At 42.2% G+C, this 72,089-nt stretch overlaps 1 protein-coding gene across 1 annotated transcript; it reads right to left on the bottom strand.

The window, feature by feature from the left end:
* Positions 1-51,551: 51,551 nt before the first annotated feature.
* Positions 51,552-64,080, bottom strand: LOC138354445 (platelet glycoprotein V-like). The gene is made up of 3 exons (XM_069308636.1): positions 64,072-64,080; positions 58,776-59,012; positions 51,552-51,819 (listed from the first exon to the last, which is right to left on the bottom strand). The coding sequence occupies exons 1-3, from the start codon at positions 64,078-64,080 to the stop codon at positions 51,574-51,576; spliced, it is 492 nt and encodes a 163-aa protein (XP_069164737.1). The 3' UTR covers positions 51,552-51,573.
* Positions 64,081-72,089: the final 8,009 nt, after the last annotated feature.

Genomic DNA, 72,089 nt, shown 5'->3' with positions numbered 1-72,089 from the left:
GCAAACATTGAGAGGAACGAATCTATACCCTCTGGGAGATCATTTACATATACCAGAAACAGTATAGGTCCAAGGACTGACCCCTGCGGGACTCCACTTGTGATGTCTCGCCAATCTGAGACCTCACCCCTCACACAGACTCGTTGTCTCCTGTTGCTTAGGTACTCCTCTATCCACCGGAGTACCTTCCCTCTCACTCCAGCCTGCATCTCCAACTTTCGCACTAGCCTCTTGTGTGGCACTGTATCAAAGGCTTTCTGACAATCCAAAGTGTGTGTGTGTGTGTGTGTGTGTGTGTGTGTGTGTGTGTGTGTGTGTGTGTACTCACCTATTTGTGCTTGCGGGGGTTGAGCTTTGGCTCTTTGGTCCCGCCTCGTCCCTTATTGTGTGTGTGTGTGTGTGTGTGTGTGTGTGTGTGTGTGTGTGTGTGTGTGTGTGTGTGTGTGTGTGTGTATGTGTGTGTGTATGCCAGCGCTTGTCTCTTCTCTCTCTCAACACACTATTTAATTCTTCCCTTATTTCAGGCTGTGAGTAGAGCCCCCCCCCCTCTCTCTCTCTCTCTCTCTCTCTCTCTCTCTCTCTCTCTCTCTCTCTCTCTCTCTCTCTCTCTCTCTCTCTCTCTCTCTCTCTCTCTCCTCTCTCTCTCACTCTCTCTCAAATGGTTCCCCAACTTTTAACCCTTCATTACTCCCCCCTAACCCTTCTCCCCCCCCCCTGCTTGTAGTGTAGGAAACCTAACTCTTAATATATTGATATTTAATTGATTGAATTGAATTACACGAAGGACCATCCTATTTTTACTGAAAAGGGAAACAGATACATAATGCAATAATAAGAACTAAGATACCAGTGCCTTTGGACAATGTAATTATTAAGAATTATTTGTTGAATATTAATGGACTGGAAGATTAATTATTATTCAAGAGTTAAACCTTCCCAAACTTCACAATTGGGGGTTAATACTAGAAGTTGAGTTACTCCTAGTACACTTAATACAGGCTGGTTCTTCCCCGAGAGAAATTAGTAAGATTTAATAAGAGATATAATTTGTATAAGTATTTAGTAACTTGGTTAATAATAGGAGCTTATTATAGTAACTGTTAGACAAGAAAACTGTTCCTATCTAAAGTTCACGAGGCTATATTAAATCTCAACTATTTATAAGTAATTAAGGAATAAATCAAGGTAATATCAGCAACTTGGCTGTGACAGTGAACGGGGGCGTGGTTAGGTGATGGTGTCATCTACAACCTGCTGGAACACTTGACTTGCTAGCGTGGCGTGGGAGTTTGTCTCACCTCCGGCTGCTTCAACACACGCTGGAAACCCAATATAGTGTAAAGTTCGGTTACACACAATAAATTATATCATTATGGATTACTGGAAGGGCTATATTAAGTTCACTGGGAACATACTTGTAGATAGAGGAGGGCGCACGGTGTAACGATGGACTTAGGGTAAAGTTTGCATGTTGAGAGCTCTGAACATTATAACTGAACCACTTAACATTATTGTTGTCCACCGACGCAATCCTTGGATCGCTGATGGAGTAGTTATACACTCTGGGGCCGATTAATAGCAAGGGCCGATCACATAGCTGACGAAAGCTTCACCTCTCTGTACCAACGGCCATCATGTCGTCTCGTGGTCAAAGTTTCGTAGTCAGTCCTTTCGTGCTCCTCCTCTTGCCTCAACCCTCTCCTTGCGCATGCACAACATATTTTAGTAGAAACGGAAAATTGTTTTCCTTATAATTACTCTACTAAATAAGTTAATGAGAATGAGGTTGCAATTATAGGGAGTTATATATTATTTAAATTCTCGTCAAATAATAATTATTATGAACAGTGTTTTTATTAAACGAGAAATTTCTGTTTCCTCCATGTTAAGATAACAGATAAACTGTTATATAGTGATTTTTTAGTTGATAACTCGTTGTTATTAGATCACTAGTTGTTATATTATCAGGTATTAATTCTTGTAAAGAATACTGACAAAAGACGAGAATTTTTATATTGTATTTTCTTAAATAAAGATAAAAAAAAGAATACTATTCAATTCTCTGGCATGATGACGAAAATTATGTCTCTGCTGGATATTATCTGACGCAATACTGTCCCTCTATGTGGGAAGAATTTGGTAAATGACGTGCAGATGGGAAAATATTAATTTATGTTGATTCTACAAATTAGTAGGATTAGTATATACTATGCCTAGCATACAATGGTGATGTATTATGATACAATAATGATGTATTAGTGTTGGAAACTTTCCAACACCCCTCACAAACCAACATTCCGTCCCGAATCCCCATCCCTAGACCTCCACTTTACTCCATTCCTGTACCTCTTCTCTACTGTCATCCCCCACGACCTCCGACACCACTTCCCCCCCCCTTCCCACCTCTAACCTTCGCCCCTCCCGCTCTTAGGTCTCCTCTCCCGTCTGCTCACAACCTGTCCGGTACAGGGCCCGGTCATTACCACTGCACAGCACTTGGAAGGGGTCAGGATAAGGATGTGAGATGGAACTGAGTAAAAGAATGGGAGTGATGGTATACGGGAGCTAGTTAATACTCTATTACCTTGATGGTCGACCATCACTGTAACCATCTACACTACACACAACCTTCATCACTGTACCATCTACACTACACACAACCATCATCACTGTACCATCTACACTACACACCACCATCACTGTAACCATCTACACTACACACAACCTTCATCACTGTACCATCTACACTACACACCACCATCACTGTAACCATCTACACTGCACACAACCATCATCACTGTACCATCTACACTACACACCACCATCACTGTAACCATCTACACCACACACAACCTTCATCACTGTACCATCTACACTACACACACCCATCATCACTGTACCATCTACACTACACACCACCATCACTGTAACCATCTACACTACACACAACCTTCATCACTGTACCATCTACACTACACACCACCATCACTGTAACCATCTACACTACACACAACCTTCATCACTGTACCATCTACACTACACACAACCTTCATCACTGTACCATCTACACTACACACAACCATCATCACTGTACCATCTACACTACACACAACCTTCATGTGCTGTGTAGATGGTTATCAGGATGGTAGTCTTGATGGTTTTGTGTAGTTACAACACCATCATCACTACACACGACCCTCATCAAAGTAACAATATTTTCTACTCACATCCATCTTCACTATAACCATCTTCACACGTCCATCGTCACTGTAACTCAACACTACTCACAACCAGTGTCACTATAACCATGTACACCATACTATCCTCATGGTTCCAACTGAAGCCGTATCTCTCCACACACACACTGTAACAGAGTAGGTTACAGTGACTGGGTCACTGGAGCTGGAGGAGGCAGGAGTCACTATTTATCAGGAGAAATCGCCAAGCCATTACGACTATATGAGCACTGGGAAGGGGGTCAGGATAAGCATTTCGGATGGGACAGGGGTAAAGGAGTTTTGCCCAACTACTTGGACGGTCGGGGATTGAACGCCGACCTGCATGAAGCGAGACCGTCGCTCTACCGTCTAGCCCAAGTGGTTGCGTGGGCACACCGCAGCAAGCTCCTGGAATATCGAATTACTTAAGTATTGGGAACAGGTTGGGGGCTACAGTGGTGTCCCAGGTTACATAAAGGTTCAAGGAAGTGCAAAAGCAAAAAAATACAATAAACAAGTAAAGATGAGTGAAAATAGCTGAGTTGGAAAAGTTTGTTTTTGTTCCAGAACAAAAACAAAGATGGCCACCACCACCACGGGGAATGTAAACACACCAATAGATGATTTTGTCAAAGGATTCTCACCACAAGAGATAAGGAAAGGAGGTCTTCTTGGCAGGTTAGAGATAATTGAGGATATGCAAAAGAATGAAGAAAAAGTGCTTAAATTCTTAGAGAACAAAGGAGCTCTTAGGAGTGAGCTTTGCACTCTAAAAGGAAGTATTCTTCAGCAAGTTAAGAGTATTACTGCATTAACGGACAAGGTAACAAATTAGGAGGAGCAAATCAAGGAACTAGTGAAAGAAAATGAGGCGTGGTAAGTGAAGTGTGGTGACTTTGAAGAAGTAAACAAGAAAATAGACTCATATGGTGAACAACTCCAAGGGAGCCTGAGGGCTAATACAGAATTAGGCAAGGATCTGCAACTGGAAACTTCATTGACAACTCACATAGAGGAGGTAATAAAGAACTAGAAAAGTATAAAGAAGAAATAGACGTATGCCCAAGTTGTCAAAGAGAAAGAGACGATTAAGGAAAGGTGTTTGGAAGTCCTAACCAGAAATGATAAACAAGAAGCGGATCTTAGGCAAGCAATAAGGAAAGAACTGGTAACCAACAGTACACTGGTACAAAACACTGTAGGTAGAAGTAAGTCCATAATAATTTTTGGATGTTTAGAGAAGGTAATTTCCTCTAGGGTGGACCGAGAGTCAGAAAAGATGAAAATCATAGAAAAAATAGTAGGATTAGGAGAAGGCCTAAATTCAAAGGAGCATGTTAGTGATTTTAGGAGGATAGGAAAATATGAGAAAGACAAGAACTGCCCCTTAAGGGTGATGTTTAATGGAGTGAAATATATGACAGAAGTGCTTCGGAATACAAGAAAATTACAATGTGACGAGGATGGCAAACTTTGGTCAATAAGACAAGACCTCTCAAATGAGGACAGAGAAAAGCTGAAAATGAACTTCATTGAAGCGAAACGTCTAAATGGGGATAGAAATGAAGAAGAAAGGAATTCTTTTTTCTACAAAGTGTCAGGGACTTGAAAGCTTGTTAAACGGTACATAAAGACAAAACAACAAAATCATTAGTGGAATGGGGTTTAAAGAACAAAGGGAAGGGGAACATATTCCTGAAAGTAGTATATACCAACTTAGATGGAGTGAGATCGAAAATATTAGAGTTGAAGAATATAATTGAGCTCAAAGTCCCAGATATTGTCGCACTAACAGAGACAAAACCCTGAAGAAAATATTTTAAATGAGGTCGTATTTCCAAGGGGCTACCCAGTTTGGAGACATGACAGGAAACCTAGGAAGGGGGAAGGAGTGACTGCTGGTGAGAGAACACTTGAAGGTAAGAGAATTAATATTTAAAAACCCTCGAGATATTGACATAATGGCATTGTAGCTTTGGAATGAAGATGATAAGCTGATAATTTTAAATGCCTACAGCCCACCAGCAAGCAACATATGGACAAAGGAAGAACTGGATGACAAACGAGAGGGCCTCAAAATGGTCATGAGAGATGTTATGGTAAGAGCTGACAAAGATAAATCCTGATTGCTGGTACTGGGGAACTTCAACTTTAAGGCAATAGACTGGGAGGCCTACGAGGCAAGAACAGAGGACATTTGGACAGGCAGGTTTGTAAACGTCATCTTGGAGACATTCATGTATCAACACGTCAAGCAGGCCACAAGAATGAGGGAAGGAGATGTACCGTCATTACTGGATCTAGTATTCACCAGGAAAGAAGAAGAGGTATTTGACATCCAGTACCTTACTCCCTTGGGAAAGAGTGATCACGTCCTCTTGGACATTAAATACGCTATGCGATATAATCTAGTAAAGAATGGGGACAATGAAACAGTTGTTAAACTCGATTTCTAGAGAGGACACTATGGGGAACATCGGAATTGTTGCTAGGCAAGGAAGTAAATGAGATGTATGCCTTATTTTGGAAAATATACGATAAAGGCACACAAACATTCATACCAAAACAGACATGCAAACCTAGGAAAAAGGGTTGGTTCAACAGAAACTGCGAGAGGGCCAGAGATCAAAAGACACAAGCATGGAATCATTATAGAAAGAGACCAAAATCCTAAACATACCAGCGATACAAAGATTCAAGAAACAACTACATGTTAGTAAGGAGAGAGGCAAAGGAACTTTGAGATCGGTATAGCAGACAAATGTAAATCAGGTCCAGGCCTTTTCTATAAATTCATTAAAAGCAAGCTGTTGGTAAAGGATAATATTCATAGGTTGAAAATGGGGGACAGATACACGGAAAATGAAAAGGAAATGTGTGAAACATTAAACGAAAAAGTTCCAAAGTGTATTTGTACAACATGAGATCCTCAAAGAACCAGATACAATGAGAATTGCAGAGAACAGCATAGAGCACAAAGAGGTGTCTAGAGACGAAGTTAAATAAATGCTCCTGGAGCTAAGTAAGAACAAAGCAGTTGGCCCAGATAGAGTTTCACCATGAGTTCTGAGAGAATGTGCACCTGAGCTCAGCATTCCACTTCAGCTGATTTTTCAGACACCCCTGTGTACAGGAGTCGTATAAGATGTGTGGAAAAAGGCTAACATAGTTCCAATCTTCAAAAGTGGCAGCACGGAAGACCCCGTCATTTATAGACCTGTATCACTGACAAGTGTAATAGTCAAAATATTGCAAAAATAATAAAAACTAAATTGTAGAACACCTGGAGAGAAATGATATAATATCAAACAGACAGTACGGTTTTCGATCAGGAAGTTCCTGTGTATCAAATTTACTCAGTTTCTATGATCGAGCCACAGAGATTATACAGGAAAGAGATGGTTGGGTTGACTGCATCTATCTGGACCTAAAAAAAACTTTCGACAGGGTTCCACATAAGAGGTTGTTCTGGACTGGAAAATATTGGAGGGGTGACAGGTAAACTTCTAACATGGATGAAAATTTTCTGATTGATTGAAAAATGTGGGCAGTAATCAGAGGCAATGTATCGGACTGGAGAAACGTCACAAGTGGAGTACCACAGGGTTCAGTTCTTGCACCGGTAATGTTCAGTGTCTTCATAAACGATCTACCAGATGGAATACAGAATTATATGAACATGTTTGCTGATGATGCTACGATAATAGGAAGGATAAGAAACATAGATGATAGTCAAGCCCTTCAAGAAGACCTGGACAAAATAAGTATATGGAGCACCACTTGGCAAATGGAATTTAACGTGAATACAGGCCATGTTATGGAATGTTGAATAGGAAAACATAAACTCCACACAACCTATAAATTATGTGAGAAATCTTTAAAGAATTCTGATAAAGAAAGAGATCTAGGGGTGGTTCTAGATAGAAAACTATCACCTGAGGGGACCACATTAATAGCATTGTGCGAGGAGCCTATGCTACGCTTTCTAACTTCAGAATTGCTTTTAAATACATGGAGGGGAAATACTAAAGAAATTTTTCACGACTTTTGCTAGACAAAGCTAGAATATGCAGCGGTTGTGTGGAGCCCATATCTTAAGAAGCACATACACAAACTGGAAAAGGTGCAAAGACATGCTACTAAGTGGCTCCCAGAACTGAAGGTCAAGAGCTACGAGGAGAGGTTAGAGGCATTAAATATGTCAAAACTAGAAGACAGAAGAAAAAGATGTGATATGATCACTACTTACTAAATAGTAATAGGAATTGATAAAATTGATAGGGAAGATTTCCAGAGACCTGGAACTTCAAGAACAAGAGGTCATAGATTTAAACCAAATAAACAAAGATGCCGAAGAAATATAAGAAAATTCACTTTCGCAAATAGAGTGGTTGACGGTTGGAACAAGTTAAGTGAGAAGGTGGTGGAGGCCAAAACCTTCAGTAGTTTCAAAGCTTTACATGACAAAGAGTGCTGGGAAGACAGGCCACCAAGAGCGTAGCTCTCATCCTGTAACTACACTTAGGTAATTACACACACACACACACACACACACACACACACACACACACACACACACACACACACACACACACACAAACACACACACACACAGCGGAAGTGGAGATAGAACTGGAAATAGAAGAAATGTTCACACGTAATAATAACAGAACGAGGGGACATGGGTGGAAACTGGAATCTCAGATGAGTCACAGAGATGTTAGGAAGTTTTCTTTTAGTGTGAGAGTAGTGGAAAAATGGAATGCACTTGAGGAACAGGTTGTGGAAGCAAACTTTATTAAAACTTTTAAAATTAGGTATGATAAGGATATGGGACAGGAGTCATTGCTGTTAACAACCGATGGCTGGAAAGGCGGTATCCAAGAGTCAATGCTCGATCCTGCAAGCACAAATAGGTGAGTACAAATAGGTGAATACACACACGCGCACACACACACACACACACTCACACACACACACACACACACACACACACACACACACACACACACATACACACACACACACACACACACACACACACACACACACACACACACACACACACCAGAATCCTCTGACACCTTGTTAACCATCTCACAGATCTTCACACCTATTGAACAGTTTCCTCCATCAGCAGAACGGTCACCAATAAGGGGACAAGAGAATGAACAGAAGAAAGTGAGCTTCAAGGCAGTGTACAATAATATAAATGGCATTACGAATAAAACAAGTTTACTTGGAGAATGGGCACTAGAAGAAAACCCAGATATAATAGCACTCACAGAAACAAAATTATCGAAAACCATAACAAATGCAGTGTTTCCACAGAACTACTATGTAGTGAGGAAAGGGAGAAGGGAGAGGAGGAGGTCGTGTAGGGAAAAGTTGTGAGTGTAGGTTTCCCTTTTCGCTGATGGGAAGAGGCTGGAATTTTGAAGAGATGGTTATTCAGGGCTGTAAAGATTTCTGTGACTACATAACAGGTACCATAGCAATTGGAGGACAAAAAATTATAGTAGTAGTCATATATAACTCCCCAGCAAACAACAGAAGACTCAGACAGGAATATGATAGGAACAACATGGCCACCATCAATATAATAGAGAGAGCAGCTTCTGTAGCTAGCAGAAACGGATCCAGACTACAAATTATGTGAGACTTCAACCACGGGAAAACAGATTGGGAGACTAGAGACCCTCATGGAGGACAGGACACATGGAGAGCTAAGCTGCTGGACGTAGCAACAAAAAACTTTCTAAACCAACACATCAACGGACCGACAAGAATGAGAGGAGAGGATGAACCCGCAATTCTTGATCTGATATTTCGCTAAATGAGTCGGATATAAGGGAGGTTAAGTTGGAAGCCCCCTTGGGAATGAGTGATCATAGTGTACTGATCTTCGAATACCTGGTAGAGCTAGGAATTATCTCCCCAAAAAAGAACTGGGAAACAAAGGACTGGCGAACCGAAAGGGAAACTTGTTGGCTCCTCATGAACTATGAGGAGATGAGAAAATTCCTAAGGGATATACCATAGAACTCACAACTAAGTCCGTACATGACATGATGGGTTATGTCACCCCAAAAGTGTCAGGAGGCAGTAAACAGGTTTATTGCGGCCCGACAGGAAAAAAAGAAGCAAAAAAAGGAATCTATGGTTTAATAGGCCATGTATGAAAGCAAAGGAACTGAACAAAAGGGCGTGGTGGAAATTCCGAAATAACAGAACACCTGAAAGCAGAGAGAGATACCAGAGAACAAGGAACGAGTATGTAAGTGTGAGAAGAGAAGCTGAGGAAAAATATGAAAATGATACAGCTAATAAAGTCAAGACCGAACCTAAGCTACTACACAGTCACATCAGAAGGAAAACAACAGTGAAGGAACAGGTGATGAAACTTAAGACAGGTGAGGACAGGTATACAGAGAATGAGAAAGAGGTGTGTGAAGAACTCAACAAGAGGTTCCAGGTGGTCTTCACAATAGAACAAGGAGAGGTCACGGCGCTAGGAGAAGAAGCAGTAAACCAGGCGGCATTGGAATGGTATGAAATTACAAGAGATGAGGTTAAGAGGCACCTGTTGGATCTGGACGTGAGAAAGGCTGTTGGCCAGGACGGAATCTGACCATGGGTATTGAAAGAATGTGCAGGAGCGCTCTGCTTGCCACTCTCCATAGTGTATAGTAGGTCACTGGAAACAGTAGACCTACCCGAAATATGGAAGACTGCTAATGTAGTCCCAATATACAAAAAGGGTGACAGGCAAGAGGCACTGAACTACAGGCCAGTGTCCTTAACTTGTATACCATGCAAGGTGATGGAGAAGATCGTGAGAAAAAACCAAGTAACACATCTGGAGATAAGGGACTTCGATGACAAACCATCAACATAGGTTGAGGGAGGGTAAATCTTGCCTTACAGGCTTAATAGAATTCTACGATCAGGTGCCAAAGATTAAGCAGAAGGATGGGCGGACTGCATTTTCTTGGACTTCCAGAAAGCCTTTGACACAGTACCCCATAAAAGGCTTATGCATAAGCTGGAGAGATAGGCAGGAGTAGCTGGTAAGATGCTCCAGTGGAAAAGGGAGTACCTAAGCAATAGGAAGCAGAGAGTTACGGTGAGGGGTGAGACCTCCGATTGGCGTGAAATCACCAGTGGAGTCCCACAGGGCTCTGTACTCGGACCTATCCTACTTCTGATATACGTAAATGATTTCCCAAAGAGTATAGATTCATTCCTCTCAATGTTTGCTGACGACGCCAAAATTATGAGAAGGATTAAGACAAAGGTGGACACCTTAAGGCTTCAAGAAGAGCTGGACAATCTGCAGGAATAGTTTAACAAATGGTTTTTAGAGTTTAACCCAAGCAAATGTAATGTAATGAAGATAGATGTAGGGAGCAGGAGACCAGATACAAGGTATCATTTAGGATAGAGAGAGAGAAAGATCTGAGGGTTGATATCACGCCTGACCCTGAGCTTCAGCCCTGAAGCTCATATCAAGAGGATAACATTAGCAGCATATGCCAGGTTGGCTAACATAAGAACGGCCTTTGGAAACTTGTGTAAGGAATCTTTCAGAACTTTGTATACCACATATGTCAGACCAAGGCTGGAGTATGCGGCTCCAGCATGGAGTCCATATCTACTCAAGGATAAGACTAAACTGGAAAAGGTTCAAAGGTTTGCCATCAGACTAGTACCCGAGCTGAGAGGTATGAGCTACGAGGAGAGACTACGGGAATTAAACCTCACGTCACTGGGTGACAGAAGACTTTGAGGGGACATGATAACCACATGCAAGATTCTCAGAGGAATTGATAGGGGTAGAGAAAGAGAGAATGTTTAACACAAGGTCACACACACACACACTAGGGAACACAGGTGGAAATTGAGTGCCCAAATGAGCCATAAAGACGTTAGAAAGAATTTTTTCAGTGTCAGAGTAGTAGAGAAATGGAATGCATTAGGCAGTGATGTGGTGGAGGCTGATTCCATACACAGTTTCATATGTAGATATGATAGAGCCCAGTAGGCTCAGGAACCTGTACATTAGTTGATTGACAGTTGAGAGGCGGGACCAAATAGCCAGAGCTCAACCCCCGCAAGGACAACTAGATGAATACAACTAGGTAAGTTCACATATCCTTTATTTTAATCAATTTCACAAAAAATAAGAAGTAATTATCAGAAACAAAGAAGTAAACACTGTTCATATATCCATATATTCCCAGTCCTTCCCAAGCGTTTGTCCGCCGAAGTCCCACAGTTGGTCCCAGACGTCCACCATCTTGCGGACGTAGGAGGCCGCGTCCTCCCAATTTCCATCCCAGCCGTCTTCTAATTTTCTCCTCTTAGGGGCCGAGTCCGAACAGTCGAAATGTGAGATGAGTCTCTTACAGGAATACTCCGAGTACTCCATCTTGTCGGTGTTGATGGGAGGAAGGCTGCTGCTGGGAGACCTTAACCTGACTAGCATAGAGCCCCTAAGGTGTAATATATATCCGGGATGATCAAGAATATAGTTAAGGGGCTAAATATTGTCACGCCGCCAACCCTATTACCAACCACCATAGGCAGAGGTAAGTGGCCGTGTTCACTCAGATATTGTATAAGAGAGGGGGAAGGGGGAGAAAGAGGGAAGAGGGGGGAGGAAGAGGAAAGAGGGTGAAAGAGCGGAGGGGGGGGGAAAGGATGGGGGGGGGGGGGAGAGAGACATGGATGCAGCCGGGTTCCCCCTTTTATATATATAAATTATTGTTTTTTATTTTCACGGGAGGGGCGAGGGGTATCTTAGAGAGAGAGAGGGGGTGAGGGGAAGGGGGGTGAGGAAAATGGTGGAGATTAGAGTTAAGAGAAAGAAGGAGGAAGAGGATAAACAGGGAGAGAGGAGAGGTTGGGAAGGGGTTGGAGGGAAGATGAAGGTGGAAGACGAGTTCATTCACTCATTCGTTTATAGAGGAGTTTTTGGTGATAATAGTAAATGTTATTATTGACGTGTTTTATTCAATGTAAAGACAATATATATATATATATATATATATATATATATATATATATATATATATATATATATATATATATATATATAGTCAGACCACGGAGGAAAATTTAAACAGGAATTTCCTTAAGTACTTTCGTATATTAATACATCTTCAGAAGGAGTGGTTTTACAGGTCGAGTACTGGACATATATAGGCAGGAGAGAATGGTGGAGTGAGGTGAGGTACAATACGTGGACACTGCAGACGGCCTATTGGCTCATCCGATGCAGGAACCACACACAGGGCCACACATGGATAATTATAGCATAAAATAGTAAATATTTACAATGAATTAGTGAGACAAATGTGTTCCAATGATCTTACTTAAATCGCCCTTTAACTGATCTATTAAAAATGGATCTAAGTTATATAAACCACTGCTAATGTTCAAATTACTTTCTTTTGTGATCTGTAACAAAGCAGATTCAATTATGTTTCTGTTATAGGTGCTTTTACAATTCGTTATTGAAGAAGTCATCTCCCAATCAATTTGGTGAGCATCTTCTGACAGATGAACAAACAAAGCATTAGACAATAGGCCATGTCCTACAGAGTATTTATGTTGCGAAATTCTACATATCAAATATAATGGAAATCTTCGAAACCTCTTTACTGATTGCTTTGAAATTTTGACTCAACGTTGCATTCGAAAAGGCGCGTGTTTTATATGCTTACTGTACACATGCCTCACCTGTGATAGGAAAAAACATGTTTTTTTTTTTTTAACAGCGCCATCTGATGGACCTAAGAGCAACACACACTCTCATCTCCGAAACTTCATCTCCAATTGCTTTGAAATTTTGACACAACGTTCCACTTGAATACGCACGTGTTTTTATATACCTGCTATATAGATGCCACACGTGTGATAGGTAAAAACATGCTTTTTTGAAAAAAAGCGCCATCTGTTTTACGTAATAGCAACACACACACACACGCTATACTAAATATGTTATGATTCCATTTCAGTGTTTCAGATTGAATTGACAAATTGAATTTTCCTAAATTTCGATTTATTTTATTTTGATTTAATTATTTTGTGTGACATTGTGTTGGAATTGAGCTGTGTTGTTTACCATACCGTTCATTTAGTAAGTATAGTTTATTTTTTAGTTTTTCATTTTTTTCATTTCTTGTTTAATTGTTTTTCTTATATATCAGTGATGGAAACATAAGATAATTTGATGTTCCCAAATTTCTGATAGGAACATCAGATCACATTGGACGAGGGGACGTGAAGCATGGGAACGGTGGGGAGGATGAGGGGACGGGAGTGGGGGATGGTGGAGAGGACGAGGGTACAGGGTGGTGGGTAATGATGGGGGAGTACAAGGGGACGGGGGGAGCTGGGAATGGTGGAGATGAGGGGACAGGGGAGTGGAGTATAGTGGGGGAGGACTAGGGGACGGGAGAGTGGCGAATGGTTTGGAGGATGAGGGGACAGTTGAGTGGGGGATGGTGGGGAAGACAAGGGGACTGGGGAGGGGGCGAATGGTGGGGGAGGACGAGGGGACGGCGGATTGGGGAATGGTTGGGAGGACGAGAAAACGGGGCAGTGAAGAATGGTTGGGAGGATGAGGGTAGGGAAAATGGTGGGGGGAGGACTGGAAGGCAGGGGGAAGGTTGCTGTGGCTCTGGCATAACAGGCGTACCTGTTATGCCAGTATCTGTAAGGCTTCTGTGCTGGCAAGGGTTCGAGTCTCCTGGTGGGAAAGTGTTCTAAAGTTGCATAACTTCACTTGCGTGTTTAGGCAAGATGTACATCAAGCATAGACACAGAGTTCTCCCATATTAACAGGGACTTGATGGAAAACGTGCGTGACCCCTCACTAGCTCTAGTTGCCCTTGGGAGATGGTGATCTTTGGGGGGTTTTAATACCCCGAAATTACCATCTCTTTTAAGGGTCTGAGCGTCGTGCAGTGGGTTAAAGGCGTACCTGTTATGCCAGTTGCTGGAAGGCTTCTGTGCTGGCAAGGGTTCGAGACTCCTGATGGGAAAGTGTTCTAAAGTTGTATAACTTCACTTGTGTGTTTGTGTGTTTAGGCAAGTTGTGCTTCATATGTATATATATATATATATATATATATATATATATATATATATATATATATATATATATATATATATATATATATATATATTGTGACGATAATCTCCTTCAAGAGATTGAGCCTGCTCTTCCCTCCACAATTACGTCGTTGAAATTATATAAAACTACTATGGAAGAAATGTCCAACAACGACAACAACACCAGCAAGGTTTGCCAGAGCGCAAAACGTATGCAGCCAGACACCTGTTCAGACTCAAACCGCCAAACTACCTGTTGATCGCTACCGGCTCCGCTGATTGGTCGCCGGTCTGGCTGCAACTGCACTCGCCCCCCCATACTACTTGATGTCTGGGGTCGCCACGACCTCAGACCTCAGAATATTCAGTGCTTTCGTGGTTACCTCTCCTCCCAGCTAGACGTTAGCGTGTACTGAGAGAAGTGGTAGCTTAAAGCCAATATTCCAGCACCTTCCCTTTATTTTGTGTTGCACTTCTTGTTATTTTATCTTAACGTAACTTTTCATTGTGTCATTTAATTATTCTTATTATTTTGATTGATTGATTTTATTATACAAATTTGTTTGTCCATTTTTTCATGTTTTGATTTATTTAACGTAATTAAAATTTCATTGTTAAAGTTTACTTGTGTTTTGTGTGTCTTCTCCTTACCTTACCACAGACGAAGTTCCAGTTTTTTCTATTTTTTTTTATAACTATGTGACGAGGCCATACCCCTAGCCTTAAACAGCCGAACACCAACGCGTTACCGTCACAAGTTATATGGGGGCCTGTCCTAGGAGCTTCACTCAGGTACTGGTGCCAAGTGGTAATTTATGGTAAGCGTATTTAACTTTGTTAACGTAGCTTTACTATTTTTCATATTCAATTTCATTTTTTATAAGGTGCGGTGTATTGTGCATTACGAGAGTAACATATGGTGAAGGTGAGACAACTTTGGATTACGTGGTGACTGTAGGCCTCAGTCATACTCTTAATTGGTCATCTCTCCCTCCTTGTTATTACTCGTGTTTACCATCTATGTCCCTTGAATATTTCTCATTTTGACAGATCATCATATTGGTACCCTGGTACTGTGGTCTGCCCCGGGTCAAGAGTACCCAATCTTCTGCAATCTGACTGTAGGAGGACAAAGAGGGCCATAGTTCCTCTAGCTCGAACTTTAGTTGCTGAATTGGGACCTCAGCAGCAGTTCTCGTCACCAGTTGACACCTCGCACCCCTACACGTCAGTCAGAGATGATGATACATACAACGGTAGGGAATTAGCTTACTTTTTCGGAGCACAAAAGTTCGCTAATTCTGTAAGTATCATATTAAATTCAGTAGGAAAAACTTGCTTTATGTCCTATAGAGACTTGGCAAGGTATGCCTACATCCTTGGACTACCAATTTTACTTTTGAAGCATTTAACTGTTTCATTTGTTTTCGAAACTCTGTTTCATTTGTTAGTAGGATTTTCTTGCCCTTATCCTCTTACATGAGTACCGGGTACAAGATTTCCTGCGCCCTTGATTTAATTTAATCATTTAACATCTTTTACTTAACTTTAATTGTTAAAGATCTCACAGGATAGGTACCAGTTGCCACGTTGTCCTGTTTCTGACATTTCACTATTGAATATTCGTGTACCTTTATTTGCTAATTTCACCATGTTTCGTCTCCAAGCTTTCCGTACAAATCCAGCAGGTGAAATAGGGACTTTAAGTCGTGCCAAGAAGACTGAATTACAAACTCTTGCACATGAGTATCAACTAGAAGTTCCCTACCAAGCCAACAAAAATGACCTACACAACCTGTTGCTGAATTACTATTTAGAGCAAGGTAAGATAGACTCTGAAACTCATGAAACTTACTATATTGCAGAAAAAACTGATTTGGCAACGCTGAAACTCAAACTAGAGCTGGCCAAGATTGAAGAACGAACAGCTGCCATACGGAGGGACGAACAAGAACGTGAGATTGCCTTACTCCAGGAGCGGGAACGCATACGGCTTGAAACCAAACAACGCGAGTTGGAAATGCAACGTGAACATGACAAGCAACAAGCGACTCTGGCTCTTGAGTGTCGTCAACGAGAATACACGTTGGAAACTTCCCACCTCGCTCAACGCCAGCAAGCTACTGCCAATCTTCCCGTCAGTTTTAATATATCACATGCAAGTAAGTTAATGCCATCCTTTGTAGAAGCAGAAGTTGATGTGTTTTTCACCACCTTTGAAACTCTTGCTAATCAACTCAGTTGGCCTGTCGACCAATGGGCCACACTTCTCAGAGTCCATCTTACAGGTAGAGCTGCAGTCACACTCAGTACTTTGGCGTCTGAGAATGACTACCACACTCTGAAACAAGCAGTGTTGGACGCCTACCTACTTTCCACCGAAAGTTATAGAAGGAAATTCCGTGACCACCTGAAGGCAAGTACCACTACCTTCCTTGAGTTTGCTAACACGAAACGGAGGTATTTCATGAAATGGCTGGAAGCAGCACATGTCTCTACTTTTACAGAACTCGTCAACCTGATGCTTGTTGAAGAATTCTTGAGACGTGTGCCGCCTCCTGTCCGCCTCTACTTAGCAGATAAAGAAGAAACCGACTACCTGAAGTGTGCTAAGTCGGCTGACACTTACAGCCTCATCCACCGGCTGACACCCGAACCATCCTCCAGTAAGAAGTCGTGGTACAGTTACGAGAAGGTGAGCCCCGATCAAGCTGGTTCACAACTGTACTGCAAGTATTGTAGACTCTATGGACATACCATAGACAAGTGTGGTAAGTCTCAATACAAGGGAACCACTGACCAACAAAGACCCAAACCAACTCCTCCTAAGTCCGGTAAGCCTGTGATGAATGTTGGTGTTGATGTTAATGATCTTTCTCTTTTCAGTAACCACCTGTATACTGGAACTGTCTCTGCCAACGGTTCAAATCCGGAGGGATGTTTCAAATTGAAGATCTTGAGGGACACAGCGGCTCTACAATCGATCATCTTGAAGTCGGCTGTGCCCAACATCGTCTACACCGGAGAAACTGTCTTCATCACTGACCTCACTGCTACCACTCCATACCCTCTCGCCAGAGTCCACCTGGATTGTCCCTACGTGAACGGGGAAGTCCAAGTCGCCGTCAGGGAAAAGCCTTTTCCCATGCCTGGAGTGCAACTTCTCCTAGGCAACGACTTGGCAGAAGACCTGCAACCGACCAACCTGATCGTCATGGACAAACCCCAGGTGTGTAACTCTGTGCCAATAAACCCTATTCTAGAGTATGTTCCAGCAGAGGTTCAAGAGAGTGATGAAGTTTCTCCTCCGGTTCTCGTGACCACCCGTGCACAAGCCGCACGTCCACAGCCAGCTGACTCTACTGCTACCGCTGTCCCTCAAGACCCTCAGAAACTACCCCCGCATCTGACCAAGTTGGAGTTTCGTAAGTTGCAGAGGGAAGATCTTACTTTAACACCATTGTTTTTCCAGGCTGAGACTCAACCCGACAGTATTCCTGGGTTCTTCCTAGAGAACGACTTGCTCTACCGCAGATATAGACCCAGTAAACTGAAGGAGGAGGACGATTGGGCCAACATCGAACAACTTGTGATTCCCACCAGCCTGCGGCCCACTATTCTACACCTGGCCCACGGAGCATTCTCCCACTACGGCTTCAACAAGACTTACCATGGGATTCGTCAAGACTACTACTGGCCAGGTATGGTAAATAACGTCAAACAGTACGTAAAACAGTGTCATACATGTCAGATGGCAGGCAAACCGAACGTCTCCATTCCCAGAGCACCACTGATTCCCATACAGGTGCCTGCGGAACCTTTCCACAGACTCATAATAGACTGTGTTGGTCCTTTACCTCGGACCAGTTCAGGTAACGCCTACATCCTAACCATCCTGTGTCCTACCACCAGATTTCCCATAGCAGTTCCAGTGAAGAACATCACGGCTGCTACGGTTATAAAACATCTATTGAAGATCTTCACTCAATACGGATTTCCCAGGGAGATTCAAAGTGACTGTGGTACCAACTTCACCAGTGATCTCTTCAAAAGGACACTGGAGGAGTTCAACATCAAACAGGTATTGTCCAGCCCCTATCATCCTGCTTCACAGGGTTCTCTTGAACGTAGTCATCAGACCATCAAAGCACTCTTGAAAAAGTTTTGTAGTGAAACCTCGAAGGATTGGGATAAGCAGATTGACCTTATAATGTGTATTTTCAGAAGTCTCCCCAATGAGTCCCTAGGAGTATCTCCTTATGAGATGCTCTACGGCCGTAAGTGCCGTACTCCCCTTAAGGCTTTCAAAGACTCTCTCAGAGATGCCACCTTCAGTGAGCATCAGAATGTGCCCCAGTTTCTTCAAAACCTTCAACACATTCTAGAGAGAGTCCACCGCTTTGCCCATGATAATCTATTGAAAGCCCAGGTGAGAATGAAAACTCATTACGACCAGACCAGCAAAGTAAGAAAATTCAAGCCGGGAGACTTCGTCCTTGCCTATTTCCCTATCCCAGGTTCACCTTTACAAAACAGGTTTTCAGGACCCTACTGCATCAAAGAGTGCAGGAATAATAACAACTACGTAATAGAGACTCCAGATAGGCGGCGGAAGACCCAGCTGTGCCACGTCAACCTCCTGAAGCTATATAATGGTACTCCTCCCACTGTCCTGACTAACTATTCTACTTTCACGGAACCCTACATCCACAGTGAGACCTTCCCGGCTTCTCCTCCCGAAAGCACTGACAAGGAGTCGGCGCTTTCTAATTCCGAAATCCTTAATGATCTTCCCAAATACTTTCAGGATAATCATAGTGCACCTCTCGTCAAGATCTTCAGAGAACATCAAGAGTTGTTCCGAGATGATCCCCAAGAGTGTAATGTTACCCAGCACAACATCCAACTGCTCCCCGACACCCGGCCGATTCGTCAACCCTTCTACCGAATCAGCCCGAGCAAGAAGGAAGTCATGCGTGCTGAGGTGCAATACCTCTTGGATCATGGACTGGCTACACCTTGTGAGTCCCTCTGGGCCTCACCTTGTATCTTGGTGCCCAAACCCCAAGGTAAGGTGCGGTTATGCACTGACTATCGTAAACTGAACTCTGTCACTGTCAAGGATGCTTACCCCTTGCCAAGGATAGATGACATCCTTGATGCCATTGGTAGTGCCCAGTACTTGTCCCAAGTGGACTTGCTTAAGGGGTACTATCAAGTGTGTCTAACGGAGCGCGCTAAAGAGATATCTGCCTTCATCACTCCTTTTGGACTTTTCAGATATGAACGCCTTCCTTTCGGACTATGTAATGCCCCGGCCACCTTTCAAAGAGCTGTCAACCGTGTCATCCAGGGCTTGGATAACACATACGCCTACCTGGACGATATCGTCGTAGCCTCCAACTCCTGTAGTGAACATCTGCTCCAGCTGCGACGTCTGTTCTCCAAGCTCCTGACAGCCGGCCTCACCATCAACCTGGGCAAGTCCACTTTCGCGAAAGGTAAAGTGCGTTATCTGGGTCATGTTATTGGGAGTGGCAGCATAGCTCCGTTAGACTCACACACTCAAGCCATCCAACAGTATCCACAGCCTACCACCAGGAAGCAGCTCCTGCGCTTCCTTGGTCTTGCCTCTTACTACCGTAGGTTTGTGAGGAATTTCAGTACAGTCGCCACACCTCTAATTCTATTAACCAGTCCCAAGCAACGGTATAATTGGACCATACAGCAAACCGTTGCTTTCGAACAACTCAAATTCCTCCTCTGTTCTAACCCCATTCTCGCCTCTCCAGATATCACCAAGCCTTTCGTCCTTCATGTCGACGCCAGTGATACCGGCGTTGGTGGTGTCCTGATGCAACAACGAGGCGAGGAGGTTCTACCTGTCAGCTACTACAGCTACAAACTGAAACTACACCAGAGGAACTACAGCACTATTGAAAAGGAGCTACTATCCATCGTCCTGAACCTCCAACACTTCGCTCCGTACCTACAAGGCGCCAGGTCTACCACCATCTTCTCAGACCACAACCCTCTCCGCTTCCTACATCAAGCCCAATTCACCAACCAGCGTCTTCTACGATGGGCTCTGTATTTACAAGACTTCAACCTGGAGATCCGCTATATCAAGGGTTCTGACAACACCATAGCCGATGCCCTCTCCAGAGTTTATGAAGTAGAAGCGACTCCATCCATTACTCCACCACATAACGACGTACTTCTTCCAGAACCGCAGGCTTCGGGGGAGAGTTGTGACGATAATCTCCTTCAAGAGATTGAGCCTGCTCTTCCCTCCACAATTACGTCGTTGAAATTATATAAAACTACTATGGAAGAAATGTCCAACAACGACAACAACACCAGCAAGGTTTGCCAGAGCGCAAAACGTATGCAGCCAGACACCTGTTCAGACTCAAACCGCCAAACTACCTGTTGATCGCTACCGGCTCCGCTGATTGGTCGCCGGTCTGGCTGCAACTGCACTCGCCCCCCCATACTACTTGATGTCTGGGGTCGCCACGACCTCAGACCTCAGAATATTCAGTGCTTTCGTGGTTACCACTCCTCCCGGCTAGACGTTAGCGTGTACTGAGAGAGGTGGTAGCTTAAAGCCAATATTCCAGCACCTTCCCTTTATTTTGTGTTGCACTTCTTGTTATTTTATCTTAACGTAACTTTTCATTGTGTCATTTAATTATTCTTATTATTTTGATTGATTGATTTTATTATACAAATTTGTTTGTCCATTTTTTCATGTTTTGATTTATTTAACGTAATTAAAATTTCATTGTTAAAGTTTACTTGTGTTTTGTGTGTCTTCTCCTTACCTTACCACAGACGAAGTTCCAGTTTTTTCTATTTTTTTTTATAACTATGTGACGAGGCCATACCCCTAGCCTTAAACAGCCGAACACCAACGCGTTACCGTCACAATATATATATATATATATATATATATATATATATATATATATATATATATATATATATATATATATATATATATATATATATAAATGCATATACATAAGTGTTTGTGTCACCCCTCTGTTCCCCCCTCCCCGACCCATACCTTCAAGTGTGTACCGTCACCCAACCCACATGTCGAGAGGTGCCGGTCTGCCCCCCTCTGCCCCACCCAACCGCGACCACCACCTCCCTGTATCTACCCCCACACTACGTCCAGCGCCCACCCAGCATCTGACCCAGCCCTCCCAGCGCCCACCCCGCGCCCACCCGGCGCCCACCCGACGCCCACCCGGCGCCCGCCCAGCACCCACCCAGCGTGCCCAGCGTCCGCCTAGCATCCACCCAGCGCCCGAGGATGTCGCAGGTCACGAATCACAGCCAGGCTTTTCTCAGCCAAGAGGAGCCATCAACCAGCATCAGGTACGGCACATGCCAAGTGTGTGACAAGGTGGGGCGTCTCAAGACCAACGAGGGTGTGCGCAAACATTCCCACAACGGAACGGATTGTCTGGGTAGGTGGCGCCCTCCCAAAGAGAGTATCAATCAAGGCCCCACACCAGTAGTCAGGGAAAACACCTCGAACAGCTTCATTTCGACTGAGAATCTACTAGAAGCCATCAAAGCGACATCGGTTGGAACCTTGCAGCACATCCCCAAAGCTGCTCGCTCCCAAGCGGCAGCTAAACTATCCAGCCTCTTGAAAAAGGTTAATGACTCTCCCGGAACCATCCAAGCATGGCATAATCTTCTCTTGTTTGAAAACATATACCTAGCTGTCCCTGCAAGGAGAGACAAATCATTAGCTTCCTCAGTCATTATGGCTATAAATAGTTTTCCTAGAGAGGACAACCAGGCACCCCTCCCCACCCGTGCCAAAAACACCCACGGCAGAAAAGGTATCAACAGCAGAACCGAGGCATCCAAAATCAGGGCAACAGTCAGCAGGAAAATAGAAGAAGGCAACACAATAGGGGCGATCAGAGTCATCACCAGTGAAGACACAGTTGCCACCAGAGACGCTAATACAGCACAATCCCTAAGAGAAAAACACCCACACAGAGCTCCTCGTGATGACAGTGTTCCTCTGTCATCACGAGCAGAACCCCTGTGTGTGCTCGAATCCATGGTGCATAAAGCAGCTTTATCCTTCCCACCAGGATCAGCAGGCGGGTTCACAGGTCTAAGACCCAATCACATCAAACAAATGCTCAACCATGCACTGGGAGACATTGCACAGGGCCTCCTGGTGGAATTAACTAGATTCTCCAACATATGTCTAGCTGGCAACATACCAGAGACCATATGGCCTATCTTTTTTGGTGCTTCACTCTGTGCCCTGAGGAAAAAAGATGGAGGAATCAGACCGATAGCTGTAGGCAATTTACTCCGGCGCCTCGTCGCTAAGGCTGCTGCTAGAGCAGTTAGTCAGGCAGCAGCAGACATGCTAAAGTCAAAACAACTTGGGTTTGGCCTTCCCCAAGGGTGTGAGGCAGCGGCTCATGCAGCTAGAGCCTACATTGCCAACATTACGGATGAAAAAGCCCTGATAAAACTGGACTTCAAAAATGCTTTCAATCTGGTTAGAAGGGATGCAGTACTCAGTGCGGTTCATCGGCTTTTTCCTTCCCTCTACCCGTTTGTAAACTCATGTTACAGCAAGAATCTCTCTTTGCTTTTCGGGGAACATGAAATTGAGTCACAAGAAGGTGTCCAACAGGGTGACTCGCTTGCTCCTTTTCTTTTCTGCCTAGTTATCAAGGAAGTCACCCATAACCTGTCCTGTGAGCTCAACATTTGGTTTTTGGATGATGGTACTCTAGCCGGCGCCCCAGCCTCACTCTTGGACGACATAAGAATAATTCAGGAGCAAGGAGCAAGTCTAGGCCTCACTCTGAACTCTTCCAAGTGCGAAATAACCTCCACCAACCAGAACATAATAGAGCAAATAAAGGTTGTTTTGCCTGATATTCACGTAACCAACCCTAAGGACAGCACACTCCTAGGTGCTCCTCTTGGAGGGAATGCCATCAACGAGGTCCTTGGTAAGAAGATCACTGACCTGAAGAGGATGAACGAGAGGATTGAAGACATCGATGCTCATGATGCACTTTACCTCATCACCAGATGCTTGTCCCTCCCCAGGCTGACCTACTTTCTTAGATGTTCGCCATCTTTCAATAATATTAAATTAGAGGAGTACGATAGCTTGCTGAAATCAATGCTAGAAAAAACCCTCAACCTTTCTCTCAGCAACTCACAGTGGAAACAGGCCTCCCTTCCTGTCAGACTCGGGGGCCTCGGCATGCGCACAGCAACACAAATCGCGGTACTAGCATTTCTGTCCTCTTCGGTGGCGTCTGACAACTTGGCGAAGGAAATCCTTCCCGAGCACCTAGCTCAACGGGCAGGGATACATGATCCCAGCTTTGCAGACTGCACCACCAAATGGGTCTCTCTCGCAGGACCAGCATCCCAACCACTGCTTTCTGAAGCACATAAGCAATCTAGCTGGGATCGCCCCATTGCCGACCAAGAAGCTGCGACAACACCACATGATATTGCCCGACTTAAAACTGTAGCAGCTCCCCATGCAGGGGACTTCCTACTAGCAACCCCAATGTCAGCAACCGGCACTCGTCTCACACCGCAGGCCCTCTGAATTGTTGTGGCTCTCTGCCTCGCTGCCCCAATCCACACCGAATACAGGTGTATTTGCGGCGAGGCAGAGGCCGACAGGTACGGACGGCATGGCCTTCTCTGCCAAAGGACAGGAGGATGGCATGCAAGACACGGCGAGGTTAACGACATTATCAAGAGAAGCCTTACCACGGCCAGTTGTCCAGCAGAGAGAGAGCCCTGTTACCTAATGCCCTGCAACTCAGATGAGCCTGTCGGTCGCCCAGACGGGATCACGGTGAACCCCTGGAAGAATGGTAGACAGTTGGTGTGGGACTACACTTGCGTTTCAACCTTAGCCAACACCTATGTTAACTTCAGTGCTGCACAGGCAGGGGGTGCTGCTAATCACCGGGAAACAGCCAAGTCGCGTCAATATGGAGACCTTGATCACCACTACAATTTTGTCCCCATTGCCTCAGAGACACTTGGTGCCTAGGGTAAAAGTGCTGCAAGTTTTTTGAAGGAACTGGGGTCAAAGCTAATTGAAACAACTAGAGACCCTAGAGCCGCCAGTTTTCTCTTTCAGCACCTTAGTGTGGCGATCCAGAGAGGAAATGCTCACTGCATCCATGGTTTCTGCCCGCCATCTGAGGAGCTGGAGGAGCTGTACAACTTGTGACAAGTAGCCCTGTACCTCGCATGTAACCAATGTTGTAACCCTTTTTGTGTAATGAAATTTTAAATAAAGTTAGATATATATACACACACACACACACACACACACACTAAAAGAATAGGGGTGGTAGGGGAAGAAAATATCAAAGTGTTCAGTGAGGATCCACAAGGTCTTCTCTGAGTACTAATTATTTTCTTCTCCTAGGCTATGGGTCCCTATACTTGCACTAGAGGTGGTACCCCATTTAGGTTTAAAACAAAAAAATTATATATATATATATATATATATATATATATATATTTATTTATATATATATATATATATATATATATATATATATATATATATATATATATATATATATGTCGTACCTAGTAGCCAGAACGCACTTCTATGCCTACTATGCAAGGCCCGATTTGCCTAATAAGCCAAGTTTTCATGAATTAATTGTTTTTCGACTACTTAACCTACCTAACCTAACCTAACTTTTTCGTCTACCTAACCTAACCTAACCTATAAAGATAGGTTAGGTTAGGTTAGGTAGGGTTGGTTAGGTTCGGTCATATATCTACGTTAATTTTAACTCCAATAAAAAAAATTGACCTCATACATAATGAAATGGATAGCTTTATCATTTCATAAGAAAAAAATTAGAGAAAATATATTAATTCAGGAAAACTTGGCTTATTAGGCAAATTGGGCCTTGAATAGTAGGCCAAAAAGTGCGTTCTGGCTACTAGGTACGACATATATATATATATATATATATATATATATATATATATATATATATATATATATATATATATATATATATATATATATATATATCTATATCTCGTATCTAGTAGCCAGAACGCACTTCTCAGCCTACTATGCAGGGCCCGATTTGCCTAATAAGCCAAGTTTTCATGAATTATTTGTTTTTCGACTACCTAACCTACCTAACCTAACCTAACCTAACTTTATCCACTACCTAACCTAACCTATAAAGACAGGTTAGGTTAGGTTAGGTAGGGTTGGTTAGGTTCGGTCATATCTCTACGTTAATTTTAACTCCAATAAAATTAAAATTGACCTCATACATAATGAAATGGGTTGCTTTATCATTTCATAAGAAAAAAATTAGAGAAAATGTATTAATTCAGGAAAATATGGCTTATTAGGCAAATCAGGCCCTGCATAGTAGGCCGAGAAGTGCATTCTGGCTACTAGGTACGACATATATATATATATATATATATATATATATATATATATATATATATATATATATATATATATATATATATATATTTATGTTGTACCTAGTAGCCAGAACGTCGCACTCTGCCTACTATGCAAGGGCCGATTTGCCTAATAGGCAAAGTTTTCCTGAATTTATATATTTTTCTAGTTTTTTTCTTACGAAATGATAAATCTGTCCATTTCATTATGTATAGGTCATTTTTTTTAAATTTGAGTTAAAACTAACGTAGATATATGACCGAACCTAACCAACCCTACCTAACCTAACCTAACCTATCTCAACGTAACCTAAACTAACACAACTAAGTCTATAATTTATGTTCCTAATATAATATAATAATAATAATAATTCAAATAAACTAATTGGAAACGATTTATGGAAAATAAAGAAAATCATTATACTATTACACAAATCGAGCCTTGCATAGTAGGCTGAGAAGTGCGTTCTGGCTAATAGGTACGACATATATATATATATATATATATATATATATATATATATATATATATATATATATATATATATATATATATATATATATATGCGAACAAGCCTGAATGGTCCCCAGGACAATATGCAACTGAAAACTCACACCCCAGAAGTGACTCGAACCCATACTCCCAGGAGCAAACGCAACTGGTATGTACAAGACGCCTTAATCCACTTGACCATCACGACCGGACATAATGAGGTGATAGCCGAGGCTATTTGAACCACCCCACCGCCGGCACTCGGATAGTAATCTTGGGCATAGCATTTTACCAAATCACCTCATTCTTTGGGGCACACGTGAGGAACACAAATGCGAACAAGCCTGAATGGTCCCCAGGACAATATGCAACTGAAAACTCACACCCCAGAAGTGACTCGAACCCATACTCCCAGGAGCAAACGCAACTGGTATGTACAAGACGCCTTAATCCACTTGACCTTCACGACCGGACATAATGAGGTGATAACCGAGGCTATTTGAACCACCCCACCGCCGGCACTCGGATAGTAATCTTGGGCATAGCATTTTAAGAAATCACCTCATTCTTTGGGGCACACATGAGGAACACAAATGTGAACAAGCCTGAATGGTCCCCAGGACAATATGCAACTGAAAACTCACACCCCAGAAGTGACTCAAATAGCCTCGGCTATCACCTCATTATGTCTGGTCGTGATGGTCAAGTGGATTAAGGCGTCTTGTACATACCAGTTGCGTTTGCTCTTGGGAGTATGGGTTCGAGTCACTTCTGGGGTGTGAGTTTTCAGTTGCATATTGTCCTGGGGACCATTCAGGCTTGTTCGCATTTGTGTTCCTCACGTGTGCCCCAAAGAATGAGGTGATTTGGTAAAATGCTATGCCCAAGATTACTATCCGAGTGCCGGCGGTGGGGTGGTTCAAATAGCCTCGGCTATCACCTCATTATGTCCGGTCGTGATGGTCAAGTGGATTAAGGCGTCTTGCATATATATGTGTATATATATATATATATATATATATATATATTTTATTAAATATGACCGAAAAAGTAAGATTAATAATTCTAACACGAATTTTCTCAATCTTTCGTACATTATGCTTCACTGTTGGAGGTAAATCAAAAATCACTTCTCCAAAATTCATTTTTATTTCTAGTCTGACGCGACACGGGCGCGTTTCGTAAAACTTATTACATTTTCAAAGACTTCACAAATACACAACTGATTAGAACTTGCGTTTCCCTGATTTTATATCTACATTTGAGTGAGGTGGGAAGGGTGATGTGGCATTACATTTGAGTAAGGTGGGAAGGATGATGTGGCATTAGAGGATATTAATAGGGTATTAAAAGTATCAACACAAGACAGAACACGAAACAATGGATATTGAATAGAAGTGTTTGTAGAAAGCCTATTGGTCCATATTTCTTGATGCTTCTATATTGGAGCGGAGTCTTGAGGTGGGTAGAATATAGTTGTGCAATAATTGGCTGTTGATTGCTGGTGTTGACTTCTTGATGTGTAGTGCCTCGCAAACGTCGAGCCGCCTGCTATCGCTGTATCTATCGATGATTTCTGTGTTGTTTACTAGGATTTCTCTGGCGATGGTTTGGTTATGGGAAGAGATTATATGTTCCTTAATGGAGCCCTGTTGTTTAATGGAGCCTGTTGTAATGGAGCCCTAGGCGTTTAACGATGCATAAACAACAGGGCTCCATTAAGGAACATATAATCTCTTCCCATAACCAAACCATCGCCAGAGAAATCCTAGTAAACAACACAGAAATCATCGATAGATACAGCGATAGCAGGCGGCTCGACGTTTGCGAGGCACTACACATCAAGAAGTCAACACCAGCAATCAACAGCCAATTATTGCACAACTATATTCTACCCACCTCAAGACTCCGCTCCAATATAGAAGCATCAAGAAATATGGACCAATAGGCTTTCTACAAACACTTCTATTCAATATCCATTGTTTCGTGTTCTGTCTTGTGTTGATACTTTTAATACCCTATTAATATCCTCTAATGCCACATCATCCTTCCCACCTTACTCAAATGTAATGCCACATCACCCTTCCCACCTCACTCAAATGTAGATATAAAATCAGGGAAACGCAAGTTCTAATCAGTTGTGTATTTGTGAAGTCTTTGAAAATGTAATAAGTTTTACGAAACGCGCCCGTGTCGCGTCAGACTAGAAATAAAAATGAATTTTGGAGAAGTGATTTTTGATTTACCTCCAACAGTGAAGCATAATGTACGAAAGATTGAGAAAATTCGTGTTAGAATTATTAATCTTACTTTTTCGGTCATATTTAATAAAATATGTCTACAGGAAAGACTGCTACCAAAATATACTAATATATATATATATATATATATATATATATATATATATATATATATATATATATATATATATATATTGTACCTAGTAGCCAGAAGGTCGTACTCGGCCTACTATGCAACTCCCGATTTGCCTAATAGGCCAAGTTTTCCTGACATATATTTTTGTTCTTATGAAATGATAAATCTGTCCATTTCATTGTTCATAAGTTAATTTTGTTAAAATTGAGTTAAAACTAACGTAGATATATGACCGAACCTAACCAACCCTACCTAACCTAACCTAACCTATACACAAGGGTTCTTAACTCTTAGGTTCTAACCTAACCTTGATACACAAGAGTTCTTACATTCTTGAACAGCCACTAGCACCATAGCGTTTCTGGCAGATCCTTAATCCTAATTTTTCCTGGAATACGACCTGCCAAATGGCTTAACAACTAGGTACCCATTCACTGCTAGATGAACAGTCACAGTTAAGGACTGGGGCCCAGTAAATCCTCCCCCGGCCAGAATACAAACCCAGACCAAATCGCACGCGAAGCGCCGGGCGAATGTGTTACCACTGCGTCACAGGAACTGCACTGGCTCTGTTTCCTTATCCAACCTAATTTATCACCAGTCTTTTGTGAGGTAGAGCATCGAAGGCTTTGCTCATGACATAATACACTAACGCCTTGGTACTGTTATGAACCCCAAGGTAGTGTACTGAAGCGAGTCTATCAGGTGAGAGTTATTCCTGCATGCCGGACCAGAGAATAGGAAGTCAACGGCAGGAAGTTTATTAAATAAACGCCAGTCAGTAACTTAAAAGAATACAAGCAGAGGATGAGCATCTGATAAAAGTTAGATGGAATGAGATGTTGACATTTTATGACATGACGCAAACAGAGGTCATAACGCTTGAGTTAATACAGTTGTCAGGAATGGACGTACGTCAATGACCTCCTGGGAAGAAGGGAGAATATAGTTCTGTGTTGTAGTTGAGTGAGGGCTACTTGTTATCAAGTGTGAGGAAGCAGCAGGGACGTCGTATGCCATTTCTCTGTGATCGTGAAGATATTAGAGGTGACCTGAAGCCTAAAGGGTGGTCGTGTCCTGTATGGACTCTTATGTGAGATATTCCTTTGAGTGAAGGGAAGTAAGCAGGTGTTTCTGTGTGAAGCCTGGCAAGCGACTTCGTGTGCTCAAATCAGGACTGAAAGAAGCTTTGAGGGACAGTCCTAAAGGATTTTGTTGGACGACCAAGAGTAACGCCATGTTGGTGTGTGAGGGCAAGCGTCGTCACGTTCTAAAATTCTGCAGTAAGCTCACTTAATTAATTGATAGATTGTTTACCAGTGTTCGATCATATGCCCAGCAATCGTAGAAAACGAATATGAATATAGGTTAGAGATTTTATAAGGATAGTGAACAGATATAAGGATTTAAAGATGAGTGGACATGCTGGGGACAAGAGCAACACATCCTCACTTGCCTGAGGTCAGACAGCGACTGAGGCGCGGAGCCCAGGGCGGCACCTGGTGATTGATTTCAGCATGGACTCGTCCGAAAATAGGGGAGATTCACCGTGACAGAGCCGGAGTCCAGAAAGGAATATCGGAAGGAGGAATTTATTTAGTGTAAATGTTTGTATTTATATTTCATTAGGAAAACATGTAATTATGGATTGGTAATGGAATTACAGGTTTGTATGGGAGAAGTTAGTGGAGGAGCTTTGCGTCTGAGGAAGATTATATGGTGAACTCCAAGTGTAGAATGAAATTCAAGAGTGAAGCAGAACTTCAAGTTGAGGAGTAGAACTCCATTGGTAGAGTGGAACTTCGAGTGTAGGGGAGCTACAAGTTTCTTTTGTGCAGCTGCAAAGAGGAGCTTCACAGGCATTTGGGTGGGACTTCATTTGCATCAGATATTGGAAGGACTGCAGAAGTACCTACCTGATTTTGAAGACCCAGACATATATTCTTGGTGGTGGACCTCAGGACATAGATCAGAGCACCGTATGGACACATTAATATGTATGAGGGAGTGCTTGATTGCACATTGGTATGAAAACGCACTATAAAGTGAGAAATTGATTTCTTTTCTTGATGGGTATATTTTTAAGTGCCAGGTATTCAATCCCAAGTTGTTGGAGATATTTTTATGTGTCAGGTATTCAGCGTCAAACAGTGAGGAGGCACTAGGTTCTACATCATAAAGGGGATTTAGGAGATCATCCCATAATGAGGAGAGTGTGGAGGAGTCACGGCGACTCGAGAGAGTGTGTACATATGACCAATAGGCCAGTTCGGAGCCGCACCCCAAATAAAGGTGACATTGAACCCCTCTCCGAGTGTACGGCGATTACAAGCGGGTGATCTCCCAACTTATTATATGGACTCCAGTGTCTATTGCTGATCGACTGACGGCAGCAGCAAGGTGGTTGCCGTGGTTGAACATACTTTTATCAGGGAGTGGCTGAGGTCTCTGTTCAACAGTAAGTAAAGTATTGGTTAAGTTCAGTAACCAGTTTCTAAAATCCCCAACTCCCTAATAGTACACTAAAGAAATTGTCCAGCAAGTGGTTACCAGAGTTAAACTTTTTCAAATACATAGTAATGAAGCTGGGTACTGGGAACAGAAGACCAAACACAAAAAATCAAGGTACGTCCGTGAACACCAAACTGACGTCATAGTGCTACAGGAGACGATGGTAGGTGATGACTTCAACCCAAGGTTCAGCGGTTATCGCAAGTTCTCCCGGCCCTCAGGGGAAAGAAAACGGGGTCTCATCACTTTCGTAAATAACAACATTCCCGCACAGATTATTGATGACCTGCACATGGGGGATGAGTATGAATCACTGGGAGTAACCCTTTACTTAAACAATAATGCCTTACATATAATCAACCTATATGTGCCACAGAGTATGCGCTCCGTCATAGACTATGCCGCACCAGTTCTGTGCACTTATTCCCAAAACGATATGAAAAAAACTTGAAAGAATACAAAATGAAGCCTTGACAATCATTCTTGGAGTTCCAAGAACTGCCAAAACGTCTAATCTACGAGAGGAGTTGTCCCTTCCCAGTGTTAAGAGCAGAAATAACAAACTGAATGCTAAGCTTGCAATTAGGATAGCCAGATATCCCTATTACAATCATATTGCCAAGAAAAAACTGAGTTCTGTGCTACTTACAGGATGAAAGAGGAGAAGCAGAAAATGGCTTCCCAGATCAGTCTGCTACCTCGAAGAGCTTCACCTGCTTGAACAAGCCCGTGAGCTCATGCCTGTAGAGAGGTTACCTCCCTGGGAGGATGACTCATGCAAGATTATTATCAATGAAATGACAACGAAAAAGTCCAATATGATACCACAAGAAATGAGGCACAATTATCTTGAGGAAATGGATAAAGAAACCGGAAATGAATTAGATAAAATCTACACTGATGGGTCATCTAATCCTACAATGGCAGGGCTGGTGCAGCATACACTGTAATTAGGAATAATGCCTTAATGCTTTAAATAAACGCAAGTAAAAAAAAGAGCAAGCATTGAGAACTATGCCTCTTCAACGCAAGCAGAACTAACTGCCATTTTAATTTTTTTTTTTAATTTTGCCCTAAGGGGCGAGTTTATTCGGCAGCGCCAGTAAAACGACATTTTATACCGAATATGTAACAATTAGTGAAAACGGCAAAGGGTCAGGTTCCCCCCCCCCCTAGAGTTTTCAAAATATCGGAAATATTGCAAATCTGACTCATAAGCGTTATTTTTCAGTCGAATTCTGGCTTACTGCACATATTTGGAGTTTGAAATTATGACTTTTTATACCGAAAATATGCCAATTAGTGAAAACGGCGATGGGTGACATTTTGCCCAAACCCCTCCTAAAGTTTTCAAAATATTGGATATATCGCAAATCTGACTCAGGAGCGGTATTTATGACCCGAATTCTGGCTCACTACACATATTTGGGGTTTGAAATTACGATATTTTATACTGAAAAAATGCAAAATTAGTGAAAACAGCGATGAGTCACATTTTGCCAAAACCACACTACAGTTTTCAAAATATCGGATATATTGCAAATCTGACTCATGAGCTTTATTTTTGAGCCGAATTCTGGGTCACTGCACATATTTGGAGTTTGAAATTATGAATTTAATACCGAAAATAAGCCAATTAGTGAAAACGGCGAAGGGTCACATTTTGCCCAAACCCCTGTACAGTTTTCATAATATTGGAAATAGCGCATATCTGACTCATGAGTTTTATTTTTTAGCCTAACTCTGGCTCACTGTACATATTGAAGTGTGAAGCTATGCCAATTAGAGAAAACAGCGATGAGTCAAAATTGGCCCCCCCCCCACACACACATTTTTCAAAATATCGGAATTATCGCATATCGAACTCATGAGCGTTATTTTTTAGTCGAATTCTGGCTCACTGCCCATATGTGAAGTGTGAAATTACGAATTTTTATTCCGAAAATAAGTCAATTAATGAAAACAGCGATGGATCACATTTTGCCCAAATCCCCTTGCAGTTTTCAAAATATCGGAATTTTGCAAATCTGACTCATGAGCGTCATTTTTTAGTTAAATTCTGGCTCACTACACATATTTGGAGTTTGAAATTACGACTTTTTATACCGAAAATATGGCAATAAGTGAAAACAACGATGGGTGACATTTTGCCTAAACCCACCTACAGTTTTCAAAATATCGAAGATATAGCAAATCTGACTCATGAGCGTTATTTTTTAGAAAAATTCTGGTTCGCTATACATATGTGAAGTTTGAAATTACGAATTTTTATTCCGAAAATATGCCAATTAGTGAAAACAGCGATGGATGACATTTTGCCCAACACCCTCTGCAATTTACAAAATACCGGAGATTTTGCAAATCTGACTCATGAGCGGTATTTTGAAGTTAAATACCTGATACACTGCACATTTTTGGAGTTTGAAATTACAAATTTTTATACCGAAAATATGCCAATTAGTGAAAACAGCGATGGGTGACATTTTGCCCAAACCCCCGTACAGTTTTCAAAATATCGGAAATATTCGAAATCTGACTCATGAGCGTTATGCCCGCTTGGGGACTGTAAGCCCCAAAGAACTCAGTACATCTCGGTACATCTCAGTATATATATATATATATATATATATATATATATATATATATATATATATATATATATATATATATATATATATATATATATATATATGTCGTACCTAGTAGCCAGAACTCACTTCTCAGCCTACTATTCAAGGCCCGATTTGCCTAATAAGCCAAGTTTTCCTGAATTAATATATTTACTATAGTTTTTTTCTTATGAAATGATAAAGCAACCCTTTTCTCTATGTATGAGGTCAATTTTTTTTTATTGGAGTTAAAATTAACGTAGATATATGACCGAACCTAACCAACCCTACCTAACCTAACCTAACCTATATTTATAGGTAAGGTTAGGTTAGGTAGCCAAAAAAAGCTAGGTTAGGTTAGGTTAGGTAGGTTAGGTAGACGAAAAAACATTAATTCATGAAAACTTGGCTTATTAGGCAAATCGGGCCTTGAATAGTAGGCTGAGAAGTGCGTTCTGGCTATTAGGTACGACATATATATATATATATATATATTATATATATGCAATTAACGATCACGAAACACATCATTTGTATGCGGAAAACCCACAGAGAAATGGAAAAAGAGAGATGAACGTTTCGGCCGATCTGGGCCTTTGTCAACACCGGACTGAAAGAAATCACAAAGGAAGAGTGGAGGCAGACACTAGATCCTGATCACCATCTCCTGGGGAAAGAATTAACCAGAAAAAAGTATAGATTAGCTTAGAGTGGTCAGAAGGATATAAGCGGTAGGAATAAAAGATTAAAGAAAAAGCCTCATTGAACCCACAAATATATTAATATAATATTGTTATGAGACAATGTAACTCTCTCTATCATAGTTTTTTCTTAAACTGTTGTGCAATATTGCAATCAACAATCAATAACAGCCAATCAATAGCCAATTAATGCACAACTACGTTCTACCCACTTCAAGACCCCGAACCAATATGGAAGCAGCAAGAGGAAGTAAGGGCCAATAGGCCTTCTGCAGTTACCTCGATTCATATGTTCACTTATCCAATTTGTACCCATTGTTTCGTGTTCTGTCTTGTGTTTGTCACTTCACCCAAAACTTTTGTACCATATCACCTCATCCAATAGAGTATAAGTACGAAGAATTTGTGTGTAAATTAAGTCTTTGAAAATGTAATACGAACTACGAAACGCGTTCAGGCGTCACACAATTAAAAAATGAATTTTGGAGAATTGTTATTTTTATTACCACCGACAGTGAAGAAAAACATAAGAAACATTGAGAAAATTCGGGTTAGAATTATTAATCTTACCTTTTCGGTCATATTCAACAACATATGTTTACAAGAAAGACTGCTACCAATATATAAATATATATATATATATATATATATATATATATATATATATATATATATATATATATATATATATATATATATATATATATATATATATATATATATATTGGTGTATACTGGCAGCAGGTTTTCTTTTATGCATGTCTCATTGAATATGTCAGCATATTCCGTATTTACTATTTTCTGATTTAGGGCTTCTATCCCTCTTACATCAGGAACCCTAATGCTCTTGCATCAGGGTTCAGCTGGAAGAGGTGTTCACTAAAAGTCATGTTTTTTTTAGGTGAAGAAAATAATTGAATAACTGAAGAATATATTACACTAATTACAAAATCGCACGACGTTTCGAACCTCCATGGTTCATTCTCAAGTGAAAAGAAATTACAGAACTCGTTAATTTATACCAATACGGGGACAGGTGATAAAACAAGTACAATAAAGGAAAAGTCCAGGGGATAACAAGGGAACTGTTACTTGCGTACAGGCGGACACCGTCCCCAACCACTCCCTGACAGAGCAACAACCGACCTCGGCAGCCACACTCCCGCTACCGTCGGTCGACCAACAATGGACACTGGAGTGCCTGTAATTTACCTAAGAGACCGCCTTGTACGCAATGTAGGGTGGTAAGAGACCCCCTGGAAGTGATTATTTGTGACCCCTGTCAGCGTGTTGCTGAAGCTCTCTGTCAGGGTGTTACAGGAGAGCGGGTGTGGGGTGTTGGGACATCGTGAATATACGGTGTGTGTGGACTGGCCCATGTTGAGGAAGGTGAACTTGCCGGTGATTACCATTGTGCGTGGACGACGTATACTTGAAGATAGTGGACTCACCGGGATTGGGAGAACACTGCAGATATAATAAGTGTCGTTGGTGAAAGCGACACAGCGTACATATCTGCAGTTATACTACGATAGATAATATATTGGTGAAGGTGTAATTGTGTATTGTTTACCCCCCCCCCCCCCCGGCCCACCCTTATTCTTTGCACTGTTACTTGCCATCGCCCATTCTTGAGAATTTACTATTGACGTGGAGTAGAATTATAGAAGAAGAGGCTATAAGGCACATATTATGCAGAAAGAACTCAATTACTGGCTTAAGCAGGCCGTAAAATACCCACACACACTCACACACGCACACATACACACACACACACACACACACAGGTGACGGTGAGTAGGTGAGTACACCTAGGTGAGTAAATAAATGGGTGTCACCTAAAATAGGTGAGTACACACACAGACTTAGGTAATTACACACGCACGCGCGCACACACACACACACACGCACACACACACACACACACACACACACACACACACACACACACACACACACACACACACACAGTACACAGGTAGGACAGTAGGACGGCGGTCACTGAACAAGGGTAGGACGTGCAGTCCGCGAATTACTTCAATATTCTCGGGATATTTACGTACCAGTGAGCCCAAAACATAGTTTTTGGTCATATGAAAGGTACAGCAACGCCGTGATAACGCAACATAGTGAATTCTTATAACGTTTGATAAGAAAAAAAATTTAAAAAGAACGAGATTGTGGCAAGACGGTGGCACCAGAGGCCGCGAAGGGAAGAGTTTGGACCACCACGTGGGAGGACCTCTGGCGGGGACGTCAACAACAATATCGGACATCGCTTCACAAATCACCTAATTGTGCTGTGGGATGCTTACTCGGAGGTGAGTGCCTCTCAAAGTCAGTCATATAAGGTGTACAGTGTTTTTTTTATATAGTAATTAGCTTTGAACATAAGTTACTTAAAATACGAAAAAGTAGCTCAAGAGCCTCAGCTTGGTACTAGCTTCTCACACCTGTGTGTTACATTACACCGCCACTGACTAGACCTACCCCCCCCCCCTCTTCCTCACCACAACAAGCCAGTGTAAACACACACACATGCATGCACGCACACACTGGTGACCACTCACCCTCACCCCTCACGTTCCCACGCCTTACACTGCCCCAAGACACCCCCCTACCCCTCCCCCTATAAACAAACACCCCTGCACTCAACACACACACACACACACACACACACACACACACACACACACACACACACACACACACACACACACACACGCGCGCACGCGCGCGTGCACACACACACACACGCGCACACACGCACACACACACAACCTCTCTCTGTACCCTCCCGCACTAACCCACCCCCACACACCCTCTCCATCCCCCTCCCTCACTTCCACCTTCCACCTCTCACCATATACTCACACACCTCTCTCTCTCTCTCTCTCTCTCTCTCTCTCTCTCTCTCTCTCTCTCTCTCTCTCTCTCTCTCTCCTCCCCCTCTCTCTCCCCCCCCCTCTCTCTCTCTCTCTCCCCCCTCTCTCTCTCTCTCTCTCCCTCCCCCTTTCTCTCCCTCTTCCCCTCTCTCTCCCTCTCCCCCTCTCTCTCCCTCTCCCCCTCTCCCTCCCTCCCCCCTCTCTCTCCCTCCCCCTCTCTCTCCCTCCCCTCTCTCTCTCCCTCCCCTCTCTCGCTCCCACCCCTCTCTCTCTTCCTCCCCCCCCCCTCTCTCTCTTCCTCCCCCCCCTCTCTCTCTTCCTCCCCCCCTCTCTCTCCCTCCCCCCCTCTCTCTCCCTCCCCCCCTCTCTCTCTCTCTCTCTCGCTCTCTCTCTCTCTCTCTCTCTCTCTCTCTCTCTCTCTCTCTCTCTCTCTCTCTCTCTCTCTCTCTCTCTCTCTCTCTCTCTCTCTCTCACACACACACTCATAGGGAAATCATGGAAGGGAGACGAACTCTGACTGCCAAACGCAGGACATTCACAACTGGAACAAACACAGAGGATGGGATGGAACAGGAAGCCTGGATGAAGGAAGTACTCCAGCAAATGCAGAATGAATTCAGTGAAGGACTGAGGGTAATGAGGGAGACAGTAGCCAACCTGCAAGATGATTTAAGGGCAGCAAAGGAGAAGATAAGATACCTAAAGGAGACTCTTCCACAATACCAGGCACAAACCGTACCCCAGGGAGATGGGAATGCTACTGTGGAGGGGACCACCACAACCCAGATCTCATTTGCTGAAATGCTTAAAAAGAGCCCTGAAGCTAGGTCTGCGGTTAAGGAAGTTGCCATGGAAGTGGCTTCCTCTCAGGAAGCAGCTAGATGTACTAGCCGGCTGATTGAGAGAAATAGAGCAGTAGTAGTAGCAGGCATTAAAGAACAAACAGGGACCAGACCAAAGGAGCGGAGAGACAAGGACAAAAACATGATTAAAGAGATCCTTAAAGAGGTAAGGATGGAGGGAGCTGAGCGAAATGTTGAAAAGGTTTTCAGGCTTGGAAAGTACAACAAGGACAGAGACCGAATGATAAAGGTGGTTTTCATGAGCGAAATCGCGAAAGAGGAACTGCTAGCAAGGAAGTGTTGTCTAAAAGGTGTAGAGAAGTTCAAGAAAATATTCCTGCAGAGGGATATGACAAGGGAAGAGAGAATACGGACAGCAGACGCGAGGAAGGAGCGCAGGGAGAGAGAAGGAAATCAGAGTACCACAACCCAGAACCCTACAATCCCAGAAGGAAGTGGAGAACCCTCCTCAAACAGTGCAACAGCCACAGGGATTGGGGCACCACCCCCACATTCTACCCAACAGACACCCAACCTGCCCCATCCCCTGTCAGCCCCCCACTATGTACCCACCTAGGGCACCCTCCCCCCACCCACCCCCCCTCCCCCCACTCACCCCCCCCTTCTCCCTCTCACCCCTCTCCCCAGGACCTCCCTTCTCCCCCATCCCCCATGCCCTCCCTTCTCCCACATGCCTTCCCGTCTCTCCCACCCCCATGCCCTCCCTTCCCCCCCTCCCCCCCTAAGCCCCCCACTCTCCCCCACCCCACCTAAGTCTTCCCCTCTCCCCCACTCCCCTAAACCCTCCCCTCTTCCTCACCCACCTCAGCCCTCCCTTTTCCCCCCACGCCCCCCAAGCCCTCCACCCTTTTCTCTCCCCCCAAGCCCCCCCATCTCCCCTATCTCCCACAGCCTCTCCTCCCCCCATGCTTCCCCAACCCTTCCTCTCTTACCCACCCCCTGTACCCTGCCCCTTTTATCCACCCCCTGTACCCTCCCCCTCTTATCCACCCCCTGTACCCTCCCCCTCTCCCCCACCACCCCAAGCCCTCCCTCCTCCACCAATCCCCCCGTGCCAGGTCCCCCCAGCTCCCACTCACCCCAGATCCCAAAGGTCCCCCCCAGAAAAGAAGCAGAAGAGAGTCAGTTTCAGGGTGATGTACTCGAACATAGATGGGATCACAAGCAAGACAAGTGAACTAAGGGAAAGAGCACAAGAAGTTAACCCAGCTGTAATCGGACTCACTGAAACAAAACTCTCTGGAATCATAACGAATGCCGTGTTTTCCCAGGAGTATACAGTAATAAGGAAAGAGAGGGAAGGTAGGGGAGGAGGCGGAGTGGCCCTACTCATGAGAAGGTAATGGAGTTTTAAGGAGATGGCCATCCCGGGCTGTGAGGAGTTCAGAAACTACATAGCAGGCACCATAACAATGGGAGGACCAAGAATAGTAGTAGCAGTAATATACAACCCTCCACCAAATGACAGGAGACCCAGTCAAGAGTATGAAAACAACAACAAGGCAGTTAACACTATAATTGAGAGGGCAGCCTCTGCTGCCTGTAGAAATAGATCCCACCTGGTCATCATGGGCGACTTCAATCACGGAAAGATTGACTGGGAGAACAAGGAACCGCATGGAGGCGAGGATACGTGGAGAGCCAAACTATTGGAGGTGGTGACAAGCAACTTTTTAACCCAGCATGTCGGAGAACCCACAAGGATGAGAGGGGTGAGAGGGGTGAGGTCTCAGATTGGCGAGACGTCACAAGTGGAGTCCCGCAGGGGTCAGTCCTTGGACCTATACTGTTTCTGGTATATGTAAATGATCTTCCAGAGGGTATAGATTCGTTCCTCTCAATGTTTGCCGACGATGCAAAAATTATGAGGAGGATTGAAACAGAGGATGATAATAGGAGGCTACAAGATGATCTGGATAGACTGAGTGAATGGTCCAACAAATGGCTGTTGAAGTTCAACCCGAGTAAATGCAAAGTAATGAAACTAGGCAGTGGAAACAGGAGGCCAGGCACAGGATACAGAATAGGAGATGAAGTACTTAATGAAACAGACAGAGAGAAAGATCTAGGAGTTGATATCACACCAAACCTGTCTCCTGAAGCCCACATAAAGAGAATAACGTCTGCGGCATATGCGAGGTTGGCTAACATCAGAACGGAGTTCAGGAACCTGTGTAAGGAATCATTCAGAATCTTGTACACCACATATGTAAGACCAATCCTGGAGTATGCGGCCCCAGCATGGAGCCTGTACCTTGTCAAGCACAAGACGAAGCTGGAAAAAGTCCAAAGGTATGCTACTAGACTAGTCCCAGAACTAAGAGGCATGAGTTATGAGGAAAGGCTGCGGGAAATGCACCTTACGACACTGGAAGACAGAAGAGTAAGCGGGGACATGATCACAACCTACAAAATCCTCAGGGGAATCGACCGGGTAAACAAGGATGAACTATTCAACACTGGTGGGACGCGAACAAGGGGACACAGGTGGAAGCTGAGTACCCAAATGAGCCACAGAGACGTTAGAAAGAACTTTTTCAGTGTCAGAGTGGTTGATAAATGGAATGCATTAGGAAGTGATGTGGTGGAGGCTGACTCCATACACAGTTTCAAGTGTAGATATGATAGAGCCCAATAGGCCCAGGAATCTGTACACCTGTTGATTGACAGTTGAGAGGCGTGACCAAAGAGCCAGAGCTCAACCCCCGCAAGCACAATTAGGTGAGTACACACACTCACACACATATATGTATACATACACACACACACATCCTTCCGTAGGCGGGATCCAAAAGTCAATGCTCGATCCTGCAGACACAAATAGGCGAGTACACACACAGACTTAGGTAATTACACACGCACACACACACACACACATGTATACATACATACACACACACACACACACACACACATGTATACATACATACACACACACACACACACACACACACACACACACACACACACACACACACACACGTATACACACACACACGTATACACACACACACACACACACACACACACACACACACACACACACACACACACACACACACACACACACAGGGGCCTCGTAGCCTGGTGGATAGCGCGCAGGATTCGTAATTCTGTGGCGCGGGTTCGATTCCCGCACGAGGCAGAAACAAATGGGCAAAGTTTCTTTCACCCTGAATGCCCCTGTTACCTAGCAGTAAATAGGTACCTGGGAGTTAGTCAGCTGTCACGGGTTGCTTCCTGGGGTGTGTGTGTGTGTGTGTGGTGTGGAAAAAAAAAAATAGTTAGTAAACAGTTCATTGACAGTTGAGAGGCGGGCCGAAAGAGCAAAGCTCAACCCCCGTAAAAACACAACTAGTAAACACACACACACACACACACACACACACACACACACACACACACACACACATACACACACACACACACACACACACACATACACACACACACACACACACACACACACACACACACACACACACACACACACACACACAGACAACCTCGGAGAGCCTCCATAGCTCAGTGAGCAGAGCGCTGGTCTAGTAAACAGAGGTCGGGAGTTCGAGTCTCCCTGAAGGCAAAGTTGTTAACATTATTAACTAGAATGTGTCGCTTCTTCTTTTGACGGTCTAAGAGGTATTCATCTTTAGGGGTCTCGCGGCTGAGTGGACAGCGCTTGGTCATTATAGTCCTAATATCCCGGGTTAGATTCCTGGCCGAGGCAGTAGCAAATGGGTAGAGTTTCTTTCATCATGATGCGTCTGTTCACCTAGCAGTAAATAGGTACCTGGGAGTAAGGCATCTGCTACGGGCTGCTACCTGAGGATATATATATTTATGAATGTATGTGTGTGTTTGTGTGTAGTCACCTATTTGTACTTACCTATTTGTGCTTGCAGGATCGAGCATTGACTCTTGGATCCCGCCTTTCCAGCCATCGGTTGTTTACAGCAATGACTCCGGTCCATTTCCCTATCATACCTAATTTTAAAATTATGAATAGAGTTTGCTTGTACTCTGCAGACACAAATAGTAAATACACATACCCAGCGCATACTTCATTGTTTACCTGACATATAACTGATGCGATATACGAGGCTCTGAATAATTCCTTACAAACATTTCTATAGGCAGCTCTTAGGATGGCCAACATAAGAATTCCCTTTAGAAATTGATGCAATGAATCATTCATAATCTTGTATCCCACATATGTCAGACCAGTCCGGGAGTATGCAGCTCCATCGTGGAGTCCATATCTCGTCAAGCACATGGCGAAGTTAGAGAAAGTTCAGATGTATGACATCAGACTTGTTTCAGAACTGAGACGTATGAGTTAGGAGGGAAAGCTACATAAAATTAACATCACGTCTTTGAAAGATACAAGACTATCAAAAAGAGACATGATTAAAAAAAAAGGAAAGTGTCTTCGTCTCTCTCTCCCTCCGCGCTCTACGCATCAGCGACCCTCAGTTTCTTGATTCTGATACTGGCTTTATCTACAAATCATTCTCTATCCTTGGTTACCCTTTGCATTTTATCAACTGTGCCTATTCTCAAGGTAAACTAAATTTCTTTCATCCTAAACCAACACTAGTAGCACTGTGCTCTGCTTTCCCTTCATATCTGAACTCAAAACTTTTACCAATACCTTTCGTCCTCTTGACATTAAACTCGCCTTTCGACAAACTAACACACTTCGTAGTAATCTAGTCCAAACTGCTCCTCCTGCTTCTAATGCTGCTGGTGTCTACCCTATTTCCTTTTCATCTTGTCATCTCCAATACTTTGGCGAAACTGGCCGTACACTTAATGACAGACTTAAAGAACACAATAGAAGTGTTAAGTCTGCAGACACAAACAATGCTCTCTTACACACAGAAATCACAATGGCGTGATGCATCAAATGAACAAATCCACAAGGGCCGTGACGAGGATTCGAACCTGCGTCCGAGAGCATCCTGTAACCATGTTTAAGCAGTCGATTAAGTCAGCGTCTGGGATGCTCTCAGACGCAGGCTCGAATCCTCGTCACGGCCCTTGCGGATTTGTTCAATGCTCTCTTCTGTCATGTTAGGGATTCTAATCATCCTATTGATTGGTCTTCCTCCAAAATAATCTTTCCTTCCACTACTCTTCACAGACGCCGTCTTGTTGAATCGGCTCAAATACACAACGTACCCAACATGAACTTGAGTCCTGGCCTTGTTGGTGTTAACTCTTCCCTTTCGAAATATATACTCAAATGCTCTAAACTTTCTAATAAACGTGACTTAACATAATCTTGCCCTTCCCTTTATCTCTCTTTCTCTTTCCTTTTTTCTTTTTCTTTCCCCTTATTTTCTCTAACGAGCCCTTGCTTATTCCTATTACTATCCCCTTCTTATTGGGTGGTTATTAATAGGAGCTGCCTCGTATGGGCAAATAGACCTTCTGCAGTTACCTTCGTTCTTATGTTCTTATTCCTATTACTATCCTTTTATTACACCTTACCTTTCGTGTCTTTTGCCTTGCTTTTTCTTCCTCTAAGATTTTCTTCTCCTCTCTTCTCTCTTGCCTATTTATTGCCTCGCCTCCTTCCCTTATCATATATACTCAAATGCTCTAATCTTTTTAACAAACGTGACCTAACATAAGCTTACCCTTCCATTTATCTTTCTTTCTCTTTCCTTTTCTTTCTCTCTTCTCTCTCTTTTCTGTTCATTGTTTTCTCTTACGTTCCCTTGCTATCTTCTTCTTATTCCTATTACTATCCCTTTCTCATTTGGTGGTTATAATAGTAGCTGCCTCGTATGGGCCAATGAGCCTTCTGCAGTTCTTATTCCTACTACTATTCCCTCTACTACACCTTAACGTTCGTACCTTTTGCCTTGCTCATCACCTCTCTCTTGCCTATTTATAGCCTGTATCAACTTCATCACACAGGCTCACCATAGCCCGTGCTTCTTGCCCCGCTCCTGTGCCAGGTAAGTTACGGGCTCACCATAGCCCGTGCTTCTTGCCCCGCTCCTGTGCCAGGTAAGTTACGGGCTCATTATAGCCCGTGGTACTTGGAACTCGTTCCGAGTAGCTGAATCTATAACAACAACATTCCCTTATCACCACGGGAGACATCTCCCGTCACGCAGGGTGCAGTCACACCTCCACAGATCTCCAGTATTAGCTAATGATACTGATAATGGCTCAAAAGGGCCACCACTTACGGGTTATTCATGCCCGTGCCACCTTTTGGGTGGCTTAATCTTCATAAATCAATCAATCCCTTATCACAATCGACTTGAGAATGGTCCAGGAGGGACCAAAATGCCGTCGTCCCTTTACTTTCTAGTGTGTGGTTTGGTCAACATATTTCAGCCACGTTATTGTGACTCCTCGTCTGCATAGAGTTCTTAATTGTTGTCACAATGGTCATATGAAGAGTGAAAAATATAAATAAATCAAAAAATTATTTTTAAAATTCCAATGTTGGAATAAGATCCAAAATGAGTGGATTAGTTTAGAATAATATTTATATAGAAATGAATGCCATTGAAAAGACAAAATATTTAGCTGAATTTACCACAAACAATAGTAAAATTTACACTCTAGTGGCCTCGACAAGGACAGGAAGCTGGTTGCTTGTCCAAGGTGCCCCTTTTGCCCTGCTGATTTTTTTCAATCTGGGTGATAAAGTTCAACAGAGTTTTGACATTTACGGCTTCGGCGGGTAGGTAGTTCCATGGGTTTATGACACTGTGGGCCTCAATAGCATCTACATCTACTATTTTCAGTTCTATAAAGGCTACTAAATGCTAATGCTACTATATAGTATAGGCTACTATAACAGCATCTACTATTTTCAGTTCTACGTTCTGGCTTGTTGAGCTTGAAACTGGTGCTCCGTGTTTGTGTTACATCTAGCCTGAAGTTGTCTGTCTGGAAGAAGAAGAAGTTGTCTGGATCAACTTCCTCCAAATTGTTCAGAATTTTAAGTTTCGATGAGAGCAGCCCTGTCATATCTGGTTTGCAATGTTATTAGTCCGGTGGCCCTCTTGTGTTCCTGTTACGGTAGTTGTGGGAACCGACCTGTGAGATTTATATTTATTTAATTTATATGAATTTATATTGAATTTATATACTTCGATAGCAATTTGTATAATGATAAGTGGACTGTATTTCTGCAATAATCTTATAATCTCACAAATCGATCCTCTACACATTAGGGGGGGGGGGTTATTAAATTAATATATATGCAGCCAATCAAACTACAGTAATAGCTACATACATTGATGAGGTTCCTTATCTTATAGTACAGCAGGTTAGTCCACCAGGTATAACTAGGGTGTAGACACCAAATTATCCTCTTTGAGGCAGCTTCCATCACCCAGTAACTGGTGCACAAAATCTTGCATCCTCGTCTTGACCTGTCAAAAGTGCGCTAGCTGTGAAGCCAGATACCTATATATGACAAGTATATCAGAGAAAACAGTACATGGAACATGAAGACCTGGCTTAATTACCTTTAGTTTGAGGCTTCCACGTGATCTAACCGGGTCACCCTATATCCTGACATTAATGGCCATAAATGAATGATAAACGGGTTTCGGATAGACACTTAACTTGAATTTGTAGACAGCGTGTTGACAAATGGTACACCTTTGGTTTCCATAACACTACGTCCAAGTAAATTTAACAGGAGCCGAATTTGCTCCCGTGTGAGCCTCTGGTCTCAATATAAAACAATGGCTGTTTAACACTCCATACTATTGACGTTACTGGCCGACATTGTCCAGAATGATAGGAGCCGAATTTGCTCCACACGTCTCGGAGGTGACACAACAATGGCTCCCCCCTTCCTCCCTGACGCCTGGCCTACTTTGTCCAGATTTCAGAAAGTGATAGAAGGGTCGCATTTACTCTACTTTAATATTGATAATTAAGTTAATTTATATAAGATGTTTTTATGATGGTAAAGTCCAAAGACTAATGTATTTAAGAATAATTCCCACCATAATAGGTGGTGAATTATAATAGTATGTGGTGATGATATCCCGTTTTCTATAGACGGTAATTCCACTACAAGTTACGTTTTCTATGGGTAACTTGTTTATACAACACAGCTCTTATCTGTCTGTATGATATTATTATTAAATGGTGTCGGATTTTCCGACATAATTCCCCAGGGGGCTGCTCACGGGTCGAAGTCCTATTTAGAACAGACGAACACCGATACTCCTCCTTCGAATTATTAGATTAATTTGATGTTAGTAGTTAGTAATCACACATTTGTGCGTCTGTTCGTACAGGACGGATGTCCCGTACTAGAGTTGCAGGGGTTAGAAGTCTAATGCGATTTCATTTCCCTGTTAACTCTTGAAAGGCTAATATTCAAGCCTTATTACATATTATTTAACCCAGAAGACTGGATGTGATCAAGTACTACAGTCAAGTATGATTCAGGGACTGCAGTGAGATCAGTGACATTAGATATAACTTGAAGTTTCTTCAGGTAACTGGTCACTGATATATAAACACTGAGGCCCATGGAATACATCTTGATTAAATAATAAATGTATCAAATCAGTCATCAGATTTATTGGGGTTTAATTTAATTAATTGATTCAGAAGATTGAATAGCTCATCATTAAAGTAAAGTATGGTTCTGAGACTGCAGTGGGATCTGTGACATTGGTCGCAGTGACTTGTAGCTGTTTTAGGCTACTGTTCACTGATTTGCCACTGAGGCCTCATGAACTCATCTCCAGCTTTAAATGATGATACTAACATCAACCTCTGTTGGTATAGTCAGCTGTAATCTCCTTAGTATAATGCTACTGGAGAAATATAATCAGCTGACAAATTTAGTTTCTATTGGTATTGTTTATCTGCAGGCATAGGTCTCCTCAGGCTTGATACTGGGCCTGAGAGTAATTTACCTCCTGCAGAGTTTAACATGGTTATACCCTGATATTTAGTAGGGCTACCGATGAATCGATGGCAATAGTCTGTCCCTACAAGGAGACCGAAGTCAGTGAGGTGATCAGACTTAATATTATCTGCCAATTTTATTCCTCTATTTCTCAGGAATTTGGCTGTTGCTCGCAGACCTTGAACTTGTAGGTCTACTGGTATTTTGTCCACCACAATGGCTTGTACTCGACAGACGTACCTGCCTAAGCGTACTGATGGTTGTACCACCTGGTAGACTTGAGGTCCTGCATCTGTTACAAACCCTGAGATGTTGAATGACATCTGGGCTACAGGCCTTAATTGTAATTCATCTGCCAACCTTTTAGTGATATATGTTCTCTGGGATCCTTGGTCAAACAACCCACGGGTATGGACCTTGGCCCTCTTATTCAGGATGGTAATTTGGGCAGTAGGCAAAGTCGTATTACCTTTAGACTTTGCCGATTGGACACTCTTTGTTTGTTGCACCTTGCAGTACTGTACTGTGGTGGGAATGCTATCTTCCACCTTGGGGTTTGGAGACGTTGTTTTGGTGTCTCTGCACAATGCTGCATGGTGCTGACCTTTGTTACACCTATTACAGGTGTGTAATTGGGTATCACAATCCTTGATGTTATGTTTCCTGAGGCACCTCGTGCAATGTTGCAAATCTTTGAGTCGCTCAACACGGGCGTCACTATCAGGAAAATTAGAGCAGTGGTACATTGAATGTTTCTCATTGCAGAACAAACATGTTCCATAGCTTCCAGTACCCTTTGGTGTCACGTTCTTGGGTGACACAGTAACTATAGGCTTGGAGGGTCCCACTGCATATACGCCCACACTGCCACTGTTCCACTTTGGTGTTGAATTATATTGTCTAGATTGATTTGGAGTACCTTTGGTACTCTGTGGTTTACTATTATTGGTTTCTGAGGGTTTACTTGGTGGTTTTAATTTGTCATGTGTTCGTAATTGATGAACTACTGACTTTAAACCTTCAGATATTTCATTCATGGATAAGATGCTTTTATTGTAATGAGCACTCATTTGTCTCAATATGTCCCTAGGTATTTTCTCCTGGACAATTATTTTCAAGACCCACTCAGCCCCGTTTATATCTGCTGTCAGGCTGAGGGCATTGATCAATGATTCTACCTCCAGCTTGAAGACTTGGGGTGAATCAGCTGAAGCCTCCGGTGGGGGTAAATGCAACAGCTCATGAACTAAATGTGATGTTCTTACTTCTGGATCAGCATAATTATCCTTGAGGAGTTTTACTGCCAGATCATAGCCGTCATTAGTTAATCTCAGATGGGATACTACTGTTTTAGCCTCACCTGATAATTGGCCTTGCAAATAAGAGAATTTACTACTCTTTGGTAAAGATTGTTTTGAGTCTACAAGGTCAACGAATTTGTTCCAAAATTCGTCCCAATCTTCCTCATCTTTTCCTGAGAAAGTGGGTAAATTAATTGGAGGGAGTCGAGCTTCTGCTTGACTCGTATTAGATGCAACTGTTGTTGTTGTTGCTGTTGCCTTGTTCTGGGCAATTAATTTGACATAAGGCTGTAACGTGGCCTGAGTGTGATCTTCATAATTCGCAAGATCAACCATAATGTCGTCTATTTCTGTTTCTGATAAATTGGTGTTGGCAAGTTCAGCCACATATGTTGCTATTTGACATTTGATTTGCTCAAATTTACCTGCAGCTGCTTGATAATAGCTTTCCAGGTCAGCATAATCAACTGTTGATTGTTGTGACAAATCTTCACATTTCTTGATCTGTCTTGTTAAGTGGCCTTTAAGACCTGCAAGGGTTCTTTTCATTCTCCCTGCATTATCCATACTGGCTAGTTGGTGAAGCCTTGTGGGACTTGTACTTGGGCTGCTCATAATACTGAACAAGCTCTAATGGTAGCCTAGGGTAAATTCTGAACTCACTAGGCAATAATCCTACCTCTACTAGAGGTTAGCACTTAAAATTAATACACATTATATATATACAATCATACACACTAATGATTTGAGTGATAAACCAGTGTCACTGGAAGTACCTTTAGGTTAGCTCTTCTATATCACCCTAGGATGGTAGAGACACTAATTAATCACTCAAAGGTGTAATGATCATAAGTAAATTATTATATATACAACTCAACTCGAGTTGATAAAATTTACACCCAAAATAGGGTCTGGACCATTCATTAATGGTGTTAGGTTATTCAATATAGTACAACTGACTATGGTAATAATGGGACTAGGATGAACGATAATAGTTCAACTAGTCAATGGTTTTATCCTACCCTGTTGTGGGTTGGCAATTAGTAAATATTATACTGTGATCACTAGTGCAATATATATTAAATAATTCTCTATTTTGGAGAAATAATATACACAATTATTGATAATAGCCTCTTAATTGCCTCTATGAAACTTCTAATATTATCAAGAAGTATTAAATATTATTAGTGACCTCGCGAAATAAAGTCCACAAAATTCGTAGATAATCTCTCGCGAAATGTAACACCACGAAATCCGTGAACAATCACGCGACACCACAGCCACTACTTTGGTTGGCTTCTATATTAGCGCTGTCATTTCACAGAATAACACTCCACCAAATCTGTGGGTGTGCATGAAACCGCTGACTAAGGCTGATCTGAACTGAGGGAGGCTCCTGAGCTCCCTCGAGGCTACGCTTCCGTCTTTGACTGGCTGGCCTTTGTTTAAATAACACTGCACTAGTATATTTAATGAATCCACTGGTTAACTGGTTCATCCGGTACTAAGATGACCAAATGTGGGTTCAAAGGACCGAATATTCCGGTTCCGAAGGTCCAAATAATGTGGGAACCGACCTGTGAGATTTATATTTATTTAATTTATATGAATATATATAGAATTTATATTTACGTTAATTTATATACTTCGATAGCAATTTGTATGATAATGAGTGGACTGTATTTCTGCAATAATCTCTTAATCTCACAAATCGCTCCTCTACACATTAGGGGGGGTTATTAAATTAATATATATGCAGCCAATCAAACTACAGTAACTACATACATTGATGAGGTTCCTTATCTTATAGTACAGCAGGTTAGTCCACCAGGTATAACTAGGGTGTAGACACCAAATTATCCTCTTTGAGGCAGCTTCCATCACCCAGTAACTGGTGCACAAAATCTTGCATCCTCGTCTTGACCTGTCAAAAGTGCGCTAGCTGTGAAGCCAGATACCTATATATGACAAGTATATCAGAGAAAACAGTACATGGAACATGAAGACCTGGCTTAATTACCTTTAGTTTGAGGCTTCCACGTGATCTAACCGGACCACCCTATATCCTGACATTAATGGCCATAAATGAATGATAAACGGGTTTCGGATAGACACTTAACTTGAATTTGTAGACAGCGTGTTGACAAATGGTACACTTTTGGTTTCCATAACACTACGTCCAAGTAAATTTAACAGGAGCCGAATTTGCTCCCGTGTGAGCCTCTGGTCTCAATATAAAACAATGGCTGTTTAACACTCCATACTATTGACGTTACTGGCCGACATTGTCCAGAATGATAGGAGCCGAATTTGCTCCACACGTCTCGGAGGTGACACAACAATGGCTCCCCCCTTCCTCCCTGACGCCTGGCCTACTTTGTCCAGATTTCAGAAAGTGATAGAAGGGTCACATTTACTCTACTTTAATATTGATAATTAAGTTAATTTATATAAGATGTTTTTATGATGGTAAAGTCCAAAGACTAATGTATTTAAGAATAATTCCCACCATAATAGGTGGTGAATTATAATAGTATGTGGTGATGATATCCCGTTTTCTATAGACGGTAATTCCACTACAAGTTACGTTTTCTATGGGTAACTTGTTTATACAACACAGCTCTTATCTGTCTGTATGATATTATTATTAAATGGTGTCGGATTTTCCGACAGTAGTTGAATTAGTTCTGCAATGATTTTTGTTACCCGGTGTTAAAGTTTTTCTAATGCAGCTGTCTTTCTGAAGATGATGTTTTCTTGACTGGATACAATAATCCAAGTGAGGGCGCACTAGAGATTAATTCAGTTGAATAAGGACCTTCTTTTCCTGAAAGCCAAAAATATGCTTGATTGATTATGCCTGGTACACCATTATAGGGGAGCGCTAAGTCTGGCAAGCTTGTCCAGGTCCCAGAAAATCATGGGGAAGGCTGGCCGCACGGGCACCCATTCATTTATTAGTCAGATCCAGCTGAGGTCAACAGAACTGAGGAACACATATGTCAACTATTGTGCCACGTTCGCACCATTCCCTATATGTACAAATTTAATGTTAATTAAAGACTGATGGAATGTGATTATAATTTGTATTATGTTAACATGGCGGGAGACTGCCTCCATTGTGGGCAATGAGTGTGGAGCCGCAGATCCTGACCAGAGAGGGAAGGTCTATGGGCTGAGAGAGACCATCTTGCAACACCCAGGTCTGTGACTGCTGCAGCAGCTGCCGGGCCACCTGATCGTCCTCCGCCCACACCCATACGTCGTTCCCCATCATGATGTGACTCCTTTCCGGCAATGCCAGCAACATCGTTGCCCACACGTCGTATGCTGGGTTGTCCTGGAAAAGGGGCACAGGTATTTATACACATGTATTTGTCATTTCTGCATTTGTACATGTGCACGCATTTGGTGCACATGTACTTGTGAACCCTCATTTGTAAATAACCAATAATTACGATATTTTTCAGTTACAAATCTATTCAGGTGTAATAAATAAATATATAGGACATACTATATAGACAGTATATAATATATGCTTATATATCTATATAAATAAAAATGGAAATGCTAGTTTGTTCATTATTGCTAATCTCCGAAAGTTCTTCACCGATTGCCTTGAAATTTTCACACAAAGTTCCATTGGCATCCGCGCAGGTTTTTATATACATACTCTATAGATGTCACGTCTGTGACGGGAAAAAATATTTATTCTTTTTTTTTAAACTGTTTTTCATGTGAGGGAAATCTGTGAAACCTCTTTACCGATTTCTTTAAAATTTTGACACAACGTTGCATTCAAATAGACGCGTGTTTTTATATACCTAGTATATACATGCCTCACCTGTGACAGAAAATAACATGTTTATTACAAACAGCACCATCTGTTGGACATAAGAGCAAAACACTGTAATCTCCAAAAGTTCTTCACCGATTGCCATGAAAGTTTGACATAACGTTTCATTTGAATACGCACGTGTTTTATACCGACTATATAGACGCCACACCTGTGACAGGTAAAAAACTTTTTTTTTTTTAAACAGCTTAATTTTTTGCACGTAATAGCAACACACGCCATACTAAATATGTTACGATTCCATTTCAATGTTTCTGAATTCATTGATAAATTTAATTTTAATAGATTTTGATTTATTTTCATATTGATTTAATTATTTTGCTTGACATTGGGGTTGAATTGAGCTGTGTTGTTTACCATATCATTCATTTCATGACTATAGTTTATTTTTTATTTTTTTCATTGTTTTTCATTTCGTTTTTTAACTCTTTTTCTTATGTTTCAGTGATGGGAACATCAGACCATTTGGGAATACATTGAATGAAATGGATAGCTTTATCATTTCATAAGTAAAAAAATAGAAAAATATTGAAATTCAGGAAAACTTGGCTTATTAGGCAAATCGGGCCTTGCATATTAGGCCAAGAACAATATTCTGGCTACTTGGTACATATATATATATATATATATATATATATATATATATATATATATATATATATATATACATATATATATATATATATATATATATATATATATATATATATATATATATATTTATGTCGTACCTAGTAGCCAGAACGCACTTCTCAGCCTACTATGCAAGACCTAATTTGCCTAATAGGCCAAGTTTTCCTGAATTAATGTATTTTCTCAAATTTTTTTCTTATGAAATGATAAAGCTACCCATTTCATTATGTATGAGGTCAATTTTATTTTATTGGAGTTAAAATTAACGTAGATATATGACCGAACCTAACCAACCCTACCTAACCTAACCTAACCTATCTTTATAGGTTAGGTAGCTAAAAAAGTTAGGTTAGGTTGTCGAAAAAACATTAATTCATGAAAACTTGGCTTATTAGGCAAATCGGGCCTTGCATAGTAGGCCGAGAAGTGTGTTCTCGGTCCGATTTGCCTAATAAGGTCCGATTTGCCTAATAAGCCAAGTTTTCTTGAATTAATATATTTTCTCTAATTTTTTTCTTATGAAAAGATAAAGCTACCCATTTCATTACGTATGAGGTCAATTTTTTTGGGGGGGAGTTAAAAATTAACGTAGATATATGACCGAACCTAACCAACCCTACCTAACCTAACCTTACCTATCTTTATAGGTTAGGTTAGATTAGGTAGCCGAAAAAGTTAGGTTAGGTTAGGTTAGGTAGGTTTGGTCGTCGAAAAATAATTAATTCATGAAAACCTGGCTTATTAGGCAAATCGGGCCTTGCACAGTAGGCAGAGAAGTGCGTTCTGGCTACTAGGTAAGACATATATATATATATATATATATATATATATATATATATATATATATATATATATATATGTATATATATATATATATATATATATATATATATATATATATATATGTGTGTGTGTGTATATCACGAAAATAAACACGTGATTAAGAATGTGACAATGTCAGACCACGGAGGAAAAATGAAACAGGAAATTTCCTTAAGTACTTTCGTATATTAAATACATCTTCAGAAGGTCAATAAGCTAAGTTAAGCTAATAAGCTAAGTTTTCATGAATTAATGTTTTTTCGACAACCTAACCTACCTAACCTAACCTAACCTAACTTTTTCGGCTACCTAACCGAACCTAACCTATGGAGATAGGTTAGGTTAGGTTAGGTAGGGTTGGTTAGGTTTGGTCATATATCTACGTTAATTTTAACGCAAATAAAACAAAATTGATCTCATACATAATGAAATGGGTAGGTTTATCATTTCATAAGAAAAAAATTTGAGTAAATAAATTAATTCATGAAAACTTGGCTTATTAGGCAAATCTGGCCTTGCATAGTACGCTTAGAAGTGCGTTCTGGCTACTAGGTACGACATATTATATATATATATATATATATATATATATATATATATATATATATATATATATATATATATATATATATATATATATATATATATGCAATTGACGATCACAAAACACTGATCATTTTATGCTGAAAATCCACAGAGAAGTATGAAATGAGGTGAACGTTTCGGCTTTGTTAAAGCCTTTGTCAACACCAGACTGACTCAAACAGACTGTCAGTCTGGTGTTGACAAAGGCTTTAACAAAGCCGAAACGTTCACCTCATTTCATACTTCTCTGTGGATTTTCCGCATATATATATATATATATATATATATATATATATATATATATATATATATATATATATATATATATATATATATATATATATATATATATATATAAAGGGTAAGGTTTAATACCCTTAATAAGGAAAGGATAAGATTAATAATTCTAACACGAACACTCCTCTTGTACCTATCTAGGCAGTCATTATTGGCATTGAGGTTCATTCCTATGTTTGTTTCCTTAGTGTAGACTACAGTGTGGAAGCCTCTGTTCCTCTACGTGACTAAAAAAAGCATCTAAAAAGAGCAGCTTCCCATTATTCTCTACCTCGTAAGTCAAACTTAACACAGAATTCTGCTCGAATGCCTCCTTCAGCTGCTGCAGAAGTCTGATATCAGGTACCTACATAAAAATATCGGCAACATACCTGCAGTATATTTCGGGTTTCAAGTCCATGTCAACAAAGACCCTATTCTCTATGGTACCCATGCAGAAGTTCGCAAACAGGACACCCAGGGGAGAACCCATGGTGACCCTATCTATTTGCTTATACATGTCCCCATCTTGACTCAAGAAGGGTGCCTCTTTAGTGCAGGCTTGGAGTAGCTTTCTTAGTATGCTTTCTGGTATGTCAAGAGGAGTACAAGCCGGACCACGATATACTCTGTCCATTATCATCCCGATTGTTTCATCTACAGGTACGTTGGTAAACAGTGACTCTACATCCAGAAGAGGCTCTTATCCCTGTGGCCTGTGTTCCCGGCAGCAAGTCAACGAATTCCTTTGGAGACTTCACGCTGAAAGCACAAGGTACATAAGGAGTCAGCAAGCAGTTGAGTCGCTTAGACTTGGTCTGTATGTGGGTGTGGGTATCTGGCTGATGATTGACCGAAGTGGGTTTCCAGGCTTGTGGGTCTTGACATTCTAATACGCATAACCAGGCTTGTATTTCCCAATAACGCATATAAGCATGATGTGTATAAGTGTAAACAAGTCTTTGTTACGTGTAAACAAGTAGTAAGTGTAAACAAGTCTTAAACAAATAAGTGTAAACAAGTCTTTGAGAATGCAAGAAGCCCTTACCAAAGACGTTTAGGTGTCAGACCAAAATAAAACTGTAAAATGAATTTTGGAGAAATAATTTTTCAGTTACCCTTGACAGCGAAGAAAAAAGTAGGAAATATTGAGAAAATTCGTGTTCGAATGATTAACCCTTAAACTGCGCATGGGGTATATATATATATATGTTGTACCTAGTAGCCAGAACTCAGTACTCGGCCTACTCTGCAAGACGCGATTTGCCTAATAAGCCAAGTTCTCCTGAATTTATGTATTTTTCTAGTTTTTTCTTTATGAAATGATAAAGTTATTCATTTCACTATGTATCAGTAAATTATATTTTATTGGAGTTAAAACTAACGTAAATATATGACCGAACCTAACCAACCCTACCTAACCTAACCTAACCTATCTTAACCGAACCTAAACTAACATAACAAAGTCAATTATTTATGTTCTTAATATAATATAATATTAATGATTCAAATAAACCAATTCGAAACATTTTATTGAAAAAATAGAAAATCCCTCGGCCTATTAGGCAAAACGGTTCTTGCATACTAGGCCGAGAAGTGCATTCTGGCTACTAGGTACGACATATATATATATATATATATATATATATATATATATATATATATATATATATATATATATATATATATATATATATATATATATATATATATATGTCGTACCTAGTAGCCAGAACGCACTTCTCAGCCTAATATGCAAGGCCTGATTTGCCTAATAAGCCAAGTTTTCATGAATTAATTGTTTTTCGACTACCTAACCTACCTAACCTAACCTAACATAACTTTTTCGGCTACCTAACCTAACCTAACCTATAAAGATAGGTTAGGTTAGGTTAGGTAGGGTTGGTTAGGTTCGGTCATATATCTACGTTAATTTTAACTCCAATAAAAAAAAATGACGTCATACATAATGAAATGGGTAGCTTTATCATTTCATAAGAAAAAAATTAGAGGAAATATATTAATTCATGAAAACTTGGCTTATTAGGCAAATCGGGCCTTGCATAGTAGGCCAAGAAGTGCGTTCTGGCTACTAGGTACGACATATATATATATATATATATATATATATATATATATATATATATATATATATATATATATATATATATATATATATATATATATATATATATATATATATATATATATATATATGTATATATATATATAAGCTCGGGTGACGCTGATGGGCACTGACGACCGCACCGTCAATGTCCACATTTTGCAAACTTCCTCGGCCTATTGCACCCAAAATATGTCACCTACGATTTTTTTCCCGTGCTCAAGGAACACAAATTAACATTTTTAGAAGACGAAATAATTTTTTAGATTTTTTTCATGCGCACAGGGGTGTAAATCCCCTCAGGACCCCTTAGCAGTTTAAGGGTTAATCTTACCCTTTTGGTCATATTCAACAACATATGTTTACAAGAAAGACCAACAAAAATATACTAATATTAAAACGCACGATCGAGAAGCAAGAAACCAAGCCTTCGCGATAAAATATCGTCAAGATATGATTCGAAATCAGATACACAAGGTAGAAAATGAGATCAACAATAGCAAAGCGCAACTACTTCATGCTACAGACCAATGGAGAAACATTAATATCGACAAAGACCTTCGTAGTCGAATCGACCAATAACTCGACATCCTTATTGATCGACATCGCAATTGCACCGAAACCAGGATCATCAAGAAACTGACAACGTTATTTGGAGGACTTATGGCGATTCCACGACCCAGAGATGGCCTCTTAAAACATTGCTGGAAACAACCTCACTGAGGACCAAATTACTCTCTTAAATCTGGGTATAAACTGTCACGTTATGTCTAGACCAAGTGAGATGGCCTGGAAAGTGGTGTTGGAGATCCTACTGAACGACATATTTGACCTCGAGACGCAAAAGAAGGTTACCACTAAAGACATCTTGCAAGTGGAAATTATTGCAGAAGTAGGAAAGATTCGCGGTAACTACAGAAGCACTATACTGTCCCCCGAGCTCAAAGCGGCAGCTAAAAGCCTTCGTGAGAACAAGGTGTCGTCAGGAGAGGCGACAAGTCGCCAATATACGTTATTATTAAAAAAAAGACGAATATGTGGCAAAAATGAACCTCATACTCTCTGACCAAACTAAATTCCGAAGGGCAACGAAGGACACTACAGCTGAATTAAAAACGAAGGTAAACAGATTGATCGAAACTGTGAACGCCAAGAAATCCGGACTATTATTTTTGTTTATTAATTTGATTAAAGTGTGTTACAGTTTACAGAAAACACACACACATATAACAATCACTGTCTGAAGACTTCATCCATAATGAGGTCATCACGCCCCACCTCCGGGCGTGTACCCAAGATACAGCACGCATTTCCGTGCGTGCTCAGCACATCACATTGCACGCACAGCACATTGTTCACTGTTTACAGCACCTTGATATAGAGTGTAGGTTTCATACGAAAATTTATTTTTAAAACACTTACACATATACTAGGTCTTTCCTTCAACTTCATTCAAACACTGAATGTGTTTGCTCAATGCTCAATTGAGCATTGAGCTCAATTTCCCAATAATAATAATAATCTTTTTAAGCAGAAGTACATACATACATAAGATACAAGAACTGTGTAGGATTCCTAGGTACGACCAGCACAATGCCTAAAGCCACTAATACGCAAAGTGTTCCGGCCATAATGTGATAAACAATGGCTAACAATAAAAAACTCAGTGGGATAACTTAAAAGAAAATGTGATCAGAAACACTTAAGAACTGAAATAGAAAAATTAAAAAGTAGAAACAATTATTAAGTGGTGATCGGAATAACAGAAATTGCATTAAGAACAACAGATAGGTATTTTCAAAATAAACAGATAGTATTTAATTTGTTATTACATTTGTACGTGAATAGGATGCCTACCACTGGCTATAACCAGTTTATTCTCATCATGGAAATGTGAAAGCCACTTAGCCTGGATGGAGAGGGAATCCTTGTGTGACAAAGACAAATTCCTCATTATTATTATAGAATAAATACAATACTATTAGCAAGCGGAACTCACAACAAAGTGGTAGGTGAGAGGCTGGGTGAGGTTCCCGAACATGTACTTAGGAAACTTCAGGAGAGCGTTGCCGTTGACGAGAAGCTCATGAAGGTGCAGGTTGTTGATGAGTACAGGCAGCTCCACCAAGGTGTTCCAGTGAAGGTGAAGGATCTGGAGTGCTCTCAGAGGCTCCACACTCGGAGGGGGAAGTTGGCTCAGCTGATTCAGGTGCAGGTCCAGCACTTCCAAGTTAATCTTAAGTAAATATAAATCATGTGTTGGTGCCAATAATTGTTTGCAGGAGTCAGGAGCATTAATGTTAATTTTTTTTTATTTTAGTTAATTCATTTTGGTGGGGACAGCCTGTATTATATATATATATGTGTGTATGTATATATATATATATATATACCAAGAGACGGCTTCCTGAACCTTGCAGGAATCAATCTCACTGAGGACCAAGTCACTCTCCTAAATCTGGGTATAAATTGTCACGTTATGTCCAGACCAAGTGAGATGGCTCGGAAAGTGGAGTTGGAGATCCTGTTGGACGACATATTCGACCTCGAGACACAAAAGAAGGTCACTACCAAAGACACCTTACAAGCAGAACTTATTGCGGAAGGAGAAAAGAATCGAGACGATTACAGAAGCACCATACTGTCCCCCGAGCTCAAAGCGGCAGCTAAGAGCCTTCGTGAGAACAAGGAGATAGTTGTCAGGAGAGGTGACAAGTCGCCAATATATGTCATTCTTAAAAAAGACGAATATCTGGCGAAAATGAACCTCATACTCTCTGACCAAACTAAATTCCAAAGGGTAACGAAGGACACTACAGCCGAATTGAAGGAAAAGGTCAACAAATTGATCGAAACTGTGAACGCCAAGAAATCCGGACTCCACCTGCCAAAGATTATTGGGGAATATAAGCCTGGATACGTGTATGGAAATGTCAAGACACATAAGCCTGGAAACCCACTTCGGCCAATCATTAGTCAGATACCCACACCCACGTACAGACTGGCGAAGCGACTCAACGGCATGCTGACTCCTTATGTCCCTTGCACCTTCAGCCTGAAGTCTCCAAAGGAATTTGTTGAATTACTGCGGGGAACACGGGCCACACGGGCCAGAGCAAGTAGATGGGGGTCGCCATGAGTTCTCCCCTAGGTGTCTTGTTTGCGAACTTCTACATGGGTACCATCGAACAAAAGGTCTTAGTCGACATGAACTTGAAACCGGCCATATACTGCAGGTATGTTGACGACATTTTTACACAGGTACCTGATGTCAGACATCTGCAGGAGCTGAAGGAGGCATTTGAGCAGAATTCTGTGTTGCGTTTCACTTACGAGATGGAGAAGGACGGGAAGCTGCCCTTTCTAGATGTAACAGTCATGGAAAGGAGTGGAGGTTTCCACACTGCAGTCTACACTAAGGAAACAAACATAGGAATGTGCCTCAATGCCAACAGTGACTGCCCAGACAGGTACAAGAGGAGTGTCGTTAACGCTTATGTCGACCGTGCTCTCAGCCACAGCTCAGGATGGAAGCAAGTCGACGAAGAACTCTGTAGGGTAAGGCAGGTCCTAGTCAACAACGGCTTCTCCAATGGTTTCGGTGAAGACATCAGAAGAAGGAAGGTGAAACGCCATGCAACCTCTGAAGAGACAACTATTACAACACCTGTACCCCCATATTAGACTATTTTACAGGAACTTCCTTTCCACAGCTCATAAAACGGAGGAAAGGGTCCTGAAAGATATTGTTAATAGAAACGTTATCCCTACAGACAAAAATAAGAAGATACAATTGACGATCTATTATAAAACCAAGAAAACGGCCAACCTACTCATGAGAAACTCTCCAGACACAAAGCAGACCGCTTTAAAAGAGACCAATGTCGGCTATGCCTTCAAATGCCCACTTGGGGACTGAAAGCCTCAAAGAATTCAGTATATAGGCAAGACAACAACATCTCTTTCCAGGTGATTACCGATGCATAAGCAACAGGGCTACATTAAGGAACATATAATCTCTTCCCACAACCAGACCATCACCAAAGAAGTTTTAACAAAAAACCCGGAAATCATCGATAGATACAGCGATAGCAGGTGGCTAGATATCTGCGAGGCACTACACATTAAGAAGTTGACACCAGCAATCAACAGCCAATTAATGCACAACTATATTCTACCCACTTCAAGACTCCGCACCAATATAGAAGCATCAAAAAATATGGGCCAATAGGCCCTTTGCAGTTACTTCCATTCTTCCCCTTAACTTACAAAATATTATACCCATTGTTTCGTGTTCTGTCTTGTGTTGAAAGTTGGTTTTGACCTCATCCAAAACTGTTGTAACATATCACCTCACCCAAATGCAGGTATAAAATATCGAAGATGTTTAAATTCTGTTCAGTTATAGTTGTGTGTGTGTAAACTAAAGTCTTTGAAAATGTAATAAGTTTTACGAAACGCGCTCAAGTGTCGCGTCAGACTAGAAATAAAAATGAATTTTAGAGAATTGATTTTTCAGTTACCATCAACAGTGAAAAAAAAATATAAGAAACATTGAGAAAATTCGTGTTAGAATTATTAATCTTACTTTTTCGGTCATATTTAATAATATATGTCTACAGGAAAGACTGCTACCAAAATATACTAATATATATATATATATATATATATATATATATATATATATATATATATATATATATATATATATATATATATATATATATATATATATTATATATATGTCGTACCTAGTAGCCAGAACGCACTTCAAGTTCATTCTGGCTACTAAGGTTCATTCTGGTTCATACTTAGCGGGCTGATAGGGAAATAGCCTCGGCTACCATTAACTTTTGTCCGGTCGTGATGGTCGAGTGGATAGGGTGCCCTGTACACCAGTTGCATAGTGCTCCTGGCAGTATGGGTTCGAGACACTTCTGGGGTGTGAGTTTATATATAAATATATATATATATATATATATATATATATATATATATATATATATTATATATATATATATATATATATATATATATATATATGTGTGTACTCACCTACTTGTGTTTGCGGGGGTTGAGCTCTGGCTCTTTGGTCCCGCCTCTCAACCGTCAATCAACAGGTGTACAGATTCATGAGCCTATCGGGCTCTGTCATATCTACAATTGAAACTGTGTATGGAGTCAGCCTCCACCACATCACTTCCTAATGCATTCCATTTGTCAACCACTCTAACACTAAAAAAGTTCTTTCTAATATCTCTGTGGCTCATTTGGGCACTCAGTTTCCACCTGTGTCCCCTTGTGCGTGTTCCCCTTGTGTTAAATAGACTGTCTTTATCTACCCTATCAATCCCCTTCAGAATCTTGAATGTGGTGATCATGTCCCCCCTAACTCTTCTGTCTTCCAGCGAAGTGAGGTTTAATTCCCGTAGTCTCTCCTCGTAGCTCATACCTCTCAGCTCGGGTACTAGTCTAGTGGCAAACCTTTGAACCTTTTCCAGTTTAGTCTTATCCTTGACTAGATATGGACTCCATGCTGGGGCTGCATACTCCAGGATTGGCCTGACATATGTGGTATACAAAGTTCTGAATGATTCTTTACACAAGTTTCTGAATGCCGTTCGTATGTTGGCCAGCCTGGCATATGCCGCTGATGTTATCTGCTTGATATGTGCTGCAGGAGACAGGTCTGGCGTGATATCAACCCCCAAGTCTTTTTCCTTCTCTGACTCCTGAAGAATTTGCTCTCCCAGATGATACCTTGTATCTGGCCTCCTGCTCCCTACACCTATCTTCATTACATTACATTTGGTTGGGTTAAACTCTAACAACCATTTGTTCGACCATTCCTTCAGCTTGTCTAGGTCTTCTTGAAGCCTCAGACAGTCCTCTTCTGTTTTAATCCTTCTCATAATTTTAGCATCGTCCGCAAACATTGAGAGAAATGAATCGATACCCTCCGGGAGATCATTTACATATATCAGAAACAAGATAGGACCGAGTACAGAGCCCTGTGGGACTCCACTGGTGACTTCACGCCAATCGGAGGTCTCACCCCTCACCGTAACTCTCTGCTTCCTATTGCTTAGATACTCCATTATCCACTGGAGCACCTTACCAGATACACCTGCCTGTCTCTCCAGCTTATGTACCAGCCTCTTATGCGGTACTGTGTCAAAGGCTTTCCGACAATCCAAGAAAATGCAGTCCGCCCAGCCCTCTCTTTCTTGCTTAATCTGTGTCACCTGATCGTAGAATTCTATCAAGCCTGTAAGGCAAGATTTACCCTCCCTGAATCCATGTTGGCGATTTGTCACGAAGTCCCTTCTCTCCAGATGTGTTACCAGGTTTTTTCTCACGATCTTCTCCATCACCTTGCATGGTATACAAGTCAAGGACACTGGCCTGTAGTTCAGTGCCTCTTGTCTGTCGCCCTTTTTGTATATTGGGACCACATTCGCCGTCTTCCATATTTCTGGTAGGTCTCCCGTCTCTAGTGACTTACTATACACTATGGAGAGTGGCAGGCAAAGTGCCTCTGCACACTCTTTCAGTACCCATGGTGAGATCCCATCTGGACCAACAGCCTTTCTAACATCCAGACCCAGCAGGTGTCTCTTGACCTCCTCTCTCGTAATTTCGAACTCCTCCAAGGCCGCCTGGTTTACCTCCCTTTCTCCTAGCACAGTGACCTCACCCTGTTCTATTGTGAAGACCTCCTGGAACCTCTTGTTGAGTTCCTCACACACCTCTCTGTCATTCTCTGTATACCTGTCCTCGCCTGTTCTAAGTTTCAATACCTGTTCTTTCACTGTTGTTTTCCTTCTGATGTGACTGTGGAGTAGCTTTGGTTCGGTCTTGGCTTTGTTTGCTATATCATTTTCAAAATTTTTCTCTGCTTCTCTTCTCACCCTGACGTACTCATTCCTGGTTCTCTGGTATCTCTCTCTGCTTTCTGGTGTTCTGTTATTCCGGAAGTTCCTCCACGCCTTTTTGTTCAGTTTCTTCGCTTCCATACATGTCCTATTATACCATGGATTCTTCTGTTGCTTCTCGGTGTGTGTGTGTGTGTGTGTGTGTGTGTGTGTGTGTGTGTGTGTTGTTGAATATAACCGAAAGGGTAAGATTAATGATTCTAACACGATTCTTCTCAATATTTCTTTTGTTTTTCTTTACTGTCGAGTGTAATTGAAAATTTAATTCTTCAAAGTTCATTTACACACTTTATTTATGGTCTGATGCCTAAAAGCGTTTCGCAAGACACTTCTTACATTTTCGAAGACAATTTTACATACTCTGTTCATGCTTATATTCGTTTTTGGGTGAGTTGATGGGACAAATGTTTTTGGGTGAGGTGTTAGGACACACATTAATGGGTATAGACAATTTAACATACTCTTAATTTTTTGGGGTGAGGCGATATAACATAAATCAATGGGTACTTTGCGTGTTTCATCTTCTTGCTTTTGTGTTGATTCAGGGTCTTGAAGTTGATAGAATGTAATTACGTGTTAATTGGCTGTTGATTGCTGGTGTTGACGTTTTGATGTGTAGGGCCTCACTGATGTCGAGTCTCCTGTTGTCGTTGCACCTGTCGATAAATTCTGTGTTGCTTATTAAGATTTCTCTAGTGATGGTCTGGTTGTTTGAGGAGATAATATGCTTCTTGATTGAGCCCTGTTGTTTGTACATTTTTAATCGCCGAGAAAGAGACGTTGTGGTCTTGCCTATATACTGAGATCTTTGGGGCTGACAGTCCCTAAGTGGGCATGTGACATGCCCACGCTCTTCAACAAGCACCTCACTGTCGCTCGTCTCTTCTTTTAGCCAGTCCCGGAATATGCCAATCTTTTGCCCTGCTACTCCAATAGCAGACCACACACTCTGCTTCTGATCGGCGGCGGCTTACTTAGTCGTCTGGTGGGACTAAGTCGGGAGAACTTAGGCTCCCCAAGGTAAACTGCCTGCCTCAGTACCACTGTTGCACAATGTCACCTATGTGGACACAGACATGTCATCAGTTATATGGATGGTACTGGTAAAACCAGGAAGTAACACAAGTGCACTGGGGACATTGACATTGTGCTCTGTAGCACAACAGATGGCGCTGATCGTGAGTCGCCACCTCACCAGAAGTCATCCACAATGCCCTCACTTGCTAGCCATGGTAGGAATGTTGAGCCATTTGCTACGATCACACCACCATCCATAGATGGCGTTGTCTATGTCAACTGAAAATTCCATACCCCGGGAGTGACACCCCAAGATTACCATGAAAGTGCCGTCAGGGAGGTGGTTCAAATAGCCCCGGCTATCACCTCTATTTGTAGGGTCACTGATGGCCGAGCGGTTAAGGCCTCCTGTACACTAGTTGCATAGTGCTCCTGGCAGTATGGGTTCGAGGCACTTCTGGAGTTATCTTGAGGTTATCTTGAGATGATTTCGGTTTTTTTTTAGTGTCCCCGCGGCCCAGTCCTCGACCAGGCCTCCACCCCCAGGAAGCAGCCCGTGACAGCTGACTAACACCCAGGTACCTATTTTACTGCTAGGTAACAGAGGCATAGGGTGAAAGAAACTATGCCTATTGTTTCTCGCCGGCGCCTGGGATCGAACCCAGGACCACAAGATCACAAGTCCAGCGTGCTGTCCGCTCGGACATATATATATATATATATATATATATATATATATATATATATATATATATATATATATATATATATATCTGAAAACTTACACCCCAGAAGTGACTTGAACCCATACTGCCAGGAGCACTCTGCTGGCGTACAGGATCCCTTAACCACTCGACCGACACGACCGGACAAAAGAAGATGGTAGCCGAGGCTATTTCCATCCCCCCACCGGCACTCGGTTGGTAATCTTGGGCATGGTATTTTATCAAATAACCTCATTCTTTGAGGCACACGTGAGGAGCACAAATGCGACAGATGTTTGTCCAGAGCAGCAGGATGAACATAGAGTTGCTGATAAAACCCCACTCACACATATGAAACTAAAAATCGAGTTAGCACATCTGGAAGCTGCTGCCTATGAACACAAACGGGAGATGAGACGACAAGAGCCGGAATTAGCCCGTGAACGAGAACAACGCCAGCTACAACAACAAGAAGCTGAACTACAACGTGCCCGTGAACAAGAACCTACGTGGAGTATATGCAGACCAAAACCAGGTATTTCTTAAAATGGTTAGAATCAGCTCAGGTGACGACATTTCAAGAACTTATCAATTTAATACTAATGGAAGAGTTTACCCGCAGAGTACCAAACACCATACGTCTATATCTTGCAGATAAGAGAGAGACGAACCTCAGTAATTGTGCACAGTTAGCTGATACTTACAGTTTAATTCATAAATCTTTTGACTCAGGTTACAGTAAACCATCTTGGTCCAGTCAAGCTTCACCTGAAGTAAGTCGTAAAGACACTAACTATGCACTTTACTGTCGTTACTGTAGAACATATGGACACCTCATTGAACAGTGTCCAAATCCTAAGTGTAAAACCACTAGTACAGTTTCACTTAAGCCAAAGCATCCACCCACTAAGCCTACCAAGCCTGTACTACATGTAAATGTTCCTGTTAGCGATCTTGCTTTATTTGACAGACATGTGTATCCAGGAACGGTGTCAACCAATGGTGAAGATTTCGAGGGTAAGAGCCCAATACGCATCTTGAGGGACTCAGCTTCGCTGCAGTCTATTCTACTAAAAACTGCTGCACCTCAAGTCACAAGCTGCTGCACACTGGAAAAACTGTCCTGATCACTGACCTCACTGCAACTGCACCATACCCGCTCGCCACAGTCTACCTGGAGTGTCCATTCATTCGTGGAAAGGTCTAAGTTGCTATTCGGGAAGAAACTTTCCCCATACCAGAAATTCAACTTCTCCTGGGCAACGACTTATCCAACCATCAAGATTCCACCAATTTGATCATCTGCGACAAACCCCAGGTATGTGACTCAGCCACGGAAGAAGATCCCCCTATGACTTTTGCAGCAGAGGAAGAGGTAACCGTGACAGAAGAATCAGCAGACATCTCCTAGTCTATTCGAGTAACTACCCGTGTTCAAGCCGCTAAACCACAACAAGTAGCAGCAGCTGTCCCTCAAGACGTGCGAGGCCTCCCTCCTAATCTCAACCAGTTGGAGTTCCGTAAGTTACAACAAGCAGATTTGTCACTAACCCCTTTTTTCTATCAAGCACAGATTAAGACCGATGCCATTCGAGAATTTTATATAGACACTAATCAATTATTGTATCGTAGATACAGACCCAGTAAGCTTAAGGCGGAGGAAGATTGGGCTGACGTGAATCAACTAGTGGTTCCAACATCATTAAGAAAAGATATCATATCTTTAGCTCATGGCCCAATATCTCATTATGGGACCCATAAAACTTATAATTCCCTTTTACAAGACTATTTGTGGCCAGGCATGAAACGAGATGTCAAGATCTATGTTAACAATTGTCATACCTGCCAAATGGCAGGGAAAACCAAATGTAGGTATTCCCAAAGCACCACTTATCCCTATTTCTGTGCCTTCTGAACCTTTTACCAGGTTAGTAATCGACTGCGTTGGGCCCTTACCAAAAACCCACTCAGGCAACATGTACATCATCACTATAATGTGTCCTACAACCAGGTTCCCAATAGCAGTTCCCGTTAAGAATATTAAGGCTGCTACAGTTGTCAAGCATCTGTTGAAGATCTTCACTCAGTATGGTTTCCCGAAGGAGATACAAAGTGACTGTGGAACACTGTGGAACTAATTTCACCAGTGAGTTGGTTAAGAAAACCCTTCAGGAAATTAACATCACCCAAGTCTTTTCCAGTCCATATCATCCTGCTTCACAGGGATCTCTGGAACGTAGCCATCAAACCATTAAGTCTTTGTTAAAGAAATATTGTATTGATACCGAGAAGGATTGGGATAAGCAATTAGGTCTCCTTATGTGTATTTCAGAAGTCTTCCTAATGAGTCCCTTGGAGTATCTCCCTATGAGATGCTCTACGGCCGTAAGTGTAGTGGTCCTCTTATAGCTTTTAAAGATTCCTTGACGTCAACCACCTTCAGTGATTCCCTTAATGTGCCTCAGTTTCTTAAAAACTTGAGACATAAACTTGAACAATTACATAAGTTTGCTAGTGCTAATTTACTGACCTCCCAACATAAGATGAAAGCACACTTTAACAAGAACACTAAGGTAAGAAAGTTTAATGTAGGAGACTTCGTTCATGCCTATTTTCCTATCCCAACCTCTCCATTTAGAAGTAAATTTTCAAGACCTTATCGCATCAAAGAATGCAAGAACAACAACAACTACATTCTAGAGACTCCGGACCAGCGTCGCAAGGCACAACTCTGCCACGTCAACCTGCTCAAGAGTTATCAAGGTAATCCACCACCAGTGTTAGTATCTGTATCTGCATTTACCGAGAGGTATCCCAACAGCGATGCATACCATGTTACCTCTCCATCCGATGGTAAAAATACCATCGAGACCATAAAGTCTAACAGTGAGATTTTAAAAGATCTTCCCAAATACCTAGAAAGCACTAATAATAGTGCTCCTTTAATTAAATTACTATCTACGCATAAAAAACTGTTTCAAGACACTCTACAGGAATGTAATTTAGTGCAACATGATATCCAACTACTTCCTGATACGATGCCCATCCGTCAACCTTACTACCGCATCAGTCTACAGAAGAGAGAAGCCATGTTCGTAGAAGTAAAGTACGTCTTCAGCAATGGATTAGCTACACCTTGTGAGTCTCCTTGGGCTTCACCATGCATACTGGGTTCCCAAACCATATGGTAAGCGAGCTGTCAACCTCGTCATCCAAGATCTTGACAACACCTATGCCTACCTGGACGACATCGTTGTAGCGACCAACTCGTGGGAAGAACATCTTGACCGACTACAACGACAATTCTACAAGCTTCTCCAGGTTGGTCTCACCATTAATTTGGGCAAGTCCACGTTTACTAAAGGTAAAGTACAATACCTTGGTCATGTTATAGGCAGTGGAAGCTTAGCACCTTTAGATATACATCTTCAAGCCATCCAAAAATATCCACAGCCCACTTCTCGTTGTAACGGTTCTATTGTTACGTAAAGTATGGTGACAATAAACACAGACACTAAGATACTATATATATATTTGGTCGAATATACAGAAGTACACAGGTGATACTTTGGTGTGAGTTGAGCGCACTGAGCGTCGGTACAGTATCTCGCAAGTGTCTACTCTAGACCACACTTGAAAGTAGATTCTGGTTAATGTTTGCTATTCTGCTGCTTATATGCTCGGGCAACACCTCACCGTGTTGCCCGGGCAACACCTCACCTCATTCATCTCCAAAGGTTGACAGGAATATTAACAATGCATTTGGAGCGAGTATATTATTGGGATAATCTACTCGCTACAGAACTCCCCCTCCCAGGGGATGAAAGGAAAAATACTTGATCAAGGAACTTAGCTGGTCGGTGAATTGAACGCCCTGCTCGCGTTACATAACCATCAAAGTTAACTTCCTCCTCTTCGCTGATGACATCTAACTGGGGTCGCACAGGATCGTCCGTCGTCGTAGGATCAGGTTGTGATGCGGCTGGTAACTGGGGTTGTAGGGTAGAAGGTCGTACAGGATCGTCCGTTGTCGTAGGTGGCGGTGCTGCTGGTAACTGTGGTCGAAAAGTGAACTGCGTAGTCGGCGGATGTGTCTCTGGAGGAATGTCTGGGGCAGCGTCACAGTGTGCTGGTTTAAGGCGATCGATGGAGATGTTTACCCGCTGTCCTCGGCGTTCAATGATGAAGAACTTCGGTGTTCGAGAAACCACTTAAAATGGTCCTTCGTAAGGTGACTGTAGAGGGCGTCGAACAGCGTCGACTCTTACAAACACGTGTTCAGTTGTGTGGAGCTCATGAGGTACATATGTAGCACGAGTTGTCGGTTGGCGTGGTGGTGTAGGCCGAATGTTTGTCATGGCTGTCCGTAATTTCTGGACAAAAGTGGGGTCTGGGGGTGTGATAAGTGGTGTTGGGGTTAAGAATTCGCCCGGAAGCCGCAGGCTAGATCCGTATACTAAGTCTGCTGCCGAGAATCCACTGCCCTCCTTCGTGGCCGAACGGATGCCAAGCAAGACTAATGGAAGGTTGTCGATCCAATCATCAGGGTGTGCTTGAGCTCTTAGGGCAGCTTTTAGTTGTCTATGAAAGCGTTCTACCATTCCGTTCGACTCAGGGTGGTATGCTGTTGTTCGGTTATGTGTGGTGCCGAGGAATTCCATAAGTTCCTTCCATAGATATGATTCGAACTGTCGTCCTTGGTCGGTGATGATGACAGAGGGGCTGCCAAAACGGGCGACCCATCCAGAGAGGAAAGCCTGGACCACTGACTCAGCTGAGATGTTGATTAATGGGATTGCTTCCGGCCATCTGGAGAATCGATCGATGCAGGTGAGTAGATAAGAATATCCTCTTGCCGACGGTAATGGTCCAACGATGTCTACATGCACCACCTCGAAACGATCAGAAGGTAACGGAAACTGTTGAAGAGGGCTCTTTGTGTGACGATGTGTTTTCGCTCGCTGGCACTGGAGACATGAGCGAGTCCATCGTCGAACATCGGCATTGATTCCTGGCCATACAACACGCTCCGTTAGTAGTTTCTGGGAAGCACGTACTCCTGGGTGTGCTAGGGAGTGAAATACTGAGAACGTTTTCCAGCGAAACTGGGCAGGAATGTAGGGCCTAAGTGCTCCCGTCCGTGAGGTGTCACAGATTATCCTTCTGCCACCTTCCATGGGAATCTCGATGAACCGGAGAGCTGTGTCAGATGTTCGTAATCGCTGCAGATCAGGGTCTTCCTTTTGGGCCTTACTGATTACACAATAGTCCACCTGAGCTGGGTTTGTCACGACGTGGTTTATGGTGGGTCGAGACAGTGCATCGGCTATGACATTATTAGTTCCTTTGACATGACGGATATCCGAGGTAAATTGGGATTTAAATCCCAGGTGGTTGGCTACTCAAGGAGAGTGAGCATCACCCTTGGCCGCCAGCGCATAAGTGAGAGGTTTGTGGTCTGTGAGGATGTGGAAGTTCCGCCCCTCGAGAAAGTGCCGGAAATGTTGTATGGCTGAGTAGATGGCGAGCAGTTCCCTATCAAAAGTGCTGTACTTCTCTTCAGTGGGTGACAGGCGCGCTGAAAAGAATGCAATTGGGCGCCATTCTCCTTCAACGAGCTGTTGTAGTACAGCACCAATTGCTGTGTTTGAAGCGTCGGTAGATAGATTGGTGGGAGCGTCAGACACTGGATGTGCGAGCAAGGTGAATTCCGCCAGCTTGTGTTTTATGTCGGTGAATGCTGTCTCTGCCTGAGGAGTCCACTCCAACGGAAGACGGGACGTGAGTTTCCGACCACGTAAGAGGTCGTACAAGTGTCGCAAGATGTCCGAACAATGTGGGATGAATCGATGATAAAAATTCACTACACCAAGAAATTCTTGCAACTTCTTTGGAGTAGATGGGCGCGGGAATTCCTTGATTGCCTCGATTTTCTTCTCTAGTGGTTGGACCCCTGCTGCTGACACACGGTGTCTCAAGAAATCCAGCTCTGGAACATGGAAAATACACTTCTCGGAGTTGAGCTGCAAGCCGAAGTTGCGCAGACGGGTGAGAAGGAGTCGGAGGTGTAGCAGATGTTCTGTTGGTGATGTACTGGCCACCAGCAGATCGTCAATGTAGGCGTAGCAAAAAGGAAGGTCCTTAACTACTTGGTCGATGAAGCGTTGGAATGTCTGGGCTGCATTCCGTAGACCAAAAGGCATCCGGACGAATTCAAACAGTCCAAAAGGTGTTGTGATCGCTGTTTTCGGAATGTCTGCCGGTTCCACAGGGATCTGGTGAAATGCCCGCACAAGGTCAATTTTCGAAAAAACGGTTGCGTTGCTCAATCCCTGTGAGAAATCCTGGATGTGTGGTATTGGGTAGCGATCCGGCAGAATGCGAACGTTGAGAGCCCTGTAGTCTCCGCAAGGGCGCCATTCCCCTGGGGCTGTTTTCGGGACCATATGGAGAGGTGAAGCCTATGGACTGTTCGAAGGGCGGATTATTCCCGCCTCCTGTAGCTTATTGAATTCAGCACGTGCTACCGCCAGTCGTTCCGGTGCCAGGCGGCGTGGTCTGGCGAAGGTAGGTGCTCCCGTTGTAGTAATGTGATGCGTAATCGTATGTTGCACCTCTGGTCGATGGCTGGCGGGTTGGGTCACATCTTTGAATTCA

This window comes from Procambarus clarkii, chromosome 63 (genome assembly GCF_040958095.1).
Source record: "Procambarus clarkii isolate CNS0578487 chromosome 63, FALCON_Pclarkii_2.0, whole genome shotgun sequence".
NCBI classification, from domain to species: domain Eukaryota; kingdom Metazoa; phylum Arthropoda; class Malacostraca; order Decapoda; family Cambaridae; genus Procambarus; species Procambarus clarkii.
Note: the sequence above shows the minus strand (reverse complement) of the source record. Positions and strands in the feature narration are given on the sequence as shown.

Bases quoted from the DNA above. Each gene is read 5' to 3' on its own strand.
- LOC138354445 (XM_069308636.1), bottom strand. The intron at 51,820-58,775 runs GTGAGTTCCGCT...CCCCTTTTCCAG, and splicing joins CTCTCACCTACCACTTTGTT to GACAACCCAGCATACGACGT.